The following is a 70,525-nucleotide window of genomic DNA, read 5'->3' as shown; positions in this document are numbered from 1 at the left end:
GGTAATAATATCCTAGTATATTTTTACCCCCCTGTCGAACCATTTTACCGGGGGAGGTAATAATATCCTAGTATATTTTTACTGGGGGTAAAATTAACCTAGTATATTTTTACCGGGGGTAAAATTAACCTAGGATAATTTTACCCCCCTTAAAATTTTACCGGGGGTATAAATATCCTAGGTTTATTTTACCCCCGGTAAAAATATACTAGGTAATTTTTACCGGGGGGTAAAATTAACCTAGGATATTTTTACCGGGGGGGGTAAAATTATCCGGGGGTAAAAATCGCCTGTTACACCGGAATAACAAAGAACATGGTTTTGACTACACACGATTGAGCTTGAAATTGGATGCGACGTTGTGAATTTGTTTATAATAAATCTCAGTTGTTTCATAATTATTTTTCATAAATACAAATACTAATACATTCATTCAGAAAGTATTTAAATACATTTACTCAAATGCTTTATAAGAATGCTATAATATAAAGAAATCTTATCATAATGTTAATGGTTACAATGGTTACATAGATTTACTGTTTTTACAACACCTCCATTTGACATCACATATTCACATCTACCAGCCCGCTGTCTGATGTGTCGAAATTCAAAATTTGTGTCCATTCACTAGGTACTAATAGAACACTCCTCCTTTTCAAACTTATAAGGCTAATTTTATTTACCATTAAAAAAATAAACATAAAATGTTAACACTTCGAAAAAAAGTCAGTAGATGATCACAACTATAAATAGTAAAATATAGGTTTAGACACATTATAGTATAGGTATATTCGTACATGTATGGGCATTTTCAATATAGATAATAATTTTGATCCAATATAAAAGTGTGATCTCAAATATAACCTATAATTTCTTAGTGATGTGAAGTTTGTCTGGTATCGGCAGTAATAGGCAAGTAATAAACCATCTACTATAGAAACGTACAAATCACCACCATCCGTATGAATACTAACATATAATATACTTAGCAACGTTGCTTAGAAGTAGATAAGAATAATATAGAGCACACAATCGTAATTCTAAAAAGGTACCGAGGAAAAGTGAACTGTGTTGTATCCGTCTTATAAGTGCGTTAAATTTGCTATGTTATACGTACTTGTACGACGGGACAACACATGAGGGTAAAACGTTCTCACTCGCAATTGTATCGCGCCCATAAAATCGATGGTACATAATACATATATTTAGATAATATATATGTGTATATATTTTTTTTAATTTTAAATTTTAAAATAGCACTTCAAGGGATTTGAAACGGACTGTTTTTTTTTTATATTAAATACATTTTATTCCAATGTACTACAGAATAGTGAATACACTAATCGATCTAATAAAGCGATGAGCGTAATTACTATGCATTTTGAAAACTAATTTGGATTCATCGTCTTATTTAGAATTATTTTTTTTAATAAAATTACTTTTTAAAAATATGACTAAAAATGTAGAGATGTTGTGTATCTCAAAACTAATCTGTTATCAGAAACTTATTATGATGTGATGGGTAAATAAAAAAATTGTTTCTAGGTAAAAAGTAAACATATTTGGACATTCAAATCGGTTCCTTTATTAAAATGAGTCACACATTGACATGCTCATCATAAATCTTATTAGAGACTAGAGATATCATGAGTAGAATAATAGGATAATTATTCACATGCCGGTCATATTATCAGCTATCCTTAAAAACTGACCTAAGTGAAAAATAGCCTAGTGGAAATTAACCTTGATTGAATAATATACCTATCACTTATGCATTGTTATTTAAATATTAATTATCCGACAACAACAATAAACCAAACATTTAGGCTTTAAACTATGATAGTCGTCTACGTAGGTACTATGGTGAAATGTTAAACTAAGTGCGTCAGTGCAGCATTCATAATATTTTAATTTATATTGTCACTTTCTCAGGACAGTGTAACCCGCAACTTGTAATTATAAAATATACAGTGCATTATATGACCAGAGAACATACAACCTCGTAGAAAATATAGTATTGTACATTTTTACCCGTAAAAAGTGATGAGTGATTATTTTCAGTATATTATTTTTGAGATATATTATGTATATTTTACTGGCAAAAATCGAAATCGGACAAATCTTAGGAATGCAAAACACGAACTGCCCACAATTCTTATGCAAAATGTCATCTTGTGGCTTTTTACCGGGCAAACCTAGCTTATGACCAACCTCATTTGTGTAAAACCGTATACAGATTTTTATCGCAAGGGCAAAATAAAAATGTAATAAAAATATAATGATATTAAGTACTCATTTAATAATGAACATGTAATAATTAGGGCTCGGATGTTTATGCACTTAAAACTACTGTAAAATGTATGCATTTATGCACTAAAAAATTACGAAATATGCTAACAAAATATTATAAAAATTATAAAATATGCATTTCTAGTCAATAAAAAGACCGAAATATTCACAAAAAAAGTATTGCAATTCATAAAACAAAAATATAATATTTTTATTACCCAGTAATTATTTCTATAAATAATTTTTTTTTACTGAAATTTAAAATATATTTTACAAATGTACATAGTGTTTTATTTACTTTAATTTATATTATTATTTATTATTTATTGCATTATTAGCGTTACACTGTGCTACTATGGTTTTTTTAATTTGCTCAAATTTGTAACTGCATCTGTTATTGGTAAGTTTTTGTAGCGTGAAAAACTTCGTTCTATATCAACTGATGTTATCGGAGCATATTTGAAAAATGCAAGATCCTCAACCTTCAAATCTTCTTCTATTCCTTCTATAGCAGGGATGGCCAACCCGCGGCCCGCCTTGGAAAGTTTTGCGGCCCGCGACATTTATCAAATATTTACAAAAAAAAAATTATTTTTGCGCCGATAGAATAGTCTGGAATGCCCGCGCAACGCGGTATCTGTATTATTAACAACGTAATCGCAATAAAAGTAATAATTCTAATCTAATCTGAAAATATATACGAGTAGACACCAGTTTATAGTAATATAGCAAATTGTATTGTTAAAATAAAACGTGTCTAATAACAGTCATTATCTGTCCGTTCGCTGTGACTGTTGTAGTGCGTTCAGTGTGGAAAAATATTGAAGTAGGTACGTACTTTTTTTATTATTTTATTATTTATTTTAAATATGAGTGGTGCAAAGAAAAGAAAAATAGTAGACGAAAATAGAAAGTACAGTTAGGAGTGGGAAGAAAAGTACTTCTTTATAATTCAAAACACAAAATTAATGTGTTTGATTTGCCGAGAAACAGTCGCTGTATTTAAAGAATATAACGTTAAAAGGCATTATGAAACTAAACATAATGATTATTTGAAATTTAGTAGTGAAGTGAAACAATCGAAGCTCAGGGAATTTATGTCACAATTAAAAACTCAACAAAAAATGTTTAGTTCAGCATTACAGCAACCATCTAATATCGTTAAAGCAAGTTATTCTGTCTCATTTTTGATTGCAAAAAAAATTAAAAAATTTTCAGATGGTGAATTTGTGAAAGAATGTTTGGAAGCTGTAGCAAAGGATATTTTACCGGATAAAAATAAACTATTTTCGAATATAAGTTTATCCCGACAAACAGTATGTCGTCGAATTAATGACATTAACTTATAGCTGCTTTTGAAAGTCGTTTCACTAATTTAGACAAATACAAGACAATATTTGAAATATATTCATCTCCTTTTCATACTGATGTCAATTCGGCCCCAGAATATCTTCAAATGGAACTCATTGACTTACAATGCAATAATGAATTAAAACACATTTTTGAAACATCAAAATCAAAAATAGATTTTTATAATATTAACATCACAAAAGAAAATTTTCCCAATTTGAGAAATCTGGCACAAAAAGTTGTGAGTGCTTTTGGATCGACTTACACTTGTGAATCGTTTTTTTCAAAAATGAAATTCGCCAAAGATAAATCACGCTCAAACTTGACGGATGAAAACCTGCAACATCAATTACGGTGTGCAAATACAAGCATCTCTATTGATTTAAAAAAGCTTAGTGAACGAGTTGAGAAACAAAGATCTCACTAAATAGTATAGTAATGTTAACTCCATTTTTTTTGTATTAAATACTTTTTATTATTACTTTTATATATTTTAATTTGTTTTAAATACTTTTATAATTTTATAGGTGGCCTAATTCTGAATAAAAAAAAAATATGTGTATTATATTAATATTTTGGCTGATGACCTTTTTTTTTTTTTGGCAACCCTAATGTGGCCCGCAGGATTGTTATGTATTTACAAAGTGGCCCGCAAAATCATTTGGGTTGGCCATCCCTGTTCTATAGTATCAACTTCACCGGAATGTATTTTTGAAAATTGTACCAAAGTTTTAAATCCTTTATTTTTTTTCTATTACGTTTCTGAAATTTGTCGTAAATTTCTTTTCCTACTTTTCCATTAGCCATTTTGAGGGTTTCTCTTGTGTTATTGACAACTTCAATTGATTCGAATAAAGTCAGTCCTGATGGTTCTAATTTAATTATGTTGACTGGTAAAATTTTGTAGTTCGTTAATTTAAATTGTTTTTTAAAAAAAATGTAATAAAATAAGCAATTTTGTTTTTAAAATCCCAAAATATGCAATTAAAATACAAAACCATGAAATATGTAAAAATATGCAAAGTAAAAATAGTATTATTTGATTCAGTAGAATATGAATAAAATTTGTATCCAGGTTAGCATTAAATTGGACAAATAGAAATGAAAAATGCAATTTCATAAACATCCGAGCCCTAGTAATAATATTAGGTGCTCACCGATTGTGAGTATGTAAGTATTTACGTATTTAGTATAGTATTTAGGTCAGTATATGGTTTTGCCCAAATGACATTGGTCATAACTAGTGGTCAAAATCCAAAATATGATATTTTGCGCAAGAATTGAGGGCAGTTCGCGTTTTGCCCAGGCATTTCTGAGATTTTCCCGATTTCGATTTTTGCCTGTAACATATACATATACGGCCATACGGGTATCTTTAGTATCTAGACACCAACTGTTTTTTTACCTTATTAGAAGCCAATATAGGTTAGGTTTTACAAATTTATCATTGATTCAAATTTATAAATATTAAATACTACCATGGTGAAAATATATTAGAATATTATGTTCATTTTGTCATGACTAGGTACTACCAGGGTTAGGCAGTATCTTAGATACAATTGTATCTTGTACCTTATATCTCGATACAATTATATGAAGTATCGAGTATCTTGTATCTCGATACATTTTCAGTCAATATATCGAGTATTTCATAAAATAATTTAATCGAAAGATACTCGGTACATTAATGTGATACTTTGAAAAATTAATTGTAACGATTATTTTCACTCATCTACCTAGTACATGTCAACCACGACTGTTTGACTATGATTTAGCATAATATGCGTAATGTATATCCAAATTTAGATTTATGAACACCATAATTTAATTGCAGTGCTAATTAATTTTAAATTATCAACAATTCTAGTTTTGACTATCATAGTTAATTTTATTTTGAGAATACAAAACCAAATAAGCGGTTACAGGTGATTTTTTAAAGCTATAGCTTACAACTTTTAGAAAATTATTTTTGAACCCATTAGCCATATTTTCTTATATCTGTGGACTGTGACGTATGCCCGTTAATCGGGACCATACGTCTTTACTGTAGGTACCTGCTATATGGCTATAAAACATTTATAATTATAACATATGCAGTGCCCGCGCTAAGTATTGCGGGGGCCCTGGACAAGGTATAAGCCATTAGGCACCCCAAGGAAGGGAAAATTCTAGCTTTTCTTAAATCAGGATTAAAAAAAAGTATTGTTTTTCTTGGAATTTTAAACATTAAAAATAATAATATTAGGGTATTCTTATCTTTTTTTTTTATTATGACGTGTTAACACAAAATTATTTACAAATAATAAAATAATAACTAATTAGGTACATACAACAACAATATTAAACAATTGAAGACTGAAGTAAGAACATATGAATTTTAGTACCTAATCAAATAAATATTTTAAGAATATAGCTCTTGCCCCTTCTATAATACTGTTATACGGACATACAGCAATACGCGAAAAGCCTTTTCAAATAAAGAACAGAGAAAACAATAACTATAGAGATAATAAATATTTATTGTAGGGGTCCTATCCGACGGGTATCGTCAAAATATTACTCTTTCATCGTATCGATAACGATTTACTTTGTAGTTAAAATTAGGCTAGATTTAGATATCGTTTTCCAAATAACAGGTGATATTAATATAATACATATTGTGTGATGTGTAGTATAGAATAATACATTTATAGATTCATAATTTGTTAATCTAATCATGTAAAATGTCACTGTGTCTTACAGTATTAAGATTATGATTAAAAATCAAGGGGCCCTGGACATTATATATGTCCTATTTGTCCTCTCCTAGCACTGGCACAGAACATATTATGTATAACCTACTAAAATTATTGATTTAAAATATGATTATAATTCAATACCAAGTGACTGGTTTAATGATTAGTAGTATTATAGACTATAGTATTAAAACAATCAGTATTCACTGTTTATTTTATCAATATAATTTATATAATACTAGTTTAATAATTAAGTTATTACTTAATGCCTATGTAGTTTATGACCATTTAAATAATTATGTACATAATTAATTGTGCTGCAGAATATAACGATTGAGTTATTAAATGTTGTGGTCTATATTAACTAATTAATATACAAATACCTAATTGTGTATAGATATAATTTTTAAAAAAACCTGTGACTAATTTTATTTCGAGTATTCAGGATCTTAAATACTTAAAATACATAAGTATAATACATATGTATAAGTATCGAGTATGGAGTATCTAAATACTGAAGATGTAAGTATCGAGTGTTTAGTATCTTGATACTCCAAATCCAAGTATCCTAGTATCTACTAGTATTGCAATACTGATTTTTGAGTATCTTGCCCATCCCTGCAGGTAATAGGTATACTGGCTGTACAAATTAGCAATATTTTTAATAGGCTATATTGCTATAAGATAACATACTCGATGAAATAAAAAGGATATTATTTTATATTTCCTTTTGTTTTGAAAATTGTCAAGTGTAATATTAATCCATAACCATTTTGTACTAAGCAGTAATTATTAACGAATAATTTATATTGCACACCGAATTAATATTTATAGAGTTTGTATCTCTTTACATCTAAGTACTCGAAAATATTGTTTTTAAATACACTTGAAGATCATTTTTCGAATCATTGAATTTTTTTATACCAGTAAAGGATAATCCTGAGACAATGCAAACTAAAAATAAAAAATAAAAACTACTTGATAACACTATTCCTATTTTCAATAGTTGTTAGTTCTAATATGAGGTCACGGTTAGATATTTATTAGGCATTATATATACTGTGTAGAACACAACTAGAAGCGTTCATTTTAATTTAAATCGTACACCTCAATATAGTTGATAAATAATAATAATTTATGACAAATTTACATTTACAATTAGGTACCCAATAATTATTACTTTTTTTCTATTTTTGCTATGTCCCTTGTTGTTTGATAATTTAATGTAATACAACTTGTCAATAAGACTATTGCTGACACATTCTTGGTGCTATGAAAAAGGTTGGATAATTTGTTTTACATATTAATCTTATGGTAAGATGAATTTAGAAAAGTAAAGGATGGTTCGGACTTCGGACACCAGATATGCTTTAAAAAAGAAATTTTTATTGAGCAAAAATAAAGAAGCTTTTTCAATGTGTTATCAATAAAACTACTAAAAAAAACATTATGTATTGACGGTATGCCTAATATGTTTTTTATTCTAAAAAAGCGTATTTTGTATTTTAAAATAATGCCATGTGAAACGCCATGAAAAACGCCATATGAATATATGTTTGTAGTTAGAACTTCAGAAGAAATCGTTTTAAAAATATCATTCTCCACATTAATTTATTATTAATCTTATTTTCTATGTTTATGATAGTTAGGTAATTTAACCTATATTGTAACATGGTTATCATTACGCACCTGGATTGTACGGTTTACCAGTAAAATACCGCACATCTAGTAAGGGTTAAAATCACACAAAATTTTTATTTTATGGCTAATTTGTTATTAACATTAAAATCTTTTATAAAGTTTACTAATAAGTTCAGAAAAATAATTACATTTTGTTTAAAATTTTTGATATTCTAACGACCCAAAATGAAAAAAATTACTCAAATCTTATAATATGTAATTAGTGTGATAAGTATTAGTTAAAAGTGATTTGTTTTAAATTTGTTTTATTAAATAAATATAAATAATAAATGGTACCTACATTACGCCCAACATAAAATGAATTATAATATGTGCAGTTGTTGGATACAACAGCTTAAAAACGATTTGCAATTTTAACATATTATCTACCTACTAAAAATGTGCGGATTTGGTTTTTACGATTTAAAGTGTAACATACTTATCAAATATATATTTCAATCGAAAAACGTAACTATTAAATTAATATTATATATTTTTAAATGCGATATGGTGATATTGTGTACAATATAAATTTCTTATCCCGTGTAACTTTAAAGAAAACACCAGTATTTGTATTAATCTACTTCTATGTGTTATTTTAATTCACTGTGGACAATTACAAAACAAATAATACAACACTTCAATAATTCAAGTTTAAAAAAGGCATTAATTTAGAATTTTTAAGTTAATAATTCTTTAAACAAATATATTAATCTTGTTTTCGACGAATAGTATTATAATAAATTAGTCTTTTAGCTTATGATTATGTATACAAAATAATTCAAGATTCTGACGTATTTCGTGAACACTATACATTTAAATCCTTATACAAAATTAATGTGGCTTAACGCAAATTTGAACAAAACATTCGGAATACATACACTTAATAAAAAAGAGGGCCCTAACGTTAATCTTCCTCTGACTCCAATAATAACCAGAACCGTCGAAAACGTGATATATGTCCTCCCCAGCTCATTCTAAGATATTTTGTATACAAATGTAATAGTAATGTATTTTAGAAATTGTAAAATGTAATGTGTTTCTTCAGTAATCTCAATAACCCTAATAGTTGAGCCGTATTTTTAAATAAAAAAAAACGGAGAAAAATGTCTACAACCGAAAAAAACTATAATGATTAGGGCTGTGAATTTGTAGGAAAGTGCATTGTTTTTGGTGATTGTGAAACGTAGCCTTGTAAGTACATATTAATCTGAGTTATGTAACAACGAATCCATTTATGCAACTTTTATTTTGCATTTTTCGACATTTTTAGTTGTTTAGGTCATTTTTGTGCATTTTTAGATCATATTTTCCTTTTTTTGGATCAATTGACAGAAAAAATGTTTTAAAAAAAATTGTTTTAGTACACGGGCTGTATATATTTCGATAAAATAAGGCAATTACTGCCTATTTGCTAGATAACTACATAAGTTATTTATTTCTAAAATATTTGAAAAATGTTTCAGGTGAATAGCATTAAGTATAGAAAATTCAAATTCAACCAAAATTTTATTTTTTTTTTTTTTTATTAAATAAACACTTTTTTATGCATGGAATGTACTATTGTATAATATCCTGTAGCTTTAATATTAATATAAATATAAAAATTAAATTAAAAACCATTTTAAATGAATTTATACTATATATTTTGCCAGTTTATTGCATTTTTTTGACATTTTTAAGGTTCTTAAGTGCATTAAATTCACAGTGCTAATAATTATCGTTATACACTATAAAAATTAAAAAAATTCTTTAAATAGTTAACCTCTTTATTGTACAGTAAATATCGAGTGTATATCATCATTGAGTAGGTCTAAATGAAATAATGCTAATGTAGTTCAACCCCATGTTCAACTCTTCATGTTAATGATAAAACCCGAAAAAGGGGACTGTCACCATTTCTACCAATTAATATGAAGAAAATAGATATTGGTCTTTAGTCAAACGTTGGTATCTATGTGTATTAATGTGTCCAATAGTCAATAACGATCATTATTGTGTACAAATTCCAAGATGGCCTTAAATTCTGTGGAAGGGGGGGGCGTATACATTTTGGGGGTCTCAGCCAACTAACTATGCCTATGATTATACTGATATTCGTGTTGTTGATTGACCTATTACTTATCAAAACTATTAGTTATTGTACAATAAAAACTTAGCTCTACCCAACAAAAGATTATAAAATATTAATGTCGGTTTAAACTTTTTTAAGTTATCTATATAAAAACATGATTTCCAAGAGCTCGTAGGACCGGTCCTAACAGCAAATAAATTAATTGTTGTTGTACAGAATAATAATGAAGCGGTTCTAAGAACAAAACAATACTTACAAACATATACTTAGATTTAACTAAATTAACACATAAGAAAAACAATCATTAGGTTCATCATATTTTAATTTTTTTATTTCAATATTAGACGATAACAATATGCATAGATTTGTTGTTTTTGAAATTGTTGTGTTATGGGTAAGCATATGTAAGAGATTCCCAAAACAACATTTACATAATATTGTACCTATACAGTCTATTCATATTATTATTATGTAACAATAAAAAAGAATAGTTTAGATGCTAATCAGTGACCATTATTAACCACAGTTATACATTTCGACATTTTTTTACTAGGTTATTTCATAAAACAAAAAAACATAATTAGGTAATATTAAACCACCAGAATATAGCAAGACTCGTGCGGCGCAGTATAATAAAATTATTACAAAAATAAAAACAACTTCAAGCTTAGGTACATTGGTCGATGATAAAAAAAAGTATTATTATTATTGTTATTTAACTGGTATGTGTTAAGGAATCCGAGTTTTCAGCATGGAAGACAGAGTGGCGTATTCCTTAGGCTGCAGACTCGGCGATTTTTTTAACGACAAGTGCGAGTAAGTCATATTATTAGATGGCATCACGGTGTTCGCGCTCCTCGACCGCTTCGATTTCGACAAATTGAACGGTGAGTTCTCTCGGGACAATATATGCTGTTTGGCATATAGTGCTATCCCGATTTCCTTGTGTCCAGCTTCCATGGCAATACTAAGTGCCGTACTTCCGTCCTGCAAAAAATAAATAAATAAGTAAATAAAAAAAGTATACCTATGTATAAGAGACTTGATGTTATAACTCATTTCTGTTCGCCGCAGAATTTTCGTTTTACAAAATAACAAATATTTGTGAAAGAAGAAGGTAATTAAAATATATTTCATGTTCAATATTTACGTTATCTGCGATGGACACATCACATTCCGGACAAGCCAACAGTATATTGACGATGTCCTGAAGACCGTGTTCGGCCGCGCACATTAAGGCAGTACTCCCGTCTTCGTCCTGCATGTTGAGATTGGCTCCGCACTCCAGAAGTAATTTCACCACTTCTGATTTACCGTGCGAAACTGCCAACATTAGTGTAGTCTGACCATGCTGCAAGTGAAAAAAATAAAATCAAGTTAAATTTCGTTCGTTTCGTAGTTAATTTTAGAGTGAATTATCTATTTTCAAACCTATAAGTCATGAATAGTTATGAGACTTTTTCGTTTGTATTGTTTTACACACTATTATAAATAGTTTCTAAATTAAAAATCGAACAAATACATCCTAAAGAACACGAACAATGAAATAAATCTTTGAATTTGAAAATAAGTCACTATCAATATTAATAAAACGAAATTGAACTAAACTGCTTAATGGGACTGTAACATTTTAAGGAGTAATATTTAGGCAATTCATCTGACAAGTACATTAGGTAATTATTGAATACAGAGTTACTCATAGGTCAAAAGTTTTTTTAAGTTTACCTAGTTTACGTTTTAGGTTCAAAATTGTATAATAAAACTTAAAATAACGTTTTTCTTCTAACAATTTTAGTTATTTCTTGCATGGTTCATAAAATATTATTCGTAATGACAAGAAACTTTTGGTCATAATGTAAATTATTATTTATTTATTTCTGTACGCAATACAAAATATTAAAACTAATTTTAAGATATTTTTAAAATACATTATATTCACGCCATTTGACAATGACTTTAAGTTTTAAGTTATATAATATAAGTTGTACTCGACGTTTTTAGCAAAAAGATAGTAGGTAGTTCAATACATCAAATCAAAAACATACTCATAATTATCTTAATAATATATTTAACGACTATGTACTAACTATTCTTAGAAATAAATTGATCCATCACATGTTTCTTTCGATCTGAATCGTTTTTGAAATGTTTTGCAATGACTATTAACGTATGACGAGGTTAGTCGCATACGAATAATCAATAAGTTTAAAATTTTATAATTTTTCAACAACAAAATAATTTAAAAATTTGAACTTAAAATGCTTATAAAAAAAGGTGGTAATGCATCTATAATATTTATCAACTGCTATTATAACAAGTTATAATTAATCGTATATGTAATAAATTGTATGTGCAATAAGTGATCATTAGTGATTTTGGCCTCCACACAAGTGTGAAACTCAGTGATGCGTATATACCTTCTTATATTAATAAAAAAATTTTTTGAATGCTCTCCCATAAGTCGATAACGCATATTATTAATTTTTTTTCCAATTTATTGTATTAATCTTTTGCTTATAGTATTTTTTGTTGTAACTAATCAATTCATCTGATAACATTTCTGAAAACATTACTTCAAAGCGGTTTTATTAAATTCTTAAATTAATTTTTTCACTTCAATATTATCAAAATTTAAATTTTATTTTATTTGGAAAAATGAAGATTATGAGTTTAATTTCAAAAAAGTGGGAAAATAATTTTTAAATAGATATTCATTATGACCGATTCAAAAAGTTTTACCTGATTACTAAAATGGTCAGTACAATAGGTATAACTGTATCAGATAGGTCTATTTGAGTAGAAAACACTGATGTATAAAATCCCCTTAACAGCCATTACTCAAAGGAGTTACCTTTAATAGTATAAGATTTCAACTGACGAAGGTTTTACTTTGTGCTTGATTATCTCGTATGCGCGTTTTGAAATACTTACTTTTTTAGCCTGCAAGTTGACATCGCCACATTTGAACAGTCTCGTGATGATTTTCATCTCGTCGTCGTTTTTTATGTCAGCCAACGAGACGAGCATGACACTTGAATAACCCGCGTCATTAGTCAAGTTGACATTGCAAACGCCCGTATCCAGTATGGTAGACACGACGTCGAAATTTCCGTGGGAAATCGAATAATGCAGTACGGTGTTGCCCTGATAAAACGAAAATAGTCCAATAAACTTCATGGATAAGGTTTAGACACAAGCATACAGCATAAATATTGTGTATAGTGTAGTATATCATATTATTACGTGTCTATATGAATCCAGAGCGCTGAAAAACCCGAAACGCTTAGTATTTGGGATAATATTATTGAAGTATGTATAAAAAAAATAATAACAATCAAAATATTATGCTAAAATATGCAAACTACAATTTTTTTTTAACATACATTTTTCCAAACGCAAATAAAAACTAATTGGTGAAGCAGTTCACGTCACCGCGTCGTGACTCTCGATCGACAGCGATAACAGTTGTACACCGATGTTTATGTTTTTATTGTTCGTATAAAACGTAGAAATAATATCTATATTTATTAGAAGCATGTTAACATTTCACAAACTTTATTGAACTGGAAATAATTATCTCTACATCGGTTTCATTTGCATATTGCTGTCGGTCATTACGGTTTATTTCTAAGAACCGTAAGAATAAGAGAAAAATTCAAAAACCAATTTTATCCGATGTGAAATTTTATAATACGTTATTTTTGTGTTTTTGGGGTCCTCAAGGTAAATCTATAGAAGTATCTGAATTCTTAAATGTTATTTATACAAATTATAATCTAAACTAGCTCTATGAAATAATTTACATTGTTAAATGCTCGCATGCATTACTTTACAGTATTGGTACAAAATGCTCAAAAATCAATTATAGGTACTAAAGTATTTTGAGAAAATACGAGTAGCACTATATGTCTATATATACGACGTAATAATGTAATACAACTATTCAAACACCTATATTGTGTAAAAATCTATACAGCAGTACAGCACATGTATATATATATTATAATTAGGTAGGACTATAAATTTGAAGTCCTAAAGACTAAAAATACTTAAAATATATTGATATATCGCGCACAGTTTTTAATAGGCTCTGGCCTTCAATATAATATTATAGACTTCATTAGAAAAGAAATTGAATTAAAAATGTAAAAAAATAACAATTTTAGTTTATTCACTCAAGTTGTAAATAAACACAGTAATGAAATGTTTTAATAACCTAATGTGGTGATTTGAGTTTGATCTTAACATATTCTATTAAAAAAGTAAAAATAAATTTCTTAAGGCATATGATATAAATTATAAATCTATATCTGCAGAAAAAAAATTAGCAATTGTATTTTGAATAAAAAATAATTTTATCTATTTAAAAATGTCTAATAGAAAATAGTGTTATAAGAGAAAATAGTATCATAACAATAAGTCAATATGTTATAATATACCTAAAATCTAATTGGTAAGAAATACATCTTAAGGCACATAAAAACAGCAGCCAAAATGATATCTAATAAAAAATTATTATATTATGTACCTACTTATGTCTCAGATATGCAAAATACATTTTTTTTATTCAGAACAGTCACGCGAGAATCATGATTTAATTGGATTAGATTCTTAAATAGATATCATGTGATACTGGGATTTCTGAACAAAATTGATCGATAGATATAAAAAAAAAATCATTAAAGTCACATCACCATTTATAATCTATATACTCGTATCACTGTCTTATTCTCGATCGCCGCCCGGCAGTTACATATATATCATCTATTAAATCTCGATCAATTGGTACGATTTCTCAGTCTGTAAGTCTAGATAATAATATCACAATAATATAATATGTTTACCGCAGCATCTGTCATGTTGATTATGAATTCCAGCAAAACCGGTGAATATGAAGTGAACCAGTTGACATAGTTCTTTACGAGGTGGCCGCCGCAATTGCTCGAGCTCGTCACCTGTAAGAAATTTTTTTTCTTCAAATTATGAAAAATTTTACAATCAGATGGCTCATTCAAACCTTGAACCATTCTTCTCGGACAATGTCGATGGCTTGTTTCAATTGGGTCCTGGGCAATAACGTGGCTGACGTTTTCTTCAGAGAATCGTTGAGTACTTTCAGCGCGGCTTTCATTTCTTTGCTAGGATTATCTCTGTATAATAATATATTCAATACAATTTAAATTTAAATCACATGGTTGGGAAATCATAATATATCTGTATAAGTATATATGTACAAATTTGAAGGGTACTTGTATATTATATAAGTCATTTTTATATGATGGCATTTTCTTAGGTTTTAGAAAGCATCAGATTCCCCTACTTACAAATAATAAAGGTATTTTTAGCATGAACAAAACAATTATGAATATAAAAAAATGCTCAGTCATTTAAACCATAATTTAATCTATAGTCTTAATAAAATATATTGAAGAATAAACAATACATTTTATTAATTTACTGGTTAAATTAACAAATATAAGTATGGGGCAACAATATATGTAATAAAAGTATTTTGTGAACTTAATAAAACATTTTGTAGGGTAATATTTAAGTTAACAAAACGATGGTTGATTCTAATAAATCTTTGACCAATTAATTCATTATTTTACCTTAATATAGGGTGACCATAAAAATAAAATAAAAATACGGGACACTTTAGTTACCTAACTAAAAAAAAAAAAAGGAAATTCTAATTTTAACTAAATATATTAATATAAAAAAACAAATTAAATGTATGTTGTATAATAGTTTTTAAATACAAATAAAATATTAATAAGTATAATATGTACACAAAAGTCCAAAAAAAAATTATTTTGATGATGATGGCACGTAAATTTCTTAATTTAGAAATAATTTTTAAAAACAAATTAGGTAGTTTGGTATACTGAATTTTAAATAAGCTTAATAAACTTCACGCTACTACGTCACTACGACTACGACTACACTGAATGTCATCGTGAAGACGTGAACTCGACATTCACGTATAAATATTAATAACAAATTATATTTATAATTTTACATAGATATTATAAAATAAAAATAGACATTATATATGACAACAAACTGGTTGTGGCGGATGGAATTGTACTTATTTAGTAGACGACGTCACACATCAATATAATAATATTAATAACATTTTGTAGGTTTAACGTTGTCGATAATAATGTGACATTATTAGTTCTCTATTTTCAAACCCAAAGCAATTATAATAATTTATTGTCAAGACAAGAATTTAAAAATAATGCTGATAAGTATAGATTAGATGTTCTATTGAATATTGTGATACAAAAATATCGTAGAATAAAAAAAAAAATAAAAAAATAATAAATTAACAATAGAGAGAAAAACGGGATTAATACGGGACCTACTTGAGAATACGGGACAAAATGCGTCCCGTATAACTTTTGTCGGGACAACGGGACACAAAGTGGAAAAACGGGACAATCCCGTATAATACGGGACGTATGGTCACCCTACCTTAATACAAATATCGTAGAATCAATAAAATTTTTACTAGTTTATTATTTAAATTAACAAACGTTGTACTGCTAAATCATTTAAAATTTTATTAAAGCTATATTAATGAAACTTATTGTTGAATTGACCCACAGTTTTATTGAAAACACTAGTATATTTCGTTGTGTGACACATTTTTGATATTTATTATTGTTGCCAGTACTCGTGATTTAAGTACATTCGGTACGCGAAAAATAGGACTAAAATTAAACGATACAAAAACTTTCATAGACTAAATTATATTTGTGTAAATAATTTTAAACTGTTAGTAAAATGATCGGAAACCCCTGATTTTTCAATTAAAACCCGTCCGGGTCTTCCGTGTTAAATTTGCCTTCCAACATAAATAACTAATTTTCATTTGTATCATACTCTGATGGTTGGACTTGGGACGAACAAAATATTAATATGTTAGTGAAATAATAATAAATGTGAGCGTCTAAAAAAATTGAATTAGTTCCATTTGATTCAGTTTATGATACGGCACTTAAACCATTTTCTCTGCAGAAGGCAAACATATGCAATTAAAATTAAATATTGACATTCTTTTCTTACCAAATCATTCATACGAATAATACTCATTATTTTGTTGAGTCGCTTTTATAATAAAAAATGTGATTTACCACACCGTGATATAAATCAATATATCACATATTATACATGATACATAATATTTATTACACCTATTGTATTACTTGAGTATTAATATCTTGCAATATTATGGTCTATAAAAAAATGACTAATTACTTGTACAATTCGTCCCGGATGGGTTCGAAATTCATATCTGACTCTGGAAGTCCATTTTGATGTTCTGGTGTCGACGACATTGATTCTTTAGCTCTGTTAAAAAACGTAAAATATGTTAATATTAAAATTATTTTCAAGCGGTTATACAGCGATATATTATCAGCATTCAAAATAAAATAACAACAACAGATATCATGTTTCAGGTGGAATAAGTTAAAAATTAGAAACAATCTTTTGTAGTGTGCGGATTTTTTCTTATCAACATATTTACACATGTACCTACGTGTTTAGGCATTACAATATATTATGTAGGTATAGCTTTCATATTTGTTTTCTGGTGTTCATATTACATTTTCAGTTAAGGTTTTGATTTATACACACATGTTATAAATTTGGTTTATCCTCGTAAATAATAAGCTTGAACGACGTGCCGGGAAAATAAAACATTTCGTATTACTCCTTGAACTGAAAAAGGTACCTACCTACTATTTTATATTATTATCAATGGTTGTAAAATGTGAAACTATACCTACGTATTCGCAAATAAGTACATTTTTACGAATATGACAAATCATTCTGACATTAAAAACTCAAATTTAAACGTTTAAAAATGTAAAGTATACACTTGTAATGTTTTAGATCAACAAAAAAGTGTAAAATACTCGTAATAAGTTTAATTTATACATTTTAGAAACTACACACGTCACACAAGTACATAACAAACAAGGAAAAATTATTCCACAGGTGACACATGAATGATTTGTGTGAGCTTATTGGTGAACTGACCAGACAAAAGAAAAGAAAATTTAAAAAAATCAATCAATCCAAATAAAATTATATGAAATAAACTTATGCCTAGAAATTGTTCAAAAATGAAGATAGATACACTACATTTCATCATCCAACCCCTTAGATTATGCACAATCTAATTCAACATTTGATAGTGGTCAAACTTCTTGAGTATTATTCTAAATTTTTAAAAATAGAGTATTTTTTTAAATTAGTAAATTAATATTGTATTATAATATGGTGTGTATTTGTATAATATTCAACGAGTAATTATATAATGAGACCTATTCAGTATATAACATACTATAATATTGCCTGCATACACGACAAAAGATATTATTACAAAAAACTATAATGTAGAATTTTTCCGTGTTAATGCCATCTTTGTAAATACAGAACAACATCATTTATATTGTATTTTGTAATAATCGGTTCAATAAACAACACTCTTTTTCCTCTCTTGGGTTACCTACTACAGATACATAGTATAATAATTGTTCTGTGACGCACACGTATCATGCATTCATATTTCATACCATATGTAGAAATGGATAAATACACTTCATAAACTTTCGAAATATTAGGAAACTACTATGCAAACAGCATAATGTGCCATGTTCTTTAGTAATTATTTTTATTGATATTAATTACTATTTTATTACACGGGAAATATGATCGGTAAAATATGAGAGAAAACATTGGTTCTCGTCTGAATTTTGTTTTACAACATAATCATCTTTGGTGGCCTAACATCTCTGTGAAAACGTCCTCTAGTAAACTTCGAGTTATATTGTCGCATATAATAAATACCGTATGAAACATAAAAAATGACCCCGATTCTGCAGTTCTATGGATATTTTTACGGATGTATTAAACGGGTACAGCCAATTTAAATTTATTTTACGACACCGACAGCGAGTAGGTACTTAAAAAAGGTAAGGCCCATAGCGGTCGTTGTAGTATAAAGAATATGGCCACATTAGCATTGTGAATCGGGCTATGGCCCAATATATTTTCCATCCTACGAATTTAGTAGACTAACAAAAGATTTAAATAGTTCATAATTTATATAATAATTTTACCATGTATGTAAATGGCAATGCACGATTTGACAAATCATATATTATTAGGTATATTGTTTGCTAACATACGTTATAATGTTTGTAAACATTTATCTGTTGTATGAAACCCTAACAATAGGTATTTCGAACATAACTCATAAATTATAAGTATTAAACAGCGTTAGTGCAACGAGATTAGTCGTACTAATTAAATTAATAAAATCGATTTAATAAAACGTTTATGGATCCAAATGGAAGTTACGAAAATTATGTGTTTGAGCGATGCTTTAAATACCACAAATCACAATAAACTTGTCTTAATTGAGATTTACATTGAAAAAATGTTAGCTGATAAGTACCTATGTCCTATAATATTACTTTGTTTTGTTATATGACCAAAATATTGTTTAACTAGAAATTGTGCTAGAAAATAAAAGTTCCTAAATAATACCTAAGTATTTTTAAATCGTTTTAAAATAATAATAATGCTTGTACTGACTGTATTATTTAATTTCAAAGCGAGAGTATTTTAAATCTTAATATTTTCCATATGACCATATCCATACATAACATTTGAAATCCGTGAAAATTTATATCATACCTTAAATACTAACGAATATGTTTTGTTAAAAATTAAAACCAGTTAACATAATATTTAAACCGCAATACAATAATAATATGAAGATTACAATTTAAAATCTAGGTTTAAATCTTTATGAAAACCAAACTATTAAAGATTTCACCGAACATAATATAAAAAACTATTTATAGATATACTTAGGTCTGATACGATGATAATTAGATAAAAATGAAATTATTTTAAGAGTCCTTAAACAAATTTATTGTGAATAAATAGTTATGACTAGTTCGCTCGATTTATTTTAAATAGGTATCACATATCATTTATTATGTAGGTACCTAATAGTGTACCTAATGACTAGTTAGATTAACTAAAATATAGCATATTATACTCTGTTATAGTGTAATCAAACATATAATATCAACTGGATAACAACCATACAAGACTTAAAAACATTTTAATAATAAAAGTTTAGAACATTTAGGTGCATTGAGTTGTTTATTTTCATAAAGATAGGTACACCGTAATAAGAGATATGTAATTTTGACACATATAATGCACTCGTACTCCGGCCAGTGGTAGATGTAGAAATTTCTCACGGGGGGGGGGGATATAACGCATTATGAACTATGAACATAATATATAATATATATGTTTGTACAATACGAACTCGAGATGTTAGTATGTTTCATTAGTTGGTAATTATATCACTAGGTATTCACTGTTATGAAACATAATAATATTAGCAGTAGGAACATTTATTATTTTTATACGTGTATGAGGAAATATACAAACTTCGACAAACCCTATTTATCGCCAGAATAATGTCACCATATAAAATTATTTGTATGTACTTCGGCTAATTTAAATATTTACAATTAAGATGCGCAGAATAAAAATGTGCTTTTCTGGTTCTTTTCTTTCGTATGTCCTACTTCTTTCTGTGACGTTTATATTTTTGAGCTCGTTTTAAATGTCAGCGATTGGTAAGCATAATATACATTGAGACATTCAAAGAAAAAAAAATTAGCAAGTGGGATTTACTACTATAATATTTGAAAAATAACTTGTACTAAACACGAAACAGTGATTAAAGAAATAAAACATTCAATTAGGTAGATCAGGTATTTCTTCCACACTCAAACGAAGTATACTTGAATCATTAAATGTAAAATAAACATGAATAAATTAATATTGCGGACTGTATAATAAAATTCATAAAAAAATCCGTATGAAATAAAAAAATAATAACTAACAGTTTAAAAAGTAATTTTTGCAATGGGATTTAATTTATTTTCATATCCAGACACACAAACGAATAAAAAAAAACGGAGAATTCGCTCTACTGTATAATAATATAAATATTATACATAGGTAAGTAAGTTTCGAGTGTAGGTACCTCGTATTGAGTAGGTCACTGAAATGGATGAGTTAAACTTGAATTTAATGATAATTCGTTGTATATGAAATATTTTTGCAGTAGGCAACAACACGTATGATGGTAAATGGAGCCTATTGAACTTCTATTATATTATTTGTCAAAAGGAAATTTGATAATTTTAATCGCTTCGATACTGTCGGAAACGTCTTACCGAGTGGTAATTTTTTATTTTTATTATTTCCAATATTTACTTAATATTTTTACGATCCGGAACCTTTAAATCTTAATTCTAACTAACCGGAACGGACGCAAAAGCTAATATTACGAACCGGAACGCTGTTCTGGTGCGTTCCGGTCCATATCGAACACTGAAGTAAAATTGAAACAAATAATAGTAATAAGCTATAAATACGACGTTTCATATTACGATATTTATCACTCGATCATTATACTATACAAATGTATAGTATGTAGGTATAGGAAGTTAATAATATAATAATATCATCAAAATGTATTGTACAAATATAATACCAGCTAATTATTATTCACGTGATTTGTTAGTTGTGTACAGTCTAAACAAGGTGTTCAAAATATATATCAATTAATGAACTTTCAATGTTGTTCGGAATCTGTAATAAAGTTTTAAGGCGGATATAACACGAGAAAAACCTCGTCAAGGCGATGTACTAGGTATATTTTATGATTATGACATTTCACATTTTATAGGGCGATTTTTCTTACATCTATAGCAATCTAGGAAAGCAAAATTTTTTTGGAAATCATCATTGTACCTGTCTTTATACTACAAAGAATAAAAATGATAATATAGGCGAAGTAGGATGAAAAAAACATCGTGTACTTGACGACCTGAGGCAATCGCATAGGAATTAGAAAAATAAATAAAGTCTGAAGTAATTTAGAGTTATTGTAGTATCGTGTAAACATATTGTTGTTGGAGTGAAACATATTCTGAAGGTTATTCCGCAAGACCGCAACAATCGATACAAAAGAAACTAAATTAATAATCATATATAACAAGCATAATATGATATACTGCAGTATGCGTAATGTGTACATACTGCAGTTTGCGGCAAGCACGAGGAAGGCTAAATTCTCAACAGAAATGTGAAAAGTAAAATCTGTATAAAATATTAACATTAAGTACCTACCTATATTATTATATGAAAATAATTTTTTTTCACGATAATTTATTTATTATTGACATAGGTAGACTGAATTTAACGATCGGTCATATTGTAATAATAGTGGGTAACAATCGTCGTTGGCATAACTTGGGTGGATTAGCAGATACGAGATATTGCCAACTTTAACCAACTTAAAAAAAAATTCTACCTATGTTATACCTTAAAAACGTTTTCAATATTGATTTATCTTAATAAATACCTATAACAAAAATTAATTTAAACCGTAATTTGTTTTCAATAGTATTATGGTTTACAAATTAATTATAAAACTAATTAAATATTATTAGCAGTGAAGTATTTAGGGAGAGAGGCAAGGGCCTCGAGTGGTTGTTTTTTTAAAATGTTGGTGCTGTATTTTAAATGTATGTTATTTCTATATGCAGTTAACGCCGTATGGTGTGCACCATCCGGGCGGCAGCACAAACAGAAGCCGAAGCGGTCATGTAAGTGCAAAACAACAACAACAGCTTATATATTATCATTGATCATAAAATAAACTATAGTTAAATTCCTATTCGATGGCGTGAATTTTAAACGTTTGCGCCACAATTAATTAATTTTTTCGACTAGAGTTGAGAATAAGGTAAAAATCGTTTAATAGTTAATCACCAACTGCCTGCAAGTATCGGAACCACAAGCAGTGTCAACTTACGAAGATATAATTCATTTTTTAAAACAAGTAACAATTGTAATTGATCGATTGTAACATATAATTAAGAGGTGAATTAGTATTAAGAGACAAAGATTACTATGTACACTGTACAGACAGAAAATTAAAAAAATTAATGTATTGTATTTGAAATTAATAGTCAGTGTCGTAAAAGTTTAAGTTAAAAAAATGTGGTTAACCAAACAGTGATTGGTAACAGTAAATCATGTTGAGTCAGGATTGGATTTAACTAGAAAACACAATAAGTTATTAAAATATAATGTAATTATTTTTCAGTTTTTCCAAATTTGTATACGAAGCTTATAGTATACCTATAACATAAGATTAAATGATGTTTTAGTATTATAAGTATTTATCGTATTACATTGAAAGTTCTTTAATTAAACGGCATAACATTTGAATATAATGTATACCTTCTTTAAGTAACTCAAACATTTGAGAATGGTATTACCTTACTATTATTGCATAAATGACAAATATTATATATAGGTAAAACAATATTTTTAATTTGTATTTCCCATGAGGATGCTTGTCACGATGTCAAGGTAAAATCGTGACGTCCATTAGGTATTGATATATTTATAAATATATTTATTTAATTATGATCTTAATACCTTGTATGATTATTGATGATAAATTAAATTATTGGTCACGTTGCTATACGAAGTTTAATCGAGGGAACAACAGACTGCGCAGTCATTACTCATTATACTTATGAGTACAAAAAGGTGGTATATACCACCTTGATTAAAACATGGTAAATTTGACAATCATATTTCCTATATTCGTATACTTCATAAATCTTTAACATTTTTATTATATTTTGCATTTTTTTTTCTTCAGAGACAAAATCACTGATTTAGTGAAATGGAAATTATATGGCATGGTATCTACCCTTTACGTTACTTTCGTTTAAAATGTTTTAATATAACACAAAACGTGCATTTTTCGTGTATGTAGAGGAAATATGAAATAATATACCAAATAAGAAAAATAAAAAAATAGATGATGTGTATCAATATGAGACGGTTTATGAACATAACCACCTTGTTTATCTGAGAATGTCCTAAGCGGTGAGTGAGGTTGGACGAGCATACTCCAGACCCTGGGTTAACTGAGATTTTGAGCTTCGTGTTCGAAGAAAATATAGGAAAATTAGTCTCAACAATTTTATTATTTTCAAATGCTTATAGTATTTAAGAACTATAATGACTGCAAAAAATAATGAAATAATTTATTAAAAACAATGTAGCTTTAAGTAATAAATAAATAACACTCACAACTATTTACAATTATACAAATACTGAAATATCCAATAATAATAAAAACTATTATGGTGTTCACTATTCATAGAACATCAGCCGTGGTCATGATGTATATACATTCATACATGTGGTCATGCGTATATAGCGGCCACCGATCGATTTTTTCGCCGAATTGTTACTAGTCAAAGTTAGAAATTATTTATCATGTACATTGATAAAATGATTACATTTATTGCTAAAGTTATACTTCAAAATTTTTGATTTTAAACTCGTCACTTTTTAGTATGTGAATGTCTTAGATTGTCGTCGTCTGTCCGACGTCATTAAAACTGAGTAATCGACTAAGCCATAAATATCGACAATTTAAGTGGTATAAAAACATAAAATAAACACTACGAAAGAACATTAATTTGATGAATGTCTCAAAAAATTGTTATTATACATTTTTTTTTATAAGTTCGTAAACCTACTAAATAAGCAATAGAGGTATCTATTGTATAGTAGTGTGTCGCCAATAGTTGAAGTCAAGACGTCAAGTTCAAAATGACCAAAACATATTAAGTGAAACTATCGACCTCAACTATTCGGAAAATCGAAATTAAATAACATTTCAGATGGAGGAAAGATGAGTGCAAGGAAAAAAAAATAGGAAACAGGAATAAATATAACAAAGTAATTGATTACATGATACCACTGCGGAATAAAAATAGTTACTATTTAATAAAATACTAACATCTTTAATATTTTTAATAAATATAACTGTATACCTCTCTAGTAAAACCATTTATTTTAAAACAAATAATGTGATCAGTACAAAAAATACTGAATATTTAAACAAATTCGTAAATAAAAATGTATGATAAACTTTATAATTATTTTTGTACCAGAGGCCTCTCAAATCGTAAGGATTATTATACATAACATGATTAACATAACTGACAACATTTGTAAAAAGAATATGCAAAATAAATAAATATTTTTTTTTTGCTGCTCGTATAAAAATAATTTATCTACGTAAAAAGATTTAAATTGATCAAGTCATTATGTTCAAATAAACCATAAATGCGTTAAAAAAATAATCGTTAATTTAAAAAAATGATTTTAGCTAGGCAGGTAGTTAAAATTTCAGAAGATCGTATAACAAAATATTGTAAGTAGGTAACTTTAGGTATTAAAAATTACAATTTTACCCATATGAATCTTAATTGACATTTTTCGTTGAATAAAATTAATAGTTAATTGTATTCATAGTATAATAAAATGATGGTTAACCTTGCATTTTATTCGCCAGTCTTAAATCTAAGCAATGAACTTTGTAATTTATTTTTGGGCTAGTAACAAATTGTATTTCGTTGGTGCCTACAGTACATAGTAGATAGATATTTTTCGACCTAAATAGTAATTTTCAAGAGTAGAAAATTCAGTATAATTTTCAAAATGATCGAATAAAACGGGAATATTTCTGAAAGAACATTTTTTGACAATATCGATTTGTTTGTTGTTGTAGGTATCTATTTTTAAAAAAGAATAACCCTATGGTAATTTTCTCAACATTTATTTTTATATTAACTCTTATAAACCTTATATAATTTTTTTTAAATATTTATTGTTTGGAGGTAGGTACTTATCTAATTATTTGTAATATCTGAACAAGGGTGTATTACCTTCATCGTCAAGCCGTATTAATTCAACTGTGAATAAATCATTTATATTGGCTTGGGGTTTTCTGATAAAAATGTCTGATGGCTGTTGTAGATTTTTATTTATAAATAAACTTATACTTTGTATGTCGTATATTATCTGTTTATTGATTATATTTCTTCATTATAATTGCTGTTAAAATATATTTTGATTAATTCTCTAGATTAAAATGTACTATTTTATCTTTTATAATATTTTTAACTGTAAGTCTAAAAACATAAAAAACTTGTTTAAAATTATAATAACATTTTAAATATTTTCATAATTTTTAAACCTTGGCATTAAAATTAAATATACACTCACTTTCATTTTAATAATAACAGAATAAATAACTTATTTAATGATAAGTTGATGTAGATAAAATATATCCATTAATTAGTAATTATAAAATTAATTACTTTTTTGTTATTAAAAAAATGTACATGCCTTGTAGTTTTAAAGGTTTATATCGTACTTATATTATATAACGCCTGTTATAATTTTTTTGTCATTGAATTACTCATTTTTTTTGTATTTTTTTATTTTTATCAGATTCTTTGAACATTTATTTTACTACAATAAAAATGAAAAAATAAATGTACTTACAACAATTGATTGAGTTATATACTTTTATTTTTGCAGTTCATGAATAGATGTAAACAAATATTGACTTCGGATATATATAAATGCTAATAATCTTTTTTTGTTCCAGGAATATAATTTTTTTCAGCTAAAGACAATCATTTAAAAAACATATTGGTCGTATGCATGGTTTATTGAAAATTGGAGGTCAAAGTATAATTTTATACCCAACAAGTGTGTTTGGAACAACACATAAATGATAACGTAACTTGGACGTTTAAATTCAGAGCAAAACAATAAATTTATTAGTTTTACAATGATTTGATTTTTTTAATTTATCTTTAGAGTCTGTTTTTGGTAGAAAAATTGTAAGAAAATCTATAGTTGGTATTTTAGAAAAATATCAGTATTTTTCAAAATAATAGGGAAAAACTAACAAAAGATATGTTAGAATATTATTTAATGAATAACATCAGTTTTTAACAAAATCATTTTTTATTTTTAAGTTACTAAAAATATAAAGGTAACCCCAAAGGTAGATACTTGACATTTGTATCAAATACTTATGTCAGAATATTTTAAATATTATGATGTTATTTTCCAAATATTTTAAAACTTTCAGATCAATTTATAGGCATTTTAAATATTAACTTTTTGAGTTAAGAAACTTAAACATTGAATACACATTTTTCTTAAGGCTATAAAAAATATAGAAAATATACTGACACAACTTTTTATAAGTATTTAAAGTTTACTGTTTGACGAAAAAAATTCCGGATTCACAAAGTACTACATCGATTTTTGTTATTTTGCTGTACTTAACTAAAATATTTTACGTAGAAACTTGAAACATTTCACGTTTACATGAACTAACATTTTCAGTACACAATTAAAAATCTCAAAATTTTTAACTTATTTTATGAGCATTTTAAAATTTAAATTGTTTTTATAATATTATTATGAACAAATTTAAGAATATAAAATTTTAGAATTTGATTCAGATACTTCTATGGCGATTGAAAAATCACAAAATATTATTAAATGATTTACTTCTCAATGAATTTTAGATTTATAGCAATAATTACAACTTTAGAAAATAGATTTATTTCTATGGTATCGACTATGGTTGGTAATATGTAATATGCACATAGGTATTATTGAATTGGTAATAGAAAGTTTACAGTTCTTACATGGAGAAATAAGGGATATCGTAAAAAATAAAATTCATATTAATACAGAAAAAATCCTGGTTTTCAGGCAAACAAAACATGTATGATTGGCAGAGATCTTTCAAAAGTTTAGAAGTATTGACTTTAGACATCACTAGCTTTATGCATGCACCAATAATACCGATAATATCAGTAATACATTATGATGTGGAACATTTGTTTAGTGGTTTTAAAAATATTTTGTAACCTATTATGAAAAATTTCACAATGAAGCAAACAACGTATAGTTCAATGCTACACAGGCATATAGGATTCGAATAATAAAACCCAAAATTAATGTTTTTGGATCGTACCTAAAATATTTCGTAATTATACATTTTTTATAAATATAATCAATTTATTGAGTGTATTTCCTGTAGATTTGTTTTCTTACACTAAAATTAAAAAGTTTATCTTACACATTTATTATATTGTAGGTGCATATTTTATGAATTAATACCTACTTCCATACATATGTTCCTACATATAGTTGTGTTTTAACTACATTGAAATCCGTTCCCTAATTATTTATACTTATTATTATTGGTACAATATATTGTTCAACATACCGTCTACCGAATTAATAATCAGTGTCTATTAGTTAAATTAATTAATTTTTAAATATCCTTAGAAATAGTAACGTTATAACTTATAAGTACTAGAAAATCTGAAAATGAATAATTGAATTAATTTTCAAACCAATTAAAATTGTTTAAGATGTATTGGATTTAGTATGATGCATAGGTTTTTTGCTCGTACATCACGTTTTGTAGCACAAAAATTACTTCACATTTCAACTCTGAAAAATACTGGTAGTAAATTATTAAATCTAATTGGTACTTAAAGGGCCAACAATAAAAATTCTAATTTTTTTTTTTAAATTATTACTTATTGGGAAAAATTAACAAAAAAACGCAGAAAAGAGGCACTAGAACTACAAAAATATATACGTTAAAATAATTTACGTTTTTTCTTAAAAATTCCTCTATATGTATGGTGTGGTGTTTTGATGGTATTATGTCCTTTGCTAAGCAGTCTGACTATATGGATTTCAATAGTTATATCATCATGTATGTATACCTTATGCATAAGTCACAACATGCTATACAGACTGTAGAGAATATAATATGCGAACACGCGAAGTGTATAATCCTTATTATTAGGCTGACAGCCTAATTATACAACTCATAGATTTTTTGAATTTTTACTCTAGGGTAAATGCGGTCTTTTACACTTTGTATTCATATTTCATACGTTACCAGTATAGGTACGCCTTTAAGCAAACATAATATAATATTAGAGATTATAAATAATTACATTTATCAACACTGTCTGAAGTGTCTACGTTATTGTCTAGGTTTAACTGGTGTCGTCTAGAAAATTATATACCAATGCCTAAAAAAACGTTTTTGACGCGTCGGTGCCTATGATATATTATACTATGTTACAGTACTTACGCGGCTCTATACAACGACTTTTATTTGTAAACTGTTATGGCCATAAATTGTTATTACTGTCAAAATATAATTGTATAATTTATATCTCTCGTCCCCGCGGCACATGCTAGGAAGTTCTTGTTTGCGACGATCTAACAATACAGATAATATTACCAACTTATATTAATATAATACGTTAGGAGAGGTAAAATATACACGAGAATAATGGGCGCGACTCGCATGACTAAGCCAACATAATGTGATATAACTTCTGAGAAAGACGACTGTTTTGAAGTGTCCGAAAACAAGGTAAAAAATAAACTCGACGATATGCGTGCCTTATAAGAATTTTATGCGGTTTCACGGACAATTTAGACGAGAAAGGTTTTTTAAGTCTTAAGGTATTATGTATATAAATACTTATATACCTATCTAATATTCTCGGATACGAATGGAAAACGAACTTCGTCGTCGGATCTGGGACAATAAATCTCGTAAACTAGTAAACGTATAGAGCTGCAGAGCTTACAAATGTCTATAGTCAGTGAAGGCCAGGCCCACCCAGTTGCCTATCGATTGCCAGGAGCCCCAAACTTATTTTATTTGTGTGAGCCCCCCCCCCCCAACGACAAAATGAAAAAATATATGATTGTATCGTTATGCCTTATTGTGATTTTATTATTTTGTATGTTGATATTATTATTAATTAATCTACTAGGTGCTTATCTATTACATTATAATTGCTATTAGTCTATATACTTTTTATAAAAAATTATAATGGCTTCATGAACCAATAAGTTTCAAGCCAATAATCATTTGTTTTTAAGTTGACTTCTAAAAATTAGTTATGATTAGAGTCTAGAACTTGATGCATTTGCATTTTCTCTAATGCTATTATAAAATGTTGTTTATTATAGAAATTAAATTTATGTCACGCAAAATGCAATGATATAAAGATCAATTTGTGCAGTATTCTTGTTTTATGTTTGTAAATTAGTGCAAACTCATAAGCAATTGTATATTTTTTTAAATTTTTTCTTTTCGGGTATAAATGAATAATCTTATCTTAAATAAGTATCAATGATTTTTTTTTGTTTTCCTATATATTTGATTATTATTCCATATATTTTGCTTATTTTGACAAAATTTGATATTTATTGCATACCAAATGCAGCATATTGAAGTGAAACTAAATTATCTGTAATATACTGTTTTTAAAATCTAATTAAGATGCAAATTAATAATGTATGAGTAAAAAATTCTATTAATAGATTTGGCCAACTTCAAACCAACAGTTTAAAAAAAAAATATTTGTTTTAAATTATCAAGTACTTGCCTCATATTATTATCATTAAGATAATAAATTAATTTAAGATTATTTTTGTACCTAATAAGTTTATAATAATTAATAATCAAATCAACGGTTTAAATGTGTGTACATTTGTTTTTACTATTAACTATTTTTTTTATTTTTGGTGTATATTTTTACAATTTTTACTACACATTATATAACATATTGTGATACTTTTTAGTGTATACAAATCTGTGATCAGGCTATAAGTATGTTAAGTTAAGATAAGTGTACCAGTGGATCAATATTTTGCAGGCTACCCCTATACTTATAACTTTATAATTACATCGAACTAATCTTTCGAAATTCGATTTTTGAAAAAAATATTTCCAAAATGTTTGTTTGATAATCAGGAGACCTGTATCTTGTATACGAGGCAAAATGGATAGCTAGCATTCGGTTCATCCGCTATTTCTACTACTATTATTATTATTTTTTTTTTTTTGACTAGAAATCGAAATCACGTTATTCGATTGTCGCGGGTACACGCGAACCGTGAGGAACAAAAAAATATTTGAATTAATAATTCCGACGCGTGTTATTATCATGCACGCGGTATATAACCCCACGTCGTGTCGTATATGTTTATGGTGTAATCGAAGCGATACAACGAGATTTGTCCGAAACGAAAGAGTATGCATGATTTTATTATTCATAGTAATATTATGTAAATCCATCGTCCGAGTTTCTCATATAGGTATTATAGTATTATACATAATAATATTATACTCGTGTATCGTACGACATCACAAATATTAGGATACTCGGCTTGCAGATAAATACGATTTTAATCGAATACCTGCGATGTTTGCTTTGAATCCGGGCCATAATTTTGAATGTCATGTATTATTACCACGGTATAGGTATACCCGTATACAACAGGTATATCTATGCGTTTAGTATAACATACCTACTTAAATGCCGAGCACTGTATCGGCTAAGAGAATGTTTCATGTTGAAAATAAAAAAAAATGTCAGTAAATTATACCTACTGTGAGCACAGATAGATTAATAGTGATAATAAATATATAAATACAACTTCTACGATCCGCCCTGCGACACAAGTCCTCAGTATGCCGGTCGTCTAAATTGATTACTCGTATAATATAGGTTCCGCCTGCGACGGCATACGATTAATAGACATTTCTGAATTAAATTTAAATAATACTAGAAAAATAAGTTTCAAAACAGTTAAACATTAATTGTGATACACGCATTTATTATAACTTCTGAAAATAAGGTTTTTTAAATCAGTGTCCAATCGACCTATATAGTACCTTCAGTTTTCAAATAAAAAATATAATAACGTGTCGGCTACTGCTTTTTAAGGGGTTTAATGAAGGCAATTTCTTACGACGTTAAAAAAAATTAAAATTGTACATCTTAAATAAATCTGCAGTCAGTAAACATTACAGGTTGTTGTGTAATTATGAAGTTAGCTAGAAACACAATTTAAACCTATAGTTGGACTTGTGGGTGCTCAACAGAGATCGGTTTTCCGATGATATTTGGTCGTATAATCCGGCTCCCGACGGTCATTAATTAATAAAAAATTATCCTCAATTTTTTTGCAACTATAATTTGGCTCAATGATTACTATTTATATCAGTAAGACTCTACAAAAAAAAAAAAGTTTCCTGATTAAATGTAAAAACGTACTGCACGATACATGGATACTTATTTGTGTAACATTGTGGAACGGTCTATGAAACAGAAGTAAATTTAAATTTCGGGTCAAGGATGAAACGGTTATTTACGGTCCACATACTATATGCATTTTAGAATTCAACCCATTAATGTATTTGTGCGAGTTTATCCGAGTGAATTAAGATTGACAGCTTTCGGCAAGCAAATACAGTGCACACCTACATATTACGCACTGTTTTTTTAAGAGAATAATTCATTACAATAGATAACCATTTTCAACTATACATAATTGGTAATTGGTATGTGTGCATTTGCGTTCGACTGCGACTACTTATATTTTATAAGTTTCTATGCTGACTGGATAATGAATTACAAAGGTCCGTTTCTATTTTATGGCCCGAGACATAATTTAATTTCGAAACTGTATAGATACCTATCTGCTAATGAAATATCTATTTTGTAATTTTTGTTTTTCATTTAATAGTTTTGAGTTGAGACGAACAGGACGATTCAATCAAGTCATTTTTTATTTGGAAACATGTAGGTACATAATATATAGCATATTAGCACGTTATGTTAATTCTTCTCCAGTGAATAGTGCAAATTATTTATATATGTGTAGGGTTTAATTTTTGTTTTGATTTTTGATTTCGGTAATTAGACTTTAAATTATTAAGTAAAAATCAATAATTTATATAGTAACCGCTGCAAATGTGATACATTTACGAGACTTGAATTTAGACCTTGGAAATATTCACACAGATGTTAAGTGGCGAAAACGTAACAACGGTAGGTATACCCGTTTCCACCAAAAGTGTTCTTTTTTCCCTTTTCACCATTACCCGTTTCAGCCATAATAGCATACCTCGTCTTTTTCTGCCAAAAACTGTTTTCACCATTTCCACCAGGTGAGATATTGACCTATTCCACGTTTTCAACAAAAAATTTCTATACTATTAAATTCTGTTATTTGCAGTAGGTACCTAATATACTATAAAGTATTGAAATACTGTAGTATATTATTGAATAATTTAATAAATACAATAAACCTTCATTAAAAAATGTATTAAATATAATTAACTTTATATTGAATGAATAATTTATCAAGGAATAATAAGAATAGGTACTCCGGACCGGTATACCGAATATCCAATAAGTCGTATAAGTCAGTCGGATATGTACTTACTTATTATATTGTATTACCTACCAGTTTGTTGAATGAATTAATAACCAAAAAAAAATTACATTATTTAAAGTGTTTTGGTATTTACATACTGTATTTAAATCAACGCAGTTTTAACTTTATTAATTTTACTGTTTCTATTACGCTGCATCCGATCTACTCACGACTTAGATACCAGTAAAAAGTTGCTTAATTATTCTTACAATTAAAAAAATGATTTTATTAAAACGTATAAAATACCGTTTTTTTAAAATACTTTATAGAGTTTTAATTTTTAAATATACTTTCTATGCACAGACATTATTTTGGTGAAACGTTTAATCAATCAATATATCTCTTTTGGTGAGTGTATGCCCAAACTTGTTATGCCCGTAACGACGGATGCAGGTACCTGCAAATATTAATGCCTAAGTATGGGGTTTATGACCTAAATATCTATAGGTTTTTTATGTGGTATTAGCAGTAGCATAAGTACGCGACGTTCCGTACATACAAAGATATTAATCTCCGAATAAAACGAGTACTAAAAAACAATACAAATCTAAACTGGGCAATAACTGTTAAGAGTGCAAGGTTATACCGGGTTACAAAAATAATAACGTGTACCTTAATAAATCTATGGAGGTAATATTCCTCTAAGCCACTATCAACTTAAAAATGCGTTTTTTCTCTCGCATCCATTTTCGGATTTATGAGTAATACTTAATTTATTAAAAATTAATAATATGGACTAGTGCACTTCAACAATCTCATGAATCGCAATTGGTTCTAAAAAAATATTATAATCAGACCATATTCAAATCTAATCTGAAATTATTAAATTTTAAAATAATATTATGTGACAATTTTAGTGTATCATGTAGGTGCCTCATCTGAACCGATTGCCTGCCGACAACGTACAAACGTATATGCAAATATTATAGTAAGGTATAGGTCGAGTATATACAACATATTATTTTTGTTTGAAAATAAATATTTTAACTGTGATTCATACATGGTGTCACACTCTATTCACTGTTCTGCGTTCATCTATTATACGGAATACGACGGAAATGAAAAAAAACCTACAAAAATAGTTTTTTCGATTAACGCGAGATGACCCCTGCAAGAGCGATTAACCAAAAAAATCGATTTTTTTTCGGAGTACACTCCGCGTTAAAGCAGCCTGTGTTCGGAATAGTTAATAGCCACTGCAGGTTGCAGCAGCGGTTTCGTGGAAGCTGTTGCAGTGGCGGTGATTGTTTCGAGTTACAATAAAATCGAGTAATTTGCGCTCAGCTTTGCGGTTATATTGCACGCCGTCGAATTAGGAATCCGGTATGTGCGTAAAAGTCACAGTCCAGTCTTCGCACCGGACTGTTTTATGATTATTATTATTATTATTATTCCTCAGACACCATATAATAATATTATCATATGCCGTCAGCTGCAGCACAACAGCTGTCAACGACCCGCAACGTCGTACGCCGTCGCAGTGTACATATAATATTATTATTATTGGGTATACACGAGTGTGACGGTTTTGCGGTGCTACCGGTATCACGCAGCGTGGAATTGTTGGGCAACAACACTCTATATGTTTATAATTTATCGGGATTTAATTATGGCATATTATTATCTATATTTTAAAATTCACAAATGTTGATTTAATTTTAGGTCCGCTGAATTATTGGATACCTATATCACCTAGGTATGAATGATATATTTATGCATCGTTAAACAATATTGCAGTTTGGCAATTGAATATATTTTTCATAAATAATTAAGTAGGTAGAGCCGAATAATGTTAATTGTGGAGTACGATTTACTTCATCAATTAGGTTACGTCATAATACAATTATGCTTTTTTAACGGGTATCTTCCAAATGTGTCCATAACAAATGTAAGACCCAAACAAAAAAGATTTTTTTATTGCATATCCAATGCTTGCACTCCTCAGGGTACGCCACAAGAAGAAAAAACTAGTCTAGATTACACCCAAAACATTTGTTTTTGTGATTTTAATTTATAATATTGTTTTCAATAATTTTGTCATTTTAAAATGTTTATATTGTTTTTTGTTATTCAATATAAGAAATTGATTAGAAATGTTTGTATCAATTTGAATTTGAATTAATATTTATAAAAACAAACACATATGGCAAATTAAGAAAAGAGTAAAAATTACGGTCGAGGTCGGGCCCTACCAAACATATCAGCAGTATATAACGTTTGACGCACTTAGACAATTAAAAAGGTGACATTTTGAAATCAGAACACACTCGGTCATGCAGATTTGACATAATATTAAATCAACATAATACATTTATGTAGAAATGCACATGCATGCCGATCCTTATAACTACCATTATTATAACTCGCGAGTCGAGTCAGTCAACCGTAAAATGCAAAAATATGATGATAACATTATTCGTAGGTTTCCCTTACCTGCTGACGTCATCGGTCACGCGTGGCGGCTGCGGTGGCGACGACGATGATGGTTGCTGTTGCAGATCGTCGGTGCAGATCTCAGCCGCGGTCTTGGTATACGTGTCCTGTCTCGTCAACACTTTCCGGTTGAGTTCAGGAGTGACGGGCTTCAGACGAGGTATCTTGGACGTGACCGTGGTCGGCGACGTGTCGGCGGTTGCGGCCACGGTGTAATGATGGAACGAATTGCTCCGTCGGCCGATCGTTGCGTGATTAGGCCGGGCCACCGTAGATTCCGTCGGATTAGCCCGGGTGACAGCGGCTTCCGTCGGATTAGTCCGGACGGCTGCGACTTCCGGAACAGCCGCGACTTCCGTTTGCGTGGTGCGGTTGTGGTTGTAGCGGTCGTCTCTGGCGTCCGTCTGGGTGGCGCGCGTCACCGGTGGTTTCGCGTCCGTCGTTACGTCAGCCGAACACCCGACGTGCTTGAGCGTCGGTTTCGCGGCCACGCTGGCGTCGTACGTCCGCGGCCTGGCTGTTACGCCGACCGTGACCGTCCTGATGGCCGCCGGCCTGGAAGACTGCGTGCCGACGTTTGCCGTCGTTGTGGCCGTCACGGCCACCACCGTCGGCGACGCCACTAAGGTGGAGGGATGGTCGTCGGCCACCGCCGCGGTTTGAGTATGCACCACTGAGGTGGTCGGCTTTACGTCGTCTTTGGTCTGGGTGTGCACCGCCGTTGTGGCCGGCTTTACTGCGTCCTTGGTCTGGGTGTGCGCCACTGCTGTGGCCGGCTTGGTGACGGCGTCCGTCTGGGTGTGCACGGTAGCCCTGGACGGAGGCAGTTCTGTCATTGTGGACGTGCTTACTGACGTGGCCGACGGTGTCGTCACTCCCACGTCTCGGCACATGGGCACGCAATTGACACCCACCTCTTTGGTGGACACGGCTACGCGCTTGTTAGCCGGATACGCCGAAAGAGACCATCCGCTACCGACTAGAAACGAAGAATAATATAAATTATCTATGAGCCAAGCGTCTAGAATGGGTGGGTCATGTATGGCAAACCGAGGGAACTATAGTACTGATTAATTAACCAACTGGCAAGCGCCCTAGAGGAAGTATCTATTTACAAGATTTTTAGGTAGTAAAATCAGAAATGAGAATAGTAAACGACGAGCTGTAGACAATTCATAGACTACAACTGATTGTAACGAATGTAGGGGCTTAGTAGAAACTGCAAAAGGCCTTATGGTCAGCAAAAAAAACAAAAAACGTGTGAAATAGGCTGTATATTAGTTAAGCATAGAGAGTCGACATAAAGTTAAGTGTTAAGGTGCCAATACGACATGATCGTTCAAGACTATTCTGCGATTTTTACACTTCATTATTTTACCTACACAGTTGATGAATATTAAACACGGTTGATTTTTTTCACTTGACAATAAAATGTAGTGAAAAAAAAATGTATCGACTAATTTGCAATATAACATAACGAAAAAATTACATACTAATTTATGGGCGATAAAAAGTTCCGATTTTATGTATGTATAAAACACTATAGGGGCTTATTATAGCACTTCGGCGTATTATACCTATTGTAACAATTTAAACTAGTAAAACACGAGGGACGATTTGAAGTGGTGAATAGTGAATTATAGTATATACTATTATTTTGCACACAAGGGTATGATATAGGTATGGTTTGTGACTTTCTTCGGAATTGTTGGTAATCGTTATTATATACTTAGTTCTTTTTACCCATAACACACTATATATTTTCAAAGGCATGTAAAAATGTAGTCTAATCGTATAAAAAGATTTCCAAGGACTTGGTACATTATTTTCTATAATATTTCACTGCGAGATCATGATGAGTTATTGTCTGTAGTGTATACGTCGAACTTTTTTTAATTGTTTTAAAACGCAGTAACACACACACACACACACACAAACCGCTGCGACCTATTCGTTTGTCCTCAAACGGTTAATGCGATTCTGCGTGTTTACATGTGTATACTGAAAAATCGGAAAAAAAATATATATAACCATACTCGGATCGTAGTCCCGAGACACGTTGTGCTTCGTCCCGTGTTAATTATTTATAGTCATCTTGCCCACCACCATTATATGTGCTGCGACGTTCGTGCTCTGCAGAGGACGCGTGATCCGTATGCGTGCAGCTTCCCCCCCCCCTCACCGCTCTCGTTGTACCATAGATATTGTGTAGACTATACGATCGTTCCGTCCGCCCGTTTTCGAAAACCATCGACCCGACGACCATCGAGCCCGTTTAAATTTCACAGTAATTATACTGTTTTATTATAAACCTATCTATAATCTATATAAACATAGGTACCTACCTACCATACATCTAAAGTTTGGATTCCAAATTTCATAATATCGGTATATTACAGCAGTAAGTGATCTTTTAGGCTTTCGTAGTTATCTATCTCATTGGCTTTCGTTCTACACATCTATTATAGGTATTATCAATCATACACAAATTTAAAAACATTTAAAATATAATTTTTTTATAGGTGAATACAAAAAGAAACAAAAACGTTTTATGAGCAGTTAAAATTAAAATGATGTTGCAGGATATTCAATTGTATACTAACGTTTCATGTTTTTTAACATTTTTTGTTGGATAGGTACCTTATTGTTATTATTCGAAAAATATTAATCATAGAGAAACTTGAAATATTCAAATCTAACTTAAGCTATTATTTTCTGTAGATAATAGTCATTGAATTTTTCTAATTATTTAGATTAATTTTAAGATATTTAATGACATTTGAAAAATGTTTATTTTAGTGTAAAATTGTTTATGCTTGGTAAAATCTTAAGAATCTAATGCAAGATCCCATATAAGTTGTTCCAATAGTAATTTAAATAACAATAAATACCTAGGATCATTTTTATTTATAAGCACAAAATCATAAAAATTTGAATAATATTATTTTGCAATAAAAAATGTTCAATTTTTATATTGAAAGCTTGATAATTTAATGTTGGATTTCTCATAAGTTATTCTCACGGACACCTAAAAATCTCAAAAACATAAATGCACTATTTTTTTTTTAAACTTTCAAGTTCAAATTTCAACTAATAATTTACGAGTAGCTGAAATTTAAATAAAAATACAATATCGTTCGCCGAAAACAGTAAAATGTTATAAGACGTAAATGTTTTTATGCACGAGAATATTGATCGACTTGTACAGTATAGATATTATATTATGTGAGTATTGACTATTGAGTAGGTATATTATAATTTGTACCATTAATATAATATGACGTGATCGATGTACTTGTTCCCTGCCTATGCCGCCGCGATCTCATACACACCATTCCTGTTATCCGCAGCATCCGGCTTACCGGTTGTAAACCGCGTAAATCAAAACAGGATTATTCGCAAAAAAAATGTATAAGTAATAAAAAAAAATGACCTATCAATTTCATAGTGTGCAAAAATAACAGTCATCACAACGCTTGTGTGGTAGAAATCTAAATAATATCAATCGATACTCCGGTATTCCGGTGTTCAGAATACTCATATGTCTAAATACAAAATATATTATATCGTGTATAAATGTAGATAGGTACCTATTATACTGTTAAAATATGAAGTAATTATTAGTTAAAGCTTACAATACACCATGATGTTCAAAACTATTTTGTCGCTTCCAATTGTTTCCCGTGAAAATAGAAAGCCAGCCCATCATTCGTGTTATAATAATAACATAATTCAAAAGTATGAATAACAAAAATGTAATTATGATGAATACAATATTTATACTAGGAATTCGTCAGGTCACGCGTCAATGATTAAAAACGACTAAATGAGTATATGGTAAAAGGGAATGATACAAACACGTATTTTATAAAACTACAATAAGCTGAAAAACAAAATGTTTAATATCACATTTAAATTATATTTGAAAAATATTGCTTAACAATGTATGCATAAATGGACATGGGCGTATTTATAAATTTGTTAATTATTAAAGTTGAAGTATATATCCTCACTGTGATTCTTCTCTCTGTTTTCATTAGCATTGATTTATTTTATTTACTATCATAAAATAAAATTATTATTCAAACTTATAACAGATAGCCTAATATAACATTTCGAGAAAAAAAGATGACAATTGTAAATAATGGTTGTGATAAATGATATAATGGTGTAAGTACATATCCACGTAACATTATAATGAAATAAGTATCTAAGTACATTTTATATTTTGTTATTTCATATTTGTATAGTTTTGTTTTGTATTATACTTATTTCTAAGCATATTTACCGAACCTTGAAAATATGAACGTCTGCAAGTTTCAATATTATACATCGCGACAAAATTCAAAATCTGATTTTGTCTCCATTTATTATCTCTATTATTATATTATCTATATTTATCTAAATAAACATAAATAATTATCAGCGTAAACTCAATAATAATTGGACTATATGGCTATATGAGTACAATATTAAGGTGAAATAATTGAAAAAAAATCTCAGAATTTCAGAATAATTGTCTACAATATTATATAGATGAGCAACATTTTAAGACATCGAAAATAGGAAACCAAATAACATTACATATATATTATTATTTATTTGTAAATAGTATATATTTATGATTATGATTTGTGTACCTAAAGTATATTATGTTTTCATTATGATAAAAAATGTTTTGTTTTGTATTGTAACAATCAAATTAAAATTTTTAAATATAATTATAATTTCATTCAATAGGTACGTAATTTAATATTTTATATTGACAAAAGAACTATTGTACACAAACTATATATACTTAACAAGTCAATCACAAAGAGTTCGATGTGTTAATACAATTGGTAAGGAAAATTTAGGAGTAATACAATCGACAAATTAAACCAAATATACTCAAATGATAATTTTCTATTTTCCCAAACGATATGAGTTTTTCCAATTTGCAAAGTTGAAACTCCCCCACCCCGTTTTTTTAGTATAATTTTGTATGTTGTACTTTTAAAATGTATTATGTATATATATTTATAGGTACACTATATTATATATTATTTAAATACAACTTTTACACAGTTATGAACAACAATAAAAATCACTTTATAAAATATTTTATTTTAAATTATAATAAATTATACATTTTAATACATTCTTTAGGTATTTAATGATTAAAACAAATTGTTTTTATGAAGTTTAATCGTCTTATTTTAAATTTATTTTCGTAGCCATCGTTTTAATTGTCGTGTAACTGCAATTTCAAAGCTGTTTAATGCAATTGCTAATAACATTGAATCACAAAAGTAACATTAAAATCAAGTGTACACAGTGTAGGACAAACAACCCAGAATCAATTAGCTTAAATTTTAATTGATACGTCTTACATAAAATAAATATAATCAATTAAACTTATGAAGTTAATTGAATTTAACTATAGAAGTTAAACGAACGAAACTGTTGATTTAGTGAAAACATATACATTATACATTGTTATAAGTTACATCTTTGAGACTGAACGTATGGATGTTTCGTATTAAGATATAATAAACAAATGATAAGTACTATTATTATATTATTTTAAGCTTAAAAATCTGAATAAAACTATACTTTACAAAACCATTATATTAAAATAATAAGAATGTACTAATACTCGGTACAATGAGAGGAAATGTGTTGACTTCAATAAATACGCCTTAAGCTATTATTAAAACTAAATATGTTGCGATCGGATTAAGTCACAAAACGATTTTTTTTTATATTCGTGTTTAAATTTTATGCAGTTGATAAATTATGTTGGGTTATTGCGACTTTAATAATCCTCGGCTATAAAAAAAACATAATCTATATTTTACTATCAACCATAAAGTAGGTATGTTATTTAGTTGAATGTCCCCATGCACATATATGACACTTTTAAATCATTAATAATTATTACTAATAATTTATCAGTTATCAACTATATGGGTATCTATAATAAATTATGATCATTATTTATTAAATATATTTTCAAATTCTTCCATTACATTATCAAGATACAGATACTTATTTGTACATTTATTGATGTTCATTTTCTTCCTTATGCTCCGTAATGTTAAATTTAATTTTTTTCAATAATAAGGCCATAACTATAATATCATCAATAACATGTGTCAGGTATTAATAATAAATGTTCATCAGCTATCAAGACTTAATTATTAATATATACCTATATTATATACACATTAATAAAAATCGTGTACATATACTCTATAGACTACAGTATACTACAATAGGCATAGTACAATATACTATATGGTGTGGCTGAGTAACTCAGCTATAGAGTTATTAAATATCTCATTTCCAAGTCTTAAAATAAAATAACTAAGGTAAATGTTCGACCTATCAAGTAAAAACTAAAATAACTTTTTTTATTAGGTATCTACGTAGATCTATAGTTATTTTTTATTGATTTTTTCGTAGCAAACATGTTAACACTTAAGTCTAAATTAATTTCAACAAACAAAATACGATTCGGTAGTTTTAGAAAAATTAATACATAACATATCCAAAATAAAATGTATAAGTAGGTACGAAAAGAGTTATGCATTAATAATAATAATCATAAGATATGATGTTTTTTTATTGGAAACGTATTTATAAATATATTTTATTGTTAACATTAATCTTGTGTGGGGAGCGTAATTGCATCCGGTGATATTATACTATTATATTAGGACGACCTTCGATATGTAAAATGCTATTCAAATTGCGTAGGTATAGTAATTTCGGTATGTGCAGTACAACTTTGCCATGCAAATCCAAACCTAACCCATCTAGTTACTTAAAAGGTATATTTGTGCGAAAACACTTACCTGTTGCATACTTATTTGTGTTCTCCATTTTTTTGTGTTTGTCTAATTCGGAGGATAAGCGCTGTTTCTCCAAATTCAACGAGGAAACCTGCGCCTGTTTTACACACACAAAAACAATCACAATGTTAAATATTCCATTATGTTTATTGTATCTATTTCCTTATGGCAATCACCTACACAGAAATGTAAAATATACGCACCTCTTAGAATCAAAAATAAAATGACTTATGATAATATGCGAGTGAAAAAATTAAGCTGTTCTAACAGTGAACGAGTCTCGCCATAATCATTAAATGTCATATTATGATTACTATATTTTATGCTCGACACGTTAGAAATATAATATTTGAAGTTGTTTACGTACAACATTTATTGAAATTACTTCTCAACACGAAATATCCAATTACTTTGATCAATAGTCGCGTACAGATTGGAGTGTTTTTTCTTTAACAAATGTGTCAATTAAAAATAATTTTGTTTGACAGTGTGGAATCGTTTTAAGATAGCGCTCACGAAGTATATCACGCTAGAAATACGCTGTATTTGAAATTGTATCCCTATACATGCAATCGGAGACCTTTGTTTTTCAACGACACGAAACAAAACCGTCATCGATTTGTTCTACTTGTTAACACGTCTACTGTGTTAACTTCGGCTAATTTTAGTATTAACACGTAATAAAAATGTATTTATGGTAATTATAGAATTAATTATAGATGTTACCTTAAGCACTGGCACCAGTTTAACTTGTTCTTCTAAATCCTTAATAATCTCCAAGCTCTTCACCATTTGTTCCCTGATGAGCTGTGAACACCGTGATTTTAAAGTCATATTAGTATTATTACGTACAAATGCGTAATAAATTCGTAAACACAAATTTACTTGGAGCTCGTTATAAGTGTTTAGTGACCGATGCATGGATTGATCAGGCTTGGTAGAATAACCACTACTGCCAGTTGTATTGCTCTCAAAGCTACTGTCAAGCTTATTGAAATTCGATTCATCACCTTCAACTAAAATTCAAATTTCCAATAACAAATTGCTTCACGGATATTTGATCCTGCAGTATTCCTACATACCCAAGTTTTGATTGGAAAATCCTCTAGGTGGCGGAACAATAGAGTTTGACTGAAACGCCAACTCAAGGGTCTCTTCAAAGTCCATTAAAGCCCTATCCAAAGAGTCCTGCACATCCGGGGACGCTCTCGTAACAGCCTCGGAATTCTTAGCAAAACAATTATACTAGATAAATATTTATTTTTATACGTAAGTATTAGATGTGCGTCATATCATTTTAAACAAAATTCTAGTGAAAACAAATTGTTTAAGTCTATAAAAAATAATGATATCTTTAATAATTGCAATTGATTTTATTGACCAACTGCTGTACACAGCTTTAATTCGTGCAATTTAAATTGTTAGAAAATAATAACTTCAGTTTAAATGAAATAGATACAATTGTAAATCAATTTGTAGTTCAATTATTTATAGGAATCTGCATTAAACATTATTAAAAATAAGTATTTCAAAAATATCATATTGGTTAAACTTAATACATTAACATTAATTGTTAACTAAAAGTTAGATAGGTAAATAACACTATTCAAATTTCTATTGCAATAATGTAGATTCTGAGTGCTTACAGTTTTAATACTAAAATTTGCAGTGAAATTATTCAAATTAATAATGTTTCATGCAGCATATATTACATTGAGTGGAGATTTATTGTATTTTACCGTACGTGTTTAAAAATATTATTTTTTAACTTCACGCCTCACACTTAATTGATTGTGAAAAAAAACCCAAATCAATTTTCAAGTTAACAAAACTTTATTATTATACTTCACCGAATAAATTGACCATAATATATTATAAATAAAATACGTAAAAAGTAATGGTAACATAGAAACTGAAAATTTGAATTACACAATCATACTCACACATAATAAGCTTAAAGAATCTGTTCGATTGAAAGAAAAAGTATATCGGTTAATCAAGGTTGTGATTTTTTTAAACGTATTTCGTCTTTTTTTTAAACGTATTTTGTTTTGTTTGAAATGAGTTCTCCAAAACATTGAAGTGTCATTAACTATTAGCATAGAAATTTGATCTATATTTTTTTGTTATCTATGCATTTTATTATAATTTATGAGTCATATATTGCGTTATTTTTTTACTAAGGTTTATTCATCAGTTACTCGTAAAGATGAGGTATTTACGAAGAAGTCAAATTATTTTTAATTTACCAACCACAATTTTATAATAATTGATAGTTTTATATCTATTTTATGGTAATAAAATGTACTTCAAATACCTGAAATATAATACCAGTTTATAAACTTACAAGTTATATAAGTACATTATTTTATTTTCTACATTAATTTATTAGTGTAATTTTGAACTACAGTGAATATTATTAATACCTACCTATTTAAAATTTTTAAGATTGAGCGATTTTGCAATTTAATTTGTAGTTTTAAAAATGAAGATTTAACATTTAAAGATAAAGTTATACGTATATATTCATTCATATTAATTACCATACAATACATAAACCTTATAATTCGTTTAAACATTTAATAAATTATGTTTTTATGAGTGATAATTATTTTAAAAATATGACGTTCCACAAACATTATATAGGTAATTGAACCAATTTCCACTTAATAATTGAATAGAATGCGTTGATTTACCATCATTATTACGTTCAAATTTTTAATTAAATTATACCAACATGAGTTATGCTCAGCAAGATTAGTGAAGCGAGAAGAATGCTCAATAGTTACGGTATCAGCTATAAAATTACAGTAAAAATGGAGCTTCTAATTTGGAAAACAGAAGTTTGCACATCGTCATAGGATACTCTTCTCCTTAAACTGCAGCACAAAAAAATCAAGAGTTAATAAAAAAAATGCTAAGTATATTTGAAAATTCCAAAAATCAGAATTTTAATCAATTTACTAGTAAAGGAAAATATGATGGGGACGAGCATGCCTAATTAATCATCTTATGGAGTGTAAGCTGTATTATTTAGTGTATCTAGCCACATATTGTGTAGGTACGGTTTTAAAATAATTTTAGTGTTATCATATTTGTTTTCCTCTTTGAAATATTGTTACATAATGATACACTGTATCCGGTATTGCACTTATATTTCACGTACCAGATGTTTGCCATTTAAGTTTTCATCGCTCAATCCCAACAGCGATTCCATTGACTTGAGCTGTCTCCGACGGTCCGGTACTCTCCCGTCGGTAATAGTGGAGATCCGGTGCCTCTTAACTGGTGAAAGAGGGCGGATCCTATGGTGGTAATCAAACTCCGGGTAACCTCGGTCATGGTTGCCGTTTGACCGCAGCCAGTCTTGTATTTGAAAAGTATCGTCTGCGTGGGGGCAAAAACAATTAAAACCGGTTAAAAAAAAAAATAAAGGAAAGAAAAGAGAACGAACGCCGAGAAGACTCGACGGGAGAGAGAGAGAGTAACAATAATAATAATAATGGTCACGGATTGCTGGGCACTTCAACTTCAAAACGGATGGACGCTAAGACATACGGAATGCGTCTTATGTACTCGCGTAAAACTGGTCTTCACTCACAGCGTCGAATTCCTTTACGATGTTACGTTATGCTCGTGTAAATGCTATTTCTAACTAGATCCAATAGTATTATATAAAAACCTAATCCATAACCAAATTATTCCTACCTACACATGGTTTTTCCCAAATTAATTTGAGCAATCAATTTGTAACCTTCCGCATGTGGTTTTATACTTAGTTAATATGCTATTTTTCATATCAACATTTGTACTATTCCAAAGTATATTTAAGTTATGAATTATGATAATAATACAATCGAATTTTTATTAATACACATAGACTATTATAGAGTAATAATTCGGGTTTTATAAAAATCGGAATAAAAAAGTTGTATATTGAAAATAAGTCTTGACACTGTTTACCTACAATAAGTCTAATTTAAAATTACAGTGTACTTAAATAGGTAGGAGAACAGCCGAAAGTAAAGACCATTAAGAAAACGAATTATCGAGTGGTTGCTATATATTTTTATTATTGATTAATGAGTCCTTACAAATAGGTAATTTAAATCGTTCCATTGGTTGAATATTTGTACATTTCAAAATACCTACACTATTGCTTCTAACGGATCTAAATTAGGTAGGTACCTACTTACTACACATTTAGCCGTATTATAAATTATAATCAAGGGCATATTATAGACATATATAGTAGATATATTATGGTTAACACGATAAACTTGGTATCAAAGTCATAATACTCGTCGTCGATGGACGATAGTTAGGATGAGAAACGGCAATGAGTAGAGAGGACTTTCTTTCCCGGTCGTAGAGTCAAGGACAATTATTATTCGGACTAATTTGACAATGATTTCTCGCAAAGAGAATTGGTGGTTAGGTGTGTACTTGCTTTGCCATAGAGTTGTGTGTACCACTTGGCTTAACAATTTTCAAAACCTCAATGACAGTGCGTTATAGTTAAGCAATGTGGTTTATTATTAATTCTGTTGGTATTGTTAATCTTGGAAAAAATTTGAAAATGATAAGAAAAAACTGGATAAGTCAGTCTTCTGTATGCTCGTGTAGTATAAGTTTTTAGTGTAGCCAGTGTAGGTTGTTGGTTGTTAATTGGTCACTGTAATAGATGTGTTAAATTTGAATTCAATTGTAAATCAATGTTTGTATGAAAAACGATTTCTGAGCGGAAATGGATATTTCTAAAGATATTTTATAATTTATTTATATTAATATAAGCAATTTATTTTCCTACAAGTATTAATACGGTATGTTAATTTATGCCACATTTATAAATATATTATACAATTTATATTATTGTTAGCAAGTCAATACCTACAGTACAATACAGCTCAATAACAGTGTGAATAGTTTCGTAGTAAAAACAGTTTGAAATTTGTCTAAATACTTAAAAAGTTAAATGTGCATTGAAAATGTGGAGGAGAAAAAAAAAAGTTTCGAGTTTTTTTTAATTGCCCACGGCAAAATAATTAATATCACTTTTTTTTGTTTAAATATTCAATTTCATACAAATTTCTGTAAAAAAAAAACTTTACCAAAACATTTTAAACTATACAGTAATTTACATAGGTACCTACTTTCGTGATTTCGAAGAATTTTGTAAAAAAATTAACTTCACCTAGTAAAAGGTTTGTGATAAAGTATTTCCGATGTCTGTACATTTATGCCTATATGAGCAATTTGAGGGGGGACTTGTAATAATTTTTAATACTATTTAGCTAGCATAAATTTTTATATAAATACAACAATATATTACAGTACCTATACTTATGTATAGAAAATGATAATTTAAGTTATAGTGATTAATACTTTTTGAAATTTCTTCTAATAAAATACCAAAAACCGTTTAAGACATTTTACGTTTAACATTTTAAATATCTAATTTCAAACATTATAGACTGCTACTACAAAATACTTTTTAAACATTCAGATTTTTACACATTTTGTCTAAATTTGAATTTCAAAGGTTTATAGAAAAATTTTGATTTTAAGATTTTTAAATTCTACAACAACAACTGATAAAGAACCATGAAATAAATAGTCAAGATTTTTGGCTTAGAAAAAAAATGTACCCATCAACATAAGTTGAAAAAAACCAAAAAGTCTAACATTTAGGTTCATAGCTTGAAAACATTAAAATATTTTTTAAATAATATTATGCTTACGAAATGTTAATGGGTCTTCTCCTCTTCTGTCCTTCTATTTATTTTTATTTTCATTTAATGTAATTTTCTTATTGTATTACTATAAATACAAATTATAATACAATTTCTTTTGTAATAAAAAAATTCATATTTCGAAGCAGACTATCTTCCAGGAATTTCGATTATAAAAATAAAATTTTGTATAAGTAGTAAATTTTTTGTAAAAGTTATAACAAAACTTAGATTACCAAAATCTAAAAAACTATCAACCACTCCGAACGTCTAAACGTTATAGTAAATATAAACTCATAACAAATTTATTGCTCGTTAGAAATTGAATTTTGAGATATAGACATTTTTACAAAAACATATTCTGATTTCGAATACAAAATTTAATATGCTGTCATTTAAAAAATGAAAAAACATAAAAATTATACCAATAAAAAAATATCCATTTTTACAAAAATGTTGTTTTATTATGAGTGACAGTCACGAAAAATATACATTTACAAAACACCAATACTTTTGATACACATAAATACATGATATAGTGAGTATTAATAATTAAAAGAAGATTCTTAAATATATATAAAGGCATTAGTATAAACTATATTATATTGTTATCAAAGTATATCTAAAAAAACCTATTTACCATCTTGCAAAGTTTCTGCCCAAAGCACTGTACATAAAGTATAACTTTCAACGGATTAACTATCATTTTTAATATTATTGCTCACTGAATTTTTTTACCAAATGTAGTAAAATAAATTGCAGCTTTTAATATTTACTAACATATTTGAACATTATTTGATGATAAATAATAATAAAAAAACAAATTACATTAATATTTACATTATAATACTCGTATTATATCATTCATATGGTCAGTCAAATTGTAGTTCATATTACCTAAGTCCTAAGTTCTACACATTTATTACGTTTGAACGACATTGATTGATAACACACATTCAGTGTAATTTTATAATAAATCTATGGGTAACAAACGAATTAATCGCATAAAGTCATGAAGTTCATAAAATAATTTTAAAAAATGTATATATTATGTAATTTGTGTATAATATATAATAATTAATAGCATTATTACAAATCACGACCGTTATTATTAAGTATAGCTGAGCATCTGTTCGAGAGATACATAATATTACAACTATATCATATTTTATATACTAGGAAATTAAAAAAGGTATTTAATGTACGTGGTCAATTTATTTTGTATTTATTATGATTTGTTTGTTTAATATAATATAGTAAAAATTTGAATTATTTTAAACTTAATGTCGTTTTTATGTAAAATTTAATTGGTTACAGAAATATAATCTCTAAAATATTCGAAACTATACAAAGTTTTTACTTAATATTAACTAGAGATATTTATATGAGGATGTCGTTTATTGACAAGCAATTGTTTTTCTAGTAAAAACAATATCAATACACATCTATCTAAGACATGTTTACGTGGGTAACGCATTCATTTGTTTTGTACACAGATGCATTTTTTATGATTAAGAATTAAGAATATGTTTGAACTACGGAATAATGAAAACAAAGCGATTAAATTATGGAGAAACTAAATAATATGATTTCAGTTAACTATTCTCTAATCGAACAACTGTTTTCCAGCCACAACTATCACATTAATATTTTGACATTTATTAGGATATATTATTCATATATTGAGAACAGATACTATTCATCAAATTGAAAGTGTCCCATTCTTATAAGACGGTTAAATTATACATGCTTACGATTAATAAATGCGATTATTCGCTAAACAAGAGTGATTTATATTTTTATTTATTCGCATCATGACATGACTTATGTATAAACCAAGAAAACTTTGATATATATTACATTACATATTATTAAAATTATGAGATTGAAAAGGTAACAATATTAAAAAAATAATAACAGTAAACGTCCAATAATATTTAATTTTAATAATACTTTTATAATATTGTCCTAATTTTAATTTATTTTTATATTATACTTCAAAGTGGACATATAATATTTTCTGAAATTTAAACAAAGACTAAATAAATAATTATTTTATTTACATGTATATATATATATATATATATTAAAATTGTTAGTATCATATATTAAACATTTTTATCGATTATGAATTTATAGTTATAATTAATCACTTTTATAATATGACATGTGCCATAAACTTCATAATCTGTTTTAAAAATACAAAATGGTTTTTAAAAAACTTCAATGTAGATAATTAAATATTTCTTAAAATTTTAGAATATGTAGCATAGTAAGACATTTTGTTCAATCACCAAAACACTGTACAATGCCATATAGTCTAACACTTCACAACTTTTTATAGTGTTGCGTCATTTTTGCGACACTGAAGTCGTTGTTTAACAAACCCGTTGAAGTTGCTAACTTGAATGATAATTATTTATCTTTATAAAAACTGAAAATTAAAGTGGTTTTGTGCCAAATTATTAATTACTATTAATATTTAAACACTAAGTGTTCAAAATACACGTGGTGTACACTTTACAAAATGCAAGCTTAAATTTTATAAAAACAAATCTAATAACTATTTACATTCCAAAAAAAAAGTAATTATAAAATTAATAAAATCTATAGATTTTTCACTATGTCTGATTCTAAAATTATAATTAATTAATTTCGATAAATGTATAAAGTGACATAAACCAATTCCTCCACAAAATTAACAATATAGATAACGTTGAAAATTGAAATGCCCCGGAAACGATTGATATCGATATATTAAATGTCAATATAATTTATTTAGTACCATTAGTAGTATTGCCGTTTGCCTCAAGATATATTATATAGGTACCTGTTATGTAATAAAAGTAAAAACAGCATAAAATTCCCAAAAAATTACTCAAATGTTTATCGAGTCAAGATTACCCAAATACACATGATATCTTAGAATACCGAAGTTAAAATTCGGATATAATATATCGTAAATAGTAATAATATTGACTGCTTGCACGTATTTTCCGATCACTTTTTCACTTAAACAATGGATAACAAGTTATAATACTCCGAAATTAGTGTTATCTTAATCGTTTAATTTTAAAATGTACTTAATGCACCAGTAGTATACAATAATATAATGATTATATAGTTTTTACTTCTTACTTAATTGTAATGTCTTTGAAAATTAAAAGTTAAAATTATTTAGTGGATTCAAATATCAATGTTTCTACAGATATAATATTATTTCTACTCAAATAAAATGTGCACCTAATCCTGGAATTAAAAAGTTAAATATGGTACTAAAACATGGGTATAAATGCACTATATTATGCACATACATATTATGTGTAAATGTTTAAACTCATATATAAATATAATAGCTTTTATCTGAAGTGTTCATAGCTCATAAGGGCTGTCATTGAACTGAAATCTAGATGATTAAAAACAATATTCACTTGGACACATAACAACATTGTTTTCAAGTGTAATTTACACATTTTAGGTTTTCTTACGTCAATTATAATTAGAAAGATTAAGCACCGCGCCCATTTTCAGTGTGTATTCAAAATTAGGCTTCAGTTTCAACAACACAGCATTTTAAGAAGGGCCAATTATGAATGATGTAGTTATCACTTTTGTATTTAGTATACTAGTAACTGTTATTGTATGCATTAGAACTTTCATTGTATTAATTTAAATATTTATTTTCTCGCAATAAAAAAAAATGAGTAGCTCTAAAGATGACTATAATAAATATACGATTGTAATAAACTTTAATACCATCCTTATAAATATGCTGTTGTTACTAACTTTGAAAACTTAACTTGTAATGGCATGCACAATATGCTGAAATATTTAATTATAATAAATAAAAATGTAAAAAAAACTTTGAAAACTAAGACTATGACGATGGTACACGTTAGAATATATAAATTTGATTTATACTATGTGTATGTATGACTTCTAAAAATATTTTAATATGCCAAGTACCTATTTCTGAAAGTAAATAATATTCTTTAAAAAGTAAGTAGATAGGTATTGATTTTCCGAACTCGTATTTTAATAACTAATTCTTATTTAAATCCAATAATAAAGGTACATTTGTTAAATACAATTTAACAAAATTGTTAAAACAATGAAATTTCTCAATCATTAGGAGACTAAACTATTTGCAATATATTTTTTTTTTTTATTAATTAAAGGCTTCAAATACAAGGTTTTTATATATAGGCTATTAGCCTTATTTGTAATATTATATTTAAGTATATTATATTATTACTTACCAACCTACCTATTTAATATAATAGTATTTCATATTACATACAAATATACAATTTTCCAAATAGTAATAATAATCTTTAGCAAATTCATGACCTCAGTATAAGATAGGCTCATGAGTCGTGTTTACTTATGTAGTTATGTCTTTGTATCAATGTTTATTATTTATAGTTACAAATTATATAAATGTTTATTTAACTTATATCCAACGATGTATTGATAAAATCTTAATTTTATTGTGTTAACATATCTATGATCTAACAATAATAAACTATATTTTCTTTGATGAACTACATATTTTACAAAATTATTTAAATATTTATGTTTCCATTACATTAATATTTAATGGTACCTACAGTAATTATTATTAATTAACATCATGCATAATTAGTGATATTCGGTATAATAGTTTTAAAATAATTATAATTCGTAATAATTTTGGTCTGTATTATTTTCCGTAATTTATAATTTCATTCTGCAGCCTATCTATTTGGCATGATCATCAGTAAAAAATAAAACATGAAAAAAGTTGAAGTCAAACAAGTCTATTAAATGTTTAAGGGGTTAATTTCCAATTTAACTATATTAATTATATCGGCTAACGACCTTAGGTAAAACGTATCATAAATTCACATAAGATACGATCTAACATGATGACCACCAATTATGAATATGATCACATCATATTTTATGAATAAAATAGCTTACATTAATAGTTATTATTTGAAAAAAATCTGTGAAATCGACAAATTGTAATACAGCATAATGGGGTCGTTACTTGTTGAGTGTTTATAATAAATTTCTTTATAGTAAGTGGATATCGTGTTGGGTAGGTACTGATGAATAATAATATTGCAAATATAAAATTATTTAAATTTATTAGATCCTATACTGTGATTAACGTATAATAGTAAAAAATATTCCGATTTGCTGCCAAATATAGTATAAGATAATATGCCTATAATGCCTTATAGTTAGTTTACTCGTCTACACGAATAATACATGGCTCATTATAATAAAATAATAATTTAGTCCTTATAAGTTATAATGTTATGCGTCTTAATGATCAACGCGAATTTCAATGTATAATGTTATCGCAGTGTCTTCGTTGTGTCATCTGTTTACAAAACTACAGTAATACAGTATAATCGGTATAATGTACACATCATATTATTTACCAAGTTATCGAAACACGTGTAGGATAATATTACATCGAACGTTAGGTAAATTAGATAAAAAAAAAATATAAAAAATTAATTTATAAACGTATGCGAAACCATGCGAATGTATAATTTGGTACAAGAAAACAGTATAAATATCGAAATGCAAACAAAAACAAAACAATGTATTTTATTAAAATATTACTTATCTACATACGACGTTCTATGGACGTGTATAAAATGAACACAGTGAAATTTCAACTGTGCTATGTCGACCATCGTGATGTATATCGGATAAGTACAATAAGGAATATCTAGTTTGACCTACATACTTATTTCATTTTCCATGAATGGGAAACAAGTACTGAATTTTTCAAAATAAACTACCATAAAATGCTACAAAGCAGTTGACAGTACAGGTTCAATAAATTGTAGCATTTTTTTTAGCACAATATTATTTATTACCCATTATACCGAAGAAAAAAAAAGGTAATAAGATAAATGTTATTGTTTAGGCGCTATATGGCTTGTTCCGGTGTGCCAGCATGTTAAGTCTAAACAAATCGCGAGCGAAAAAAATAATATTATCATCTATAATTGATTCTAAAAATTTAAATGATTGTCTAACTATATACTGCATTGAATAATGACGCTATACGACTCATAGCTACTGACTGTCATTATTTATTATCCACATTTTTTATGATATAAAAAAAATAAAACACAAATGAGAATAGTTGTTGTCGTGACTGGTAATATTACGTGCATGTGTATGCGATGATGTTATTTGTTACCGAATACTTCTTGAAACGTCTTTATTGATATTATATTTTACTTTAATTTTTTTTTTACTTCGTGATGATAGTAATTTTTTTGATTACTAATTACAAAACGGCTGTGATTAAATACGGCAGACGACAGTAACATGTATTTAATTCAGTGTTGTATTAGTATCTACCTTTCTACCCTTCTACCCACAGAATATTGTAAGATTATAAATTTTTTAACGAAACTCATGAATAATGACTAATCTATACAATATATATAGATATTAATATTAGACAGGTATACTATATGACGTAAGAGGGACTGAAACGTCTGAAACTTAAACATTCACTGAAGTTTAGTTCTATATTTAACTATTATAACATCCAATAAACATCTTCTGGTTTAATAACAAACCCATTCGAATATCATATCATAATAGGTATAGTTAATTTAAATATTTTTCAACGATCACAATTAAATGCCAATGTCAAATAAATTACATACTATTATTATAAATATATATTAATTAACAATAATAATATCGCATCTTATTTAACATATATATTTATATAAGTATAGATTGTTTAATTGTCTAACAAATAACAATCTCACCTTTCAAAAGTAAATATTAATTGGAACATTTTCACCAATAGATTATAATGTATGATTAAATTTTCTTGATTTAGGAAATGGTCATTTATAAATTGTAAAAACTATTTTAATGAATATATATCTACAATTTAAACTATAATTGTTGTTGGAAAATATTGTTTTTTTCAATAATATGGCGACACGGTTCTTAGCCAAACTTATAAAAGTGCATATAAAACCAAGCAAAAGTAGATTTATAATATAAACTCGTTTATCATAGGTATTTTATAAAGGATTTATGCAGTTTACTCGGCAGCAAATTAGATAGGCAATAGAAAGTTGAAAATGCCACAATAATATTCTGCATAATCCGAAACTTATATCAACTATTCAGGCTATAACTTTAACCCAGTTAAATGCAATAATTACATTTGAGTCAATACCGTATACTTTAAAAATCGACCATAGCAGGTTAGGTATTTATGATAATCGGTGGCTAAACGTTCACCTTCGAAACTAAACATCATCACTACACCGAAGATAACATATGTTACGCGAGGTTTACGTACGTAGTACGTACCTATTCAATATCGTTTCACGACGGCGACGATAATCGTGTTTTCCTATTCGCGTACTTACTACGTTTCGGCACAAATAGTATAATATCAAGGACGTATGTATCTGTATAATATACTGGGTGATTCTTTTAACAGTAAACACGCATTATAGGTATGTATCAAAAAGTATTAACGTTTTTGAAAATATTTTTTCCTCTAAATTTCAAATACTTGTTATAACGAATTGACTACAAATTCTAAGTTTAATTTGTATGTATCAAAATACTCCGAAAAACATTCTTCTTCGTAACCAGAAATTTAAAATGTAATCATGCTATCGTTCAAAAATGAAAAAAATTGATAATAATCAAAAAAAAATACTCTCTAAAGTATTCATACTTTAAATGATAAAGATAATTCACTATTAAAAGGATCGCCTATTGGTGTCGTAACGTTTGATATATGAAACTAGTGTTTTTGAATTATCTATGCATAATATATCAAGTATATTATAACTATAGTGTCGGCGTTTGGTAGGTACAATTAATACTGTGACGAGAGGAGTAATATCAAATAAACGGAGAAAGTATTACCTTGGAGTGACAACGTCACCTTGACAGTCGAAAATAATTATTTTATAAATTAAGGTATAATATAATAATATGGGTAGATAGTATAGGTATATCTTACACAAACTACCTACTGCACTCGCGTAGATGCATGTATGCAGGTATTATAATATTATGCAGTAAGAACACACTTCCGCCGGCCGGTTCCTAAGTAGTACTAATGCATTTTCGGCGTCCGTGTCGTGTTCGTTTCGATTTAGTCGTAAATTTAACCGCGTGACCGAGTCGGATGAGAAAAAAAACAAATCAACCAGATGACAATACCACATTATAACGCACGTCGTCCAACTCGTCCTGTACACGCACTGCACAGGGTTATAATATTATACCCGATGCTGCGCAATTCATACAAAAGATCGTGTGGGAGCTTTGTGCGAGTTTCTAAAAAGTGAAAACAATCGTACGACGATTTATCCATATACATATTATATGCGTACGTATTTATACATCGAAATCAGTTCCATTTTTGGAAACAGCGAGCAGAAAGTGCGATGGCGCGACTGCAACACTCAATAATTGCAGCAACGGATACCACCTGCTCCTATTTTATATCACTATAATATAGCAGTATATACGTGTTATTATACGTCTTACCGAATCTGTCCCGCGCGATCTTCATGTGCACACCAACAACAGAAATAATAATAAGCAATGATTTTTCGATAACAATAATATTCGAAACGGACGTTTAAAAAGAACAAGACGAACGTCTGTGTGGGTACGGTTAGGTATTCGGTCGCAACGTACCATAGTATATAGGTATATGCAGACAACAATATAATAATATTATTAGACCGGCACTGGCACCGGGCCTGGGCCGAAAATGTTCGGGGAAGAATTAGTATAAAATAAAAACCGACTGTCGATTTTTTTTCTAAAGAAATCGATTCGATTACGAGCGCCGCGGGCACACACAGGTACATTATATAGGTATACTGACGTACCGTATAATAATAATAAATAATAATGTACGGGCACGTTCCGCGGTACCTATATGTATTATTATACAAAATGCGCACAATGATATCGCGTTTTATGTGGGTACGACGACGGGGCTGTGTTCGACCCAGAGGGTAGAAAAAAAAATATAAAACACGAAATGTGCGGAGGTGAATGGGGATGTGCCCGGTGGTGTGGAAGGGGGGGGGGGGTGTTAGGAATCAGAGCGAGACTCGTAGCGGCCCGCGCGTTTCCAGGAAAGCGTGGCGATGAAATATTATTACCGCGAGACGACGACGGCGGCAGTCCCGCCGGCCCGTCGTCGCCGCGGTGCCAACCACACACGAATCCCACGCGCGGAGACACCTACCCGCGGGTACTCGCACGTCGTTTTATTCAGATATCCTGTTGCGCGTACCTAACAGATATTAATATTAATATTATTATTATTATTATTATTGAACCGTAGCTGCAGCAGTAGGTAAGTATAACGGCGACGGTCTGCGACACCACGATTTATGTAACACCGGTTTTGCCTACACCATCCGGTCGCGGTCGTCGTCCGCGCAACGCCGACGGAAATTTCACACCGATAACAATATAATAATAATAATAACACGACTTTAAGCTTTTACACGATCGCATAAATCATAATGTCTGCTCTACACAATATTAATATTATCATAATACCCGCGGAGACTGTTATTCTTAACCACGATTCGCAATGGTACCTTTGACGGTTTTGCGTTGGTGGGCTACATATGCGGTGGGTTGAGGGCAGACCGGACCGGCGATCCGAACTTTTACTCAGCGCCGGTCAAAATCGATTTGTCATCTGTACCCGCCACCGGCCCTCTGCCCCACGAATATTATAATTGATTTCCGAACTCACCTGTGATCATGGCGTTCCGATTTCGCGCCGAGTACATGGTGGTGGCGGCGGCGGCCGCGACGGTGGATTCGGCGGGTCACGTCGTCGTCTGTCCGGAGATTTCCATGGTCTTTCGACGACAGATGGTCCGGCGGCGGCGGAGTTACACGCACTCGGCGGCCCTGCGGACGGCGTGGTAAACCTCTCGACCGAGACTCTCGCGAAACACGGCGGGAACCGGGAAAATTTTTTGGAAAATTGCGAGCACCCGCGGCGAGGGGGTGTGGAGGGAAAATTCGTTTTTACGAGACGCGAGGAGCAGCGCGCACGACGACCGGCGAAACAGGTACCGACCGCGGTGGACCGGCGAACGGTTGTGGCGGCGGGGAAACCGCTTTGCCGGACCGATTCCGCCGCGGCCGTTCGTCTTTGGCGGTCGTGCCGCGGATAGTGGTGGGGTACTGCGGCGGCGGCGTGCGGTACAACAACATTGCCGCCGATGCCGTCTCGAGTCCTCTTCTCCGTTCTAAATCATCGACACGAGCACGCCGCGGGGTTTAATCCCCCCAAATTCTGCCCAGTGGTGCCTATGCGGAATACCTGTTGTGTCTAAGAGAATAAAATGTATTATAATAATATTATGATTGAAATGTTTTTATTAATTTATTACCGTCGAATAAAATACTCACCACCTCGAAAAATCACACACACACACATAGTATTATGTGCATGCATGTACATCACATAACGTATTTATGTGTTTAATATTTGTATAATCTGTTTGACTATAGTAAAATGTTTATATAGTACATAAAATATTAAAATACATGTTATATGGCCTACGGGTTATGTGAGGGCCGAATAAAACATTTTGGTATTCTTGTCATGATGTGCTGTCTACCACATATTTTTATATTTAAGAATAATAATATGTATAAAGATTGTATAATATTATCCAGTAAAACATCATTCAATAATACCTACACAGAGTTTAAATCTCACAACTTTACCTAACTGTGTAATTCTAAATAAGTACATACAAAATTTCGTATTTATAATTTTTTTACATTTTAGATTTCGGGAGGAGCGATGAATGATTTTACAATAATGATGTGTATTTTATTATTTTTTTATTTTTGTGTCTTTCATCACGGTTTGGATTGCTAGTGCTTCGAATTTCTTCAACAGCAACTTCTCTGGTGAATCTAGTTAGTGCATTCGGGAGGTGAAAATCTAAAATTCCCAAGAGTTTTCAAAAACGACAGGAAAAACAAACAAAAATTTAAGGAAAACGGTAACATTTACTACAAACTAGTTTTCGAAAAAATCGATTTTGGTTTTTAGTGAAACTCTAAAAATGACCGAAAATATATGAAATTTTCATTGAATGTTTGAGTTAAGATTTTCTATACACCATATAAATTTTCAAAATATTTTGACTCGTATTGCACTATTTAGGAATATGAAATTTTCGATTATTGTTTGTTTTTTTTTACTTATGTCAATAAAAATTTTTTTGTTAAGTCCAAAATTTTGAAAATGCAGTACAAGGTTCCTCGTAAGTTGTTGTAAGTGGAAATTAAAAACAAATTGAGCGTAAATACTCAATACATTTTAATGAGCATTTAAATTTAGAATTTTGACAAAAGTCGTAAAAATCATAAAAACTTGCAAATTATTTTTAACTATAAATTCATACGTTTTTTTTTTATATCTAATATTTAAAAATTTAATACAAGATTCTTTTTAATTTTGTCTACCTTAAACAAAAAAAATTTTTTACCAGAACGTAGTATTAATTTTTGATGAGCGTTTGAAGTTGAAGTTTTTATAACATTGGATATTCACTCGTTTCTATAGCATATTATAGTGATTTTCTTATTTTGTTGTAATTCAAAAACGAATATGTGTAGACACTTGAAATTTACACCATATATGTTAATTATATCAATTCATAAGCTTGATAAATTTTCAAAATATTTCAGCTCGTTTTAAGCTATAGATATTTTAAATTTTTTTAGTTTTTTTTTTTATAAATGTCAATAACATTTCATAAGTTGGGTCAAAAATCATGAAAATTTTATTCAAATTTCTTGCTATTTTGTTACAACAGCAGTTGAAAAATATTAAAAATACATAAGTGAGAATTTTTTTATAACCATTTAAAGTTCAAATTTTGACAACATAATATATCAAAGTGAAAATCGAAAATGATTTTGTAGTTAAAAATTTATAAAATGTTCAATTTCTATAGCTAAGGAATTAAAATTTAAAACAAGGTTCCATGTAAGCAGTTTTTTCCGTAACCAAAAAATTTAAAAAATATATATAAATATAGTTATGTTTTATAGACATTTTAAGTTCAAATTTGGACAAAATCACATACTAACACAAATAATAACTATTTGTCATTTAATTGTAATTTAGTCCAAAACATCCCAATTTTACATAAGTATATTTAATGATTTTCCACTATCACTGATAATTTAAGAATAATATTATGAATAATATTAATTCAACTTCCCGACTACCGTATTAATAATAAGTAGGGCTCGGATTTTAAAGCAAATGCTTCTATTTATATATTTAAGATAGAAATCTAATTTTTATACATAAATTCATTTCACGTTAATCTGATTCGAAATAAACGAATTTATTTTTGCTTTTTTTTGCTTTTTTTAGTATAAATGCTTTTTTTGCTTTTTTATTGCTTTTTTCAGTTATTCAAGCTGTGGAATTTTTATTTGTTGTTATGCTATGAAAATAAAATAAAAGTGTAAAGTAAAAGTTAAATGAAGCTCATGGAGATATTGCAACTGCTATTTCTGGTAAACAAAATCGTGTTCTTTTGAAAAACAAAGGCTGGAAACAATTACTGGACATCAATACTATACTGTGTGGCGTTTCATCAGATGAAATTAATTATCATGGGTTTGATTTAAACGAAACCTCTTGCATGAAGTATGCACCGATCACTTCAGTGGATGTAGAGCGTTCGTTTTCGATATATAAAAACACCCTGTCTGACAAGAGAGTCAGTTTCACTACTGAAAATCTTACCAAATACATGGTAGTAAATTCTTTTTTTAATTTAAATTAATTTTTCAATTTTTTTTCATTCAGTTTTATAAAATTATAACTAATTCGTGTTAATTTTTAGTCGTGCTTTTTTTTTGCTTTTTTTAAAAATAAATATGCTTCATTTTTGCTTTTTTTAAACAATTTTATGCTTTTTTTGTTATTTATTATGCTTTAAAATCCGAGCCCTAATAATAAGTAATAACAATATATAAAATATCCCTCACTAACATACTGTCTCCGATCAGAATCGTTTTTCGTATACAATGATATTATATTATTGAACTCAAATTTAATATCATCCATTACAGTGACCTTCTAGACACTACCTAACGTACAGCAGAGCGACGTCCACTTACCCTCTTTTTAACATCACGTACACAAAAAATATTTAAATATTATAATACTATTCATAAAAAATAAATACCAATAAGTTTTTATCATAAGAAAAATGTCTTCAAAATTATTATTATTATTATTGAGGTACATTAAATAAAAAATATATATATGTTAGCAATTAGGTAAATGTACCTATTACAAAATATGATTTTAAGTCTCTTAGAAAACATTAAAATGGATCTCGTGTATTATTTTTCAGAATCCACCATCGTTTTGCTAAATATGACGGTAGCAAAGATGGTGATGTACCATCCATTTTCTCAACATGGGTACGAAGCTTTAGAGCTCCCTATATAAACTTTTTATGCGATATAACATTTTTTTGGAGAGCCACAGCCCACACTGGTATCATATTGTTAAAATAGAACTAATAGAAGTGAACTTTGATTAGGAAAAAGTTCAATCGTCGTTGCCGTCTAGTTGTATAATTAATTACTCTATAAAAATCATTTGATTTAAATAAAACATGATAATAGGTAATTTTTATACTTTGATATTGCCAAACATACCGGACATTAACGACATGCAAGTTATAAACTGAACTTGGCTTTAACTTATAAGCCATGTTATTGAAATGGTAAGTGACAATGGTTTGAATCAAATCTCAATCGAATTAAATCAGGACTTGAAACCGAAAATATTTTTTCCTATTTCGATTTCAGTTTTGGTTATCGGTATTTTTTTTTCGATTTCACTTTCAGTTTTGATATCGATTTCGTTTTTAAAGGTTCTAACCTAAGTTCAAAATAAAGCCCTGATTTAAATACTTTTTACACTTAAAATACAGTATTTTTTTAAATTTGAATTTAAATTCTAATTTATTTTGGTTAATTTGGTTTTAAAATATACGACAACATAGTGACGACAGCCGATAGCAGCCGCCAGCTGCATAATACCACTATCCGCCACTCCGCCAGGCGAAATCATCAAATATTATGCAAAACAATAAATTGAATTTAACTGATCTATTAAAAAAAAACTTTAGTCTTATATAATATATTATGTAATACTATTAAACGTGTACACTTGGTGACTTTTTAATTCATTTAATTCGTGTGGTTGAAATAAATTATTCATTAACCTATAATATGTACATTTGTACATACAACGTATATCTATGTACATACAACCTACCATATTATGTTCGTAAATAGTTACAAACGGAAGAATGATATTATAATATTATATAATGTCCCGCGGCGTACCTACATTACAATATTATGATTACTATAGTGTAGGAATGTACACATGCACACAATAACGTCTCACACCTCTATCGTCTTTTGTTTTCCTGTTTAGCAAACACCGCGCTGGATCGTTAATTGTTGTTAATGGTGTCTTATATGGTTTCTCGGAAAAACTTCACAGACCACCATCCGCCGCCGCGCTTCACGCCCATATAGGAGACGGTGGAATATGATGAGGCAAATAATACTCTACGAATGCTGAAGACGATTTAAAACTCTTCCGAAGACCATTAACACCTCCTATATTATGCGTCATTACATTGAGCTTGTTATTGTCGAGTAACCGAATGACTCAAAGCAGCTTAACTATTTTAAGTAAATAAAACTCGAAACAGTACAAACTGAAACCTAGGCACGACCTGCACTACTAATTGGTACAATAATTTAGTCACTTTGATGTAGAACTTGTGACCGAGAGGCGGAGGCACGTGGTGGTCGAGCGTACCACCGATATATCAGCCTATATATATATAGGTGATTAATAATAATAGCCTATACATATTATATTGATTAAAAATAATTATTAACGAAAACGACTAGTGTTCCTTTCATTTGTTTTTACTCATACCAAACAGATTGTGCCCAGTGCTGTTTCCTTTTCCAAACTTCAACCTGTGTGGGCCACTATATATGTATACCTACGCCTAAATATTTACTCGTATAGGTACGAACCTAATGGACTCATACATCAGAAATAGAACTATGAGCGGCAATAAAATATGATAGGCCCGGTAAAGTACCTATACCATATTTTATTCCACATTTTGTAAGATTTAGACGTTCGAAATGTTCAGATTCTAGATAATTCAAGTGACAGTTACATTTATATCGATATGTTACTGCCAATGACGAAAATGATGATATTTAAGTTAAAGCCCGGCCAATGTCAAAAATTACCTTGAACAATACACATTTACGTAAATGCAGGAGACCCATAATGGTCAATGTTGTAGACACAGGTATTATTCTATTATTCAAGTCAATTCCCAACTCGTTGGACGTTTTTGTAAATTATACATTTATACATTTATATTATAAGGGTAAGGATCACTGTCTCACACGTTAGTATGTATTATTTATATTAATATTATCGACAATTAGCAATATAGTTATTCGAGCAAACCATAATAATATTAATCACAGCTGATAGATAAGTTAAATAGTGCCGTAGTTATCTAACAAATTATCAAAGGCAGGTAATTTATTTTATTGGATTTTTTCCCATAACGTATTTTAACTATTACAGTATCATTGCAGACATCGTATATCTTTGACATCGCTTCATTCGGAGTTCGCAGTTCGCAGTTCGCCAGTTCACGTTTCAATGCATTTTTAAATATTTACTTTTTATTTACGTAAAATATTAAGTATGGATGTAGATACTATGCGTAGTAAATTCAATGATTCATTTAATAAGTTAATTAGTCAAAAACTGACTGACAATAATTCCTATTTTAGTTTATCGGAGTATAGTGAGCACTGAGCATATTTCAAAGTTAAAGAATAGAAAAAAATATTAAGTACCAAGGGATTGAAAAAATTGGTGAAAGATTACAGGACGGTTCGTAAGTACGAAATATTAATGGTTAATGGAAAGGAACGTTAATAAAAGAAAAAAATGTATGTAAGTACGTAATTTACCAACAGTCAATGGTCAATGATTCATAATATTAATATTCGGTCAATGACGTGAAATTGTTTTATTTTGTTTTGAAATTTACAACAATAACCTATTATCTTGGAAACTGGTGTTATTTCCCAGTAGTTTACGAAAATAATCTAGTAAATTTGCTTCTAACGTTAATGATGTAAATGTTCAATTATTGTCATTGTCCGTAACAGATATAAAACCAAAAACCGTAATATTTCAATATTTTAAAGGCCAATAATATTTTTAATTTAAACATTGCATGTAACTAATTATTTTCTAACAAAAATATACACATATTATATTAGGAGAGTAAATACATACTTCATTAAATATATTATTTTGAATACAGCCCGCCGGGAAATTCTCTGTAACTCGCCGCTCCGGGCCAATATGGTTAGTATAATAATATGCAACATAAGTTTAATATTTATAATTTTGCATCGATCGCCTTTAATATAACAAGAGTGCTCATCGCCCATGTTCACACGATGATTTCTTTAACGGGTGTTCTCGAAACGTTTAATATAATGATAATTGAGCAGACAATACGTCGGGCATAAAGTAGAACACGCTTAATGCATCTAATTATTATAGCACAGAGCGATTATACTTAATTTACATAATATACGTCGTATCATCGAGAACACTACACTTAGGTTGTACCTGCCTGTACGGTTTAATAACAAACTTTGTAAAACAAGTAATCATTAATTACAAATATGATAATATATATTTGACATTAAACGAACACCATATAGTGGATATTTATCGTGTAGGTTTACGACTAAAGTAAGTATAATATTATGTATATAAATATGCCGAAATAAAATGGAGTTTGTATAATCATTTAGTACCTATAGGTATTGTTACAATTATTTTTTTTCAACTATAACCGTTCTGTGTTATGTGTATTGTGTATATATATCAGAACAACTCGTTTATAAAAAATAATTTATGGTTAATAGTCATAATATTATGATTTGTTGACAAGATTATAAACGAATTATATGTATATACTCCTTTAATAAATTATTACTTTGATATTTATGAGTGTAAAATTGTTATAGACGCACAAACCAATTCTTTTCTTATTAGTCGGTATAATTACTATAATTAAACGAAATAATTATGTATATTTTAACCGGTTATGGCATTACCATTATAAGTAGGATTGCATAATGGTATGCTATACAGTATAGCCTACAGTGCAGGTGGATTAAAAAAAAAATAGTAGATATGACAATAACAATCTCTTATATTGTAAAACACTTAATAGTTCGGTATTATACACTTAAGGGCGACGCAGCAAATAAGGGAAGTGGAGCGAAAAACCCGTTTTATCTCGGTGACGTTATCATTTTCTTTATTATTATTATTGTTACTATTATTATGATTTTTTTTTTTCAATACATTTTTACCTATGTGTAGTATTTATGTATACAAAACAAGACTAAACTTTTGCCATTAAAATCAGGTTCTCTATGAACATTTGTTATGAAGATATACTAAGTGAAAGTTCAAATTTGTCAAAGTTGTCGCACTTCTACGGTAGCTCAGGCCTAAGACCAAAAACCATTGAGTAATAACAATATATGTATAGTCATTAAATCGTTATAACGTACTTTTTTAATGTCGTTATTAAATAATTAATCGATGCTATGTACCTATGTAAAAAAACAATTATAAATTGTATTAATATATTAATACTAACCTACCTACAATAAGTTCATAACATTACTTTTACAATAAAAATACATTGTATGCAATCAAATATTTTGTCCAGGTATATTATACTATTAAAGTGCCTTTACTATATTATTTCATACTTTCATAGCTATTAACTTACCGTTAAATTTTGCATCATATCTTCAAATCCCCATTAGCCGTTAGCTCCAAACTTGAATTGTGAAAACGCCAATATTAATTTAATATTACTATAAGTGTGTAGTAACTTTTGAAAAAAGGAGAACTGACAAATTCAAAAATAGTAAACTGTGCCCAAAAGAACAGGTAAGCACAAAATCACCCATGTAAACTGTGTCCTAGTTTTTATTAATAGTAGAAAGCTGGTGACATGTAAACTGCACCCGACTACAATTTTAAAAATGAATAGCTATATTTTTACAAAATTAAACAAAATAACAATCTCTAATTTATACTTAGTTTGTTACAGCCATATAGTATGAATAATTAATAGAATACAATTAAAAATTAAAAAAATATATAATTTTAAAAAGTACAATATTAGGACAAATAGCTGGTAATAACATACTGTTGATAGATATTCGTCAATTGAAGTTTGACCATTATTAAATTTATTAATTTCGTAGGTTTTCGGGTTTTTTTTTTTTTGGTTTTAGAATTTTTGTAAATTTAAAGAGTTTATTTAAACTTCTTAATTAGTTTAATACATGTTTCTATTTGAATTTCTTTTAACTTCTCTATAAACATGTAAAATGTTAAACTTTAATAAGTTAACAGTTTTGTATATTTTACAAATGGGGCAAAGCTGAAGTTATACCTTGTTAACATAAATAAATATATTCGTATGACAGACTAATAGAATAACGCAGAGTACAAACTACACGCACAATATATTATAGGTACTATGTAAAGAAAGTTATATTATGCCGAGACGCAGACGAATGATTAGGTAACTTTTTTAAAATGTAATGACAATTAACAAATTATCCAACGTCTAACCTGGCAAATTGACAGTTGATTATAGTTATTGCCTATTAACAGTATATGCATTTAGCAGTTGAGCTTGCGTTTATTAGTCTGCGAGTTTCGGGATCTGCAATGGCCGAGAACTAGATACAGCTTCAGATGATAAACAAGTAACAAAATAATCTTATAACTAAATTTCTTCCAAAGTCCAAAACTATTCGTGGACACAAATTTAACTCAATACTACCAATAATACTATGAACTCTCTTTAAAATTAAAATATAATAAAAATCCTACGAGCTGCAATGGGTAATAATCTTACTTTTAAATTGTATGTAAGGAAAATTCACTCTAATTTTCAAACTGATGCAGCTAAGCGTCATCTGTTGAGCTTAAAAATTGATATGTTATTCAGGCAGTTTACCAATCACGCTTTAAATGACCTTTTCATATACATATTGCACTCTAAACATTTTAGGGTTGATAAACCTATTGTGCTCTAAAAATTTCCGGGTCGATAGAACAATTATTGCGCTCAAAACATTTTACAATACCTAAGAAAAACTTATTAGTTAGTTATTTAGTTATAAATGTATAATTGTATAATAAATGAATACATTAACTGATTTTTTTTGTGAGTATCAATATGCATAATACATAATCTACTTCTATATATAAAGGAAAGTGTACTTTAGCAATAATCAAGGCAGAGCCGAACCTATTTGAGTCATCGAATTGAAATTTTGAGGGTAGCTTAATATTATAATGTCAACTTCCACTAAGAAAGGATTTGTCAACATTTTGATTTTAAAGGGTTGAAATCGGCAAAAATAAATTGTTTACGTATAAATTGTATACCTATATCTAACCATTTGTCCGCCTAACTATATGTTTGATCGGCGTATAGATATGAATTGTTCCGAGGAGTAAAATTCTACAATTTATCTATATCTATCTATGTATACAAAAATAAATCCCTATTTTTCTTAGTCGAAGCATAACGCTTATCACTTATTATTTAAAACAGATCCAACTTTCTTCTATCTAAGATATAAAATAGTTAATTTATAATTTATTAGTATAATAATATAATAATAATAACAATACTAATATTATAATAATATATAATACACGGGCAACGCCGTGACGGGACAGCTATTATAATTTGAATAAATAATTTTTTTTACATTTACTTTCAAAATAATAATAACGCACTGATTTAAAAAATGATTTTCTGGTAATCTCTCTAGATTTGTATTTCTCAATAACAGAATTAATTATTAATTTTTTTTGTTAAGTATGCTCCATTTGAAATATATTTATTTTGTTCTGAACTATCTATTCTCATATACGTACTAGTCTGTGTTTTAATTATATTACGTATTTGTAAGACGGAGACGACACAGAGGTATGTATATCTTAAATACTAGATTAAATTGCTACTGTAAAAACGTTTACATCCATGAATATAAATCTTAACCGATTTTTTTTTTTTGAATTTTTAGAAGTATGAGTTTTTATTAATTAGTGTCAATATAAATTATAAATCTCATTATCTCAACGTAGTAACATCCACCTTATATAAAATAATACATATCATATGATCTATATCATGTATGATAGCTGCAGTTTGAGGCGAAAAGAATAATTGGATTCATTTTTTTAAAGGCGAAGTTAAAGTTTTCATTTTGGATATTTTACATTTAGTTATAAAAAAAAGATTTATTTTATGTTATATGTTCTTAACACATTTAAGGAGTTTAATATAGGCAACACATCTTACAAGTGCACGAGTGCGAGTCGTGTAAAAGTGTGCAATGTGCATAGAAAGCCTTTATTGTTATGGTAAAATATTATAGTCTGTGTTGTAAATTTATAAAATAAATGGTGAAGTGCTCCCCTACATGTACCTAGACATTATTTTATGTCAATTACGGGCTACATGAATAATATTTATGATTTTTTTTTTTTGTAATATTATCAATCTTTTTCCAATACTGTATTAATTGTGTTAATCAAATAACATATTATAATTTGTCGTTACAGTTGATTAAGATCAACTTTTTTACATTTATAAATTTAATTTTTGCTTCAATAATATTCAAACAATATATTTTACAAAACTGGATCACTATAATAGTTTGTATAATTGGTTTAATATAAGTTTGTTTTTGTAGAGAGCATAGAATTGAAAAAATAACTAAATTGTTCGTAAAATGTCATTAGAATTGCCTATATTAAAAATATTATTTTATAATATAAAAACAAACTAAAATAAAATAATATGTCAAACATTTCAGGACAGAAAATTCTTTTTAAGCTTCTGCAGAAAAAACTCCCAACTCTTCACACTAACTGAAATAATAATATCATTAAAAAACATTATATCTCAAGTTGCTATATAAGTAATAAATAATAATATTTAATGTGTTTTTTTATCAATTTATAAAGCAAATTATCAACGTTATATTATAACAGATAATTTGAATACATATAAATACCAACGTTTTTACAACAAAAATATTTCATTTAATCGTAGTAAGTATGTGTTACAACTATTTTACCTCTTGAATAATCACAATAGTACATGGTTAATTGTTTTTATTGTTGTACATAACTAAGTTTCTGCGGGGTAATTTATTGAGGGTTGTAGGTAATTCTGAAAAACGAATTCTAATTTTAATGTTGTATTATGTATTTTACGTAAAATATTAATATTTGCTTTGTATTCTCTCACTTTTATAATTTATAAAAATTGGCTTACTCAAAATTTGATTACACAAGACTCATTGCAAGTTTCTGAAATAGCAAAATGTTTGTTGGTAATTATTTAATAAAATATTTTAAAATATATATTTAGCATGATTATTTAATATATCAGGTATAAATATGCTATATGCAAGTATGTAGCTATGTCATTAAGATATAGGTACATAAATAATAAATTTATTATCAATATACAATTGAACATAATTTATTGAAAGTAGAATGTATAAATTATAAAATCCAATTTTGTATCATAATATCATTAAACATTAATAGCTAGTTTAGTATCAAACTCTTTTATTTTTTAGTATGATGAACGTTTGAGTAACTTTATTTACATCAAACTACAGAATTGTGTTTTCACTAAGCAGTATCGCATAGTTTTATTTGTTACATGTATACTATAATATGCAGTTTATGTAAAAAAAAAAGTAGTTGTGTACATCATTGACATTGCTTACATATCAATTATATTTAATGTGTATAATGTCTACATAATTTGTGTGCCATATTAAATTAAA

General features: G+C 28.7%; 1 protein-coding gene across 1 annotated transcript; it reads right to left on the bottom strand.

Moving 5' to 3' along the window:
• Nucleotides 1-10,432: 10,432 nt before the first annotated feature.
• On the bottom strand, nt 10,433-58,583 carry LOC111039044 (KN motif and ankyrin repeat domain-containing protein 2). Its single transcript, XM_022322322.1, has 13 exons — nt 58,215-58,583; nt 45,859-46,079; nt 43,775-43,919; nt 43,578-43,708; nt 43,419-43,499; nt 42,696-42,789; nt 35,857-36,835; nt 17,392-17,484; nt 15,146-15,278; nt 14,973-15,083; nt 13,060-13,272; nt 11,279-11,479; nt 10,433-11,115 (listed from the first exon to the last, which is right to left on the bottom strand). Exons 1-13 carry the CDS (start codon nt 58,249-58,251, stop codon nt 10,858-10,860), a joined length of 2,697 nt encoding a protein of 898 aa, XP_022178014.1. The 5' UTR covers nt 58,252-58,583; the 3' UTR covers nt 10,433-10,857.
• Between the last annotated feature and the right edge of the window lie 11,942 nt (nt 58,584-70,525).

This window comes from Myzus persicae, unplaced genomic scaffold (genome assembly GCF_001856785.1).
Source record: "Myzus persicae strain clone G006 unplaced genomic scaffold, MPER_G0061.0, whole genome shotgun sequence".
In the NCBI taxonomy this organism is placed as follows: Eukaryota; Metazoa; Arthropoda; class Insecta; order Hemiptera; family Aphididae; genus Myzus; species Myzus persicae.
This window is presented reverse-complemented; position numbering and strand designations above follow the sequence as displayed.

Bases quoted from the DNA above. Each gene is read 5' to 3' on its own strand.
- LOC111039044 (XM_022322322.1), bottom strand. From the start codon at position 58,251: ATGTACTCGGCGCGAAATCGGAACGCCATGATCACAG. The intron at 43,920-45,858 runs GTACGTGAAATA...TGTTTTGCTAAG, and splicing joins ACTTAAATGGCAAACATCTG to AATTCCGAGGCTGTTACGAG. The intron at 17,485-35,856 runs GTAAGGGAAACC...GTTTTTTAACAG, and splicing joins GTGACCGATGACGTCAGCAG to AGCTAAAGAATCAATGTCGT.